Here is a 60,948-nt window from a genome sequence, read left to right as displayed (position 1 = left end):
TCTCCAGATGGGCTGTTCCACTAGAGTGACAATTCCCTTGTCTCATTACGAAATTCTCCTCTCTGGATGCCTTTAGAACCGTACGCTCAGATTTATGGAAACATCCCAGAGATAATGTGACTGAAACATCCTGGAATGCGAGTCCTGCCGCAGGCAACAGTCTACGCTGAGGGATGAGTGCAGTTTGGTTTGTCGCTCCTGTCACCCCCCCCACCCCCCACCCCCCACCCCCACCCCCACACACACTTATTCATCTATTTGTTTCCTATGCACAGTGGGCAAGAGGATCGGGAGAAGTGGAGGCGGATGCATGGAACTTCACAAACGCGATAGCAGCAAGCTCTTTGCAAAATTCCTCCAGAACAATGACCCCTTCGAGCAACGTCACATGATCAACACTGGAAGACAAAACATGAACCTCTATATCACAGAAAAACAGATACTAGATGTATATCATATTTCAAATTTACACTGAATCTAAATATATTCACACTGATTTAATATTAAGAAACATTAATACATGTTCGAAAACGGCATCGTTGCTCTCAATTTTTGTGCAAATACAGCTACATACATCCAAGCCTTACCTCATCCCCTCTGGCTCTAGTCCCAGAAGTCTTTTCCTCACCAGCAGGAGTTTAGGGGTGAATTCAGGGATGCGGTGAATCCTCAACATCAAGTCACCAACCACCTGAGCAAAACATCCATATACACAAAGGGTTAAACAGTCCATGAGGTGTCTAAAATAAAAACTCAAAATTAATCCTGTCAGAGCTACATTTAAATCATCCAAAAATAAGTTAATATGGTCACCATCAAAGGACAGTCAGCAATTATATAATGCTGTATGATTAACATGTATGAATGAACCTTGAATACTGCTAGGATCATTTTGATTTGCACAAGCTGTGTTTACAGTAGTGATTCAGTGTGGAGGACAGTAGATGTACCCTGACGATGACTGAGAAGAGAGACCTGCAGCCTGGTGCCAGGTTAATGTACGGATCCAGCAAGTACTCGTGAAGATGAGCATGAGGCAGCAGAGACAGCTTAGACAACACAGACGTCACCTGCAGGTTAACATCATATGGCTGGATGGAGATAAAGAAACCAAGAGAGACATCAGCAGGGCTTCCAACACTGACTTAAAGGTTGCCTAAACAAAAATAAAATGCATGATCTATGTAAAGAAAGAAAACAAGCATTCTAAAATGACAAAAACACCATACAAGTATAGAAATAGTAAATGCAACTTGTACACTATATTGCACATCTTCTGAAGCAATCGTTTTAGGAGTCATTTTAGCTGTCACATATATCAGTAAACATCTTAGGTTAACACACCTGATCGAGGATTCGTCCCATTCTGTCAAACAACACTTTGAGGAAGTGTCCCTCGAAAAAAGGACTGTCCAGATTACACTTCTCAAAGGATTTTGGACTGCTACGCCAGTTCCACCTCTGACAAACTCCACAATAGTCTTGAAACTGTCACATGCAACCAAATTTGAATGATAATCACATTTAAACAGGACAATATCAAAAAACACTCACAGTGCATTATTAGCAACACCAGTGTCACTTTAAGTGTATTTGAAATTAAGAATTTATATATATATATATATATATATATATATATTCAGTGCATTCAGTGCAAGTATGTTGCACTGCATGCTCAAATAAACAGAAATTATAATAGCATCACAAAAACTCTTTATTCTTTCATTTATTAATAAATATAACTATTGTGACACACTTTTTTGCCAATAATTTTATGTAGGTCTGTAAACCCTTAAATTAAACCAATGAATGAATAAAACAAAATATATTAAAAAATATAATAACTATTATTATATAAAATACTGTACTGGCAACACCAGAGACCCACTTCAAGAGAATTTAAATATCCATAAATATAAAGGAGATGAGGTTATGAATTTAAATGATTTTATATTTACTTAATCTTATCTTTATCTTATATAATTATCATGATTTAAGAGAGTAACATTCTTAAAGCTTTGGTTAATTAAAGCTATGGAATCTATTGAATAATCACCAAATTTTGTTCTTGTTATGTTATTTATATCTTACCTGTCTGTGTGCATCTCTCAAGTAGGTGTCATAGCCTGTGCCCTCAACCTGATAGGATGACTTTGCCTCATCAGGAACCAAACACAGGAAACTACAGGAAAAACACACTGAATTATTATCTGGGGAACTATTATCTTGTAACAAAATGATAAATCTGGCACATAGAGCTGGTCAGATGTGACACGAAAAGGTGTCCGGTGGTACCTGTTAACTATTTTGTGAACCTCCGTCTTCCCATCTGGCTTGGCGTGTTCTGTGCTTGGTGATGGAGAGCAGCTTAACCAATCGGGGCTGGAGATTCTGTTATCAGGGGAAAGATCGGAGAACAACGGGTCTTCTTCCAGATCTCTGGAGGAGCAATATAAAAATAAGTAGATGATTACATCCTAACGATACAGCTGCTATGATCTCTGAAGATACACAAGAGATGACATAAGAACAAAAATCAACTAAATGATAGTATAAAGCATAACTACAGCAAAATTATTAAATGAATAAAGTGTATTGCAATAACACCATAATACAGTTTTCATAATATAGTCCCATTTATGGAGTAATATAGTCATGTCACTTTCACTTATTGAAGGGCTATGGATTAATGTCGAGCACATTTTTGATAAATCAAACCCATTTTGGGATTGTGAACCATTAAATGCAACAACTTCTTGAACCTTGTCTTTTAAATGCTGTCACCAGTGTTTTATAATCAGCTCTAGACCATGCAATCCTCTCCAGTTTGTGATTCAGCACAACAGCTGAATGAGTATGAAAGTAATATTTTCTCGTTCATTTCTCAAAGGCATGGGATGTTGTTTTAGGCATTCATTTAAAGGTGAAGTGTGTAATTTGATTGTTGTCAAACATGTTTTCCCAAATACTCTCCCCCTTTGCCATTGATCGCCAAACAGATAATTCCATCTTAAATTAAGTTCATTGGTCGTGATAATGTTGGCATGTTACAATGCATGTTCAAACAGAGCATTGTTTAGTAACACAGAGACTCAGTGTTAAACTTTTAGGGGAAGTCAAATGGCTTAAATTATAACTTACATTAAGATAAAAATTCTTTACACATGAAAAAAATTAATAAATACACACTTCACCTTTAATTACTCAATAACTCTAAATCCCATCACAAACAGTATCATTATACAAAATCCAACCAAAACACATTTAAAAAAGTATCACTTTGGTTGACTTGCAATTAAGTTTTATTCATTTAGAAATTGCAGTGCATTATGATCTTGCATGTTCTAGAACCATGCAGGCACACTGAACAGAATTATCTGGAAGGTTAGCAGCAGTGGAGACAGCAGCTCTTACACGGCATCATGTGGCTGGCCATTCTCCATGTTTTCACGCTCCTCTGGCTGTTTGTTCTCCATGTAGTTCCGTTCTTCCAAGCAGCGCAGCACTAGGTTCTGCAGAATGTGCTGACATGGTTTCTGCAGCAGATGCTCAAAGAGCCGTAGAGTCATGATGCTTATCTAGAACAGACCAGAAATTCATGAACTTAAAGACATTAAAAATTGCTGCAGAAGATCTATAATGAGTTAATCATCCGTTTTATCTATAAATTTACACTGACAAATATTTATATTCACTTTATAATTTAGTACTTCCAACTACTTTCCATGACTGCAGGTCTAGAAATCACTGTTTTAAAACACAGTCTAAGGAGGATGAAATTCATCGATTAATGCAGTCATGGCAGCCAGGGTTACCTCATCTGATAAGTGGTCACAATGTTCTATGAGTCTGTGTCTCAGGGGATGCTGAGTAATGCCGGGAAGCGTCTCTGGCCCTGTTTCCTCTCCCAACAGGAAGTAAACGGTCTCCTGAAGCAGGGCCTCTGATGTCACCTGTCTGATGATCCTGTTTAACAGGGCTGTTGAAGTCAGAATGCCAACCTCTGACCTTAAATGAGACAAAATTGAGAAAGAATGTGAATATGGGTGAGAAAGAAAAGCTTTTTTACTGTTCACTTCAAAGCATTGGGGTTCCAGTGCAATTGCAAAGTATGTGAGACTGGCTAACAAACTGAGATAGCTTACATAACTCACGTTTGCATTAGCTGAGGCTCCATTATGGCAAAAAAGAACCGTTCTCTCATAGCCCGGGCCAGAACTGCAGCAGCCGTCTAACACACCAGAAGAGCAAAACACAAACACGTTAAAAAAAGCAAACACTTCTATATGTGAATGTTCATCCTCCTTTTATGAAACCCATCTGATTTAGAAATATGACTATTTTTAAATGTTCCTGCCATTTGTAGACAGATGGAGAATTTATATTGTATTGTATAGTATGACACAATTTTTTACCTTCTGTGCCTCTTTGATGAGCTGATCACAATAGTCCAGCCACGATAGGAAAGAAATAAGTGCACGTTTGCCAGCAAAAGCAGCAGCATCTTCCTTTAGATTATACACATCCAACCTACAAATACACAGACTTATTCAAAACAGACCCATGTATCTCTTGGTTATACAGGGAAAAATCATTATGTATTTGTTATAAGTTTGCTGACAATAAAAATTAATCATCATCATAAATATTGCAATGATCTAAATGCATTAAGCAATAGGATAGCTTGGCCAAATATTGTCCTATCAAAACAAAACATCCATTATTGGAAAGCTTATTTATTCAGCTTTCAGGTGATGTATAAATCTCAATTTAAAATATTGACCCTATTTCGTGGTCCAGAGTCACATATAATATAGGTACTAAATTAGATGTCATGTACCCCCAGTTTACGGATTCCACAGTTTCGATGTCAAGAGGGTCCATGGACTGAGGAAGGGCCCGGTAGAACTGTGCCAGCCGTTCTGTGAGAAGTTGACTGAGTTTGGTGTTCTCTGTGAGGCTTTTGGCTGCAGCTGGCTCAGGCAAACTGACTATCAGCATCAGACCCTCACATGCCTTCACCACGATACGGCCATCCTGAGAAAGAGACCAGATCAGTTAACACACATAGAATCAAAATCAAAGGATGGCTAGTCTTGTGTCAGACGGAGAGCTGCACTTACTGGACTCTTAGTGAGGTTAAGAAGGGAGCTGACTAGGTTGTAGTTATCGTTGTTTGGCAGTGTACTGTGGACGGAGGATGGGCTAGCTTCCCCTGGGCTGGTGGCTTGACAGGATGCTGCTTCTAGTGTAGAAGTGACCAGACTGGGATTTTGGTTTTGGTTCTGTCCTGTATCTGGAGAACATGGATCCTCCTTCACCAAACCAGCTCCACCGTCTTTAGCAGCCTCCAACTTTTTAGTCTTGTTCTGCAGAAACACATGGAGACATGAAAATGGAAGATACAGCCACTGTGCCAAAATAGATCCTGCCTACACAAGCAGATCCCATATATCTCCATCACTCACTTCCAGGAAGAAGTTGATGAGGTAAGGGTCCTGCTTAAGTTTGGCACAGACAGTACACAGAAACTGGATCTCTTCATTCTCTGTAGGAGCAGCCAGAACCTCGCCACACAGGCGGATCAGTTTCTGAAGAAACACCATCAGATACATCATGCATGGTTGCTTAAGCATTTGAGACATTTTTTTAACCTTTAAAGTGCGAAGAGAGTTTAAAACTGTAATTCTGATCACCTGTACAGGTCTGTGCACGTTGATGTGAGGCAGGAGCGGTTGGCGAATTCGACCTAACAGCTTGGTGTAGAAACTCAGAACCTGCTGTTTCATTCCAGGAGGGCACTAAGGAGGAGCACACAGGAAAAAAAAAAAAAAAAAGTTTAATTCTCGGTTTACTGGTACTTTCAACTGTAGCTATTAAGCTTTAGGTATTAAGACAGTTGGCAAGATTTTTATGTTCTTGAAATAAGTCTCTTTTGATCACCAAAGCTGCATTTATTCAATCAAAATACAATAAAAGCAGTAATATTGTGTGAAATATTATTACAATTGCATTCTATTCAAATTTATTTAAAATTGAATTTTCATCATCATTACTCCAGTCTTCAGTGTCACATGATCCTTCAGAAATCATTCTAATAGGTTAATATTGGTTTAAGAAGCATTTCTGATTATTATCAATGATGAAAGCAGTTGTGCAGCTTTATATTTTGTGTGTAAACCATGGTTTCACTTTATTTTGATGAATATAAAGTTAAAAAGAACAGCATTAAAGGCAGGGTAGGTAAAAATGTATAAACAACTTTCTTCCAAATTTGTTTAAACTTTCTATATATATCATTGCATAATTTAAATGTAAGTACTCTGATAAAAAGAGTATAAAAATCGAGTGACTCTAGACCGTTTAATCTGTATTAAACACAGCTCATTATTTCCATCCGGGACGAAACATAGGATTGGCTTAGGCGACTGTCACTCTCGCAACCATGGCAACCACCCTTTTGCCACACATGACCTGCCCACTTGCGCGCATGTTTGATTTGAGGAATTCAACAGGCACGGATCCTAGGAATACCAAAACAATGGCAGGGAAACAGCAAGCAAAATTCACAGTACCGGCCTATGCAGTTAGTGAAGGCAAACCAGGCAAAAAAAGGAAGACAGTAACAGTACAAGAAAAGGCAATGAACAAAAAGTCTTTGGATAAACAAAGAAATAAAACGCGAGTTAATATCGGCGTGGCTTTCCAGCGATGGCGAGAACTGAGGGAACTCAAGGGGCTGAAAAGTGACTCCTTGATGGCTTTATTTCTGCTGGACAGGTAAATCTTTCTTTTTGTATTTTGATCATACATATTTTTTTTTTTTTTTTTTTTTTTCATGAAGCATGTGTCTTTAGCACACGTAGCTGCGTAATATAGCTAACATAACATTACTTAGCGGGCCATAGTAGAGACGAAAAATAATCTATAGGAGCCCAGAAGGGAGGGGGTGGAGTGAATGGAAATAATGAGCTGTCTTTAAAACAGTCGTGAGAGGTCTACAGACACTCGATTTTTATACTTAAAAAACGTTAATGACCCGACACTACCCCTTTGAAAGGTAGATGTTTCAAAGCATGAGATAAATTAATGTATTGCACATTAATAAATCAATATATTGCACATTAATACTGCCATTAGGTGGCATTTGCAGATTTTGCAAAAGGTAGAAATTAAAATGATCTCTCATGCAAATTGATTAAAAGTTTCATATAATTTTTATTGCAAATGTGAGAAAAACTTTATACTGCTATAATACAAATGAAAATAATAAATAATAAATAATAAAGTATCTATACTGGGGCTGCACGATTATGAAAAATCGTAATTGTCGATTATTCCCTTGAAATTGTAATTGCGATTATTAATTACAAATATCACAATTTACATTGAATGATGTTTATAACATTGTTTGTATTTTTATATGAATATAAACAATCTGAAAAAAAAAACTTTTAAAAACCTTTAATGCTTTTCTATAGTATCAATCCCCTCAAATGTCAACTATACATCAGATTGGTTTCTTCATTAAATTATATATGAATGGTATTATAATGTTATACTAAAACTAAAATTAAAATAATGGGGAAAACCCCTTAGCCTAACATCTAGAGATTCTCTCTGCTCTCTTCCAAAGCCTTGTGAGCTGCTTGCATATAGGCAGCAATTTTAAGTATAACAGCAATGTATTTGACAAAAAGGATGTTCCAAAATTTAGGCATGATTATGCTACTGGAAAACTCTACTGAAACAAACTGTTGAGTGTGCGAGAGCTCCAGATTTATTATTTATGAGGTTTGGTTTCAGTTAAGATGCTGCATAAGGTGGTTTTGGATCAGAGCCTACTAAACTAAAAAACAATCAGATGACATTCCTCATATTTACACGTCAACAACTGATAAAAAACCAGCACTGATTCTAAGTAAAGCACTCACATCTGCTTTGCCCAGGGTGTAGAGTGTCTCCAGGATCTTGTGATGGAGAAGATACTCCATACAGGGTCCCGTCTCTCCTGACTCCCTCTCCCTCTCCTCCTGGATCAGAATATCCAGCATCTGCTCCAGGTGGGAGGGAATGTTGGTGTCGGTCACTGGGGCTTTGTCGTCTACAAAAACGTAAACAGATGATTACATATGGTTCTTTGGTAAAAAAAAAAAAAAAAAGCACAATAAGCAAGACTTTCACTGCATCTCTTACCTGAGGTTTCTATGTAATAATGTGTAATGGCCTTCCAATGATAGACAAAGTCCTCTTGCAATGGCAGTGACGGAGCAAGCTGAATAACAAAATCATAAAAAACAAAATGTCTACTATATGATATGTATTTTACAGCAACAATGCATGTATGTGTGTAACACTACCACTCCATTACAGTATACTACAATGACTCCTAAAAATCTCTAATAAATGGCTCCTTAGAAAAGTCTGAAAGGCATTGCATATATATATTTGCAAACAAATGCTGCTTTTCTCGGAATACGTTTAAAAGAACTTTCTGTCAGTTAATTTGAACTGTTTTGGTGATTTAAGCATAAGTATTTGGTCATATTTCACACAGGTGTCCTATGAACATATTTTGAACTGCATATCATTTGTTTAGAAATTAACAAACTTATTTTTGAGTAACATTTTGCTCAAAAATAGTACTCTGGAAATCTATCTTTAACATAAATTACAACTGCGTAGATGATTTATCCTCTAATGTAATGACATTTATACAACTAAGTGTCAAAACGCTGTATGGTTACACTTATGTTCATAAAATAATACAGTATTTGTACTTTGCAAAGGAATATGAATATAAACATACACGAATGTGCATTTAGATGTTACCGTGTAAAGATAGTCAAACATTTGTTCGCGAGTAATAGTAACAGCCGTTGTGTTTACATCCTGCAAATGAGCTGCTAGTATGCTAACTGGCTAACGCCGATTAATGTAATGTACATTTCACATTTAATAGTCGATGTATTTTATAAAATGTTAGAAATATCACTTTAAATTGATTAGAACTCCAAAAGGTTTGTGTACATGAAGACCTTTAGTTCAAACCAGCCGAAATTGCGGAAGATTTAGTAACGTTAAAGCCAACAAAGGCTTACTTTGCCCCGACGAATCATAAAAACACAATAAACGAAGATCGAGCCGGACACACACCCTTGAGGACATGTGAGGAGACAGTTAAAATAGTTTCAGAGGTTTTGTCTGTCATCTGTTATTTATTACATAAGCTGTTAGCTCATGTGTTTGGCTAACAGGCCTTCAACACATCAACACTAATCGACTCTCACTTCATCATTTTCCTAGTCAAACAGTCATTTAAATATGGACAGATTAAGTTTTGAAAGCTCTCACCGCCTCGACGGCGTGCTGCAGGATGGAGGTGAATTTGGAGAACATGTTGTTTTTGGACAGGAGGAGTTTTGCTCTGGAGATCTCCTCTCTCTTCCCTCTGCTCCTTCTGTGGTGATCCAGATTGAACGTTTACACTAAAACACACTTGAATACGTTACATGTGTACCGATAGCGTGCTAGTGTGTATTTACATTTGAACACACTGTAATGCCGGTTAAAAAAAACACGTACTGCTACACAAGAATAATAATGCGGGTTTGTTTTTAAGGCCACGGTGGCACTTTCATTGCGCTCGCCCAAACACTGAGATCACTGAGTGATCACTTCTGCCGAACTGAAATATGGCAAACAAAAAAAGTACATGTTGTACTAATATAGTTTTTTTTGGACGTTATAAAAACTTTAAAAATTGAAGGAAAAAAAAGGAAAAAAAAAAGATTAGTATTATTATTATATATTTTACAGGACCTATAATGAAAGACGGGACATTGCACAATTCTCTTAAAACATGTCACACCTCTTTTAAAACTGTGTGCATTATTGTTGTCCTTATTATTATTATTATTATTATTATTATTATTATTATTATTATTATTATTATTATTATTTATACTACTACTACAATAATAACAATAAATCCAAGAGGACTTTTATTGTAAAATCAGGGACTAGTATTGTTTTATTATAGTGTTTCACACTTGGCTTGAAACTAATGTATTTTGCCATTTAAATAGGTCTGCGTTTCGGGCCATTGTAGTTGGACAATACAAAACTCTATTCGGGTTAAGAATAAAAATAAGTGTATAGTTGTTTAGATGCTAAAATTTAAGATATTATTATTATTATTATAGTGAGGTGAAGGACTCTTATGCTGAAGGTGTGTCTGTTTGACTTGTAGTGCTGCTGATGTCTGTCCTGTTCTTCTCTGTTGCAGCAGCTGCGCACTCATAAACACAAACATGTCCGCTGTGCCTGACGGCAAAAAGCTGGTCCGGAGCCCAAGCGGACTCCGCATGGTACCGGAGAACGGTGCTTTCACCAGTCCGTTTTCCCTGGATGAGCCGCAGTGGGTTCCGGACAAAGAGGTAATGAATGTCGATCAGATTATGGTTATGATTAAGATGATGCTCTCTGGTTGGTTTGTCTCTATCTTTGGGCGTTGTTTGTTCAAGGCAACAAGAGCCAGTGGGAAATATTTTGTAAGTTTCTCAGATGGTGTGACAAATTAAAAAAAAGATAACAAGACTTGGGGCTTTTGAACAGATTTGATCTCAGATTAATGTACGTTAAATTAATGTTTTTTAGAGTGTGTATATGAGCGACTTTGGGTAACTGTGAATTCTTCATATTGGAACGTTAACGTTAAAAGATTGATATTGGGGGCATTCGTCATAAAAATAAATGTTTATCCAATGCTTCTGCATGGCGGAAAAGCGACTGTCAAATATAAGGTCACGCCTACGTATTAATAATATTCGGAGAATGCATGAATCTTACATAGTTCATCGAAAAATGAATATTTTGTCATTTACTAGCCCTCATGTCGTTCCAAACATGTATGAGTTTCTTTCTCCTGTTGAACACAAAAGAAGAGGTTTTGAAGAATGTTGGTAACCTGACAGTTGTTGATAGCCATGGATTCTATGGAAGTCAGTGGATACCAGACACGGTACAATTAATTCAAATCAAAGTTTGTAGTGGTGTGATTAAACAAAGGTTAAGTAACGATTTTTTTTTTAATCCCTATGGGAAAATAATTGCACAACCAGCCGCTTAAAATTTGCACGTGCACTGTTGCACTCATTTATGTGAAAGAAACATACCAAGTTTTACCATGCTTTTGGTTTTGATTGAAGTTGAATGGGTTAAGTAAGCAATTTACCACACAAGTGTCATTTAATGTTTAAGTCTTGTTGCATTGCATTGTGTATTATAATGTTTAATCTGGTGCGGTATCTTGCCTCATAGATTTCTATTGTAAGTGCACTACTGTAAACTATAAAATGAGTAAAAACGATTTGATTTTGTTCTTTGTTGGAGGAGAAAAAAGCTGTACTAAGTTATGTAAGCATGTTAATCAGTTATAAAGCTCATGATATGTTAGCAAGAATATGTATTACATGCGTAGACATTAAAATGCGGTCAGACCTGAAGCGTTTTATTCTTCTGCTTGTACTGCTGTTAAGCCCAGATATGTGGCTTAAATTCAGTTAAAGTCTCTGGGAGGTTTTGCCACAACTTCTTATGAAATGTAATTGACTTGTGCAACATACAGAGTTCTTAATGTGTTTATTTCATCTATTTGTGTTCTAAAGAGCATTTAAAGAATTTAGGTTATTTTTCACTGTATAATCTTTCTTTAGTGCCCCAGATGCATGCAGTGTGACACTAAGTTTGACTTCATCACCAGGAAGGTAAGCACATGGACCCGTCATGTGTCAGGAGTAATTTCAAGTGACAAGTCGCAAGTGGCTATTGTTGCTCATAAGAGGCCTTTCCTACATCTGGATGTCCTAGCTTTATTGATGGTTTTTGTCTGTATCTTTTGAAAATCTGATTACAAATGGAATATAGTGATTGAAAAATAGCATTTGACAATTTGAACTGAAAAAAAATCTATCTACTATCCATCTGGATAGATAGATAATATATACTTATATGTATGTGGGTGTACCTCATTTTTGGTAATTGCCACATTTCATCAATCTTCATTCAGATTTGTCACATACCTACAATAACTGCTAAAAAATGAATTCAGTTGACTACCTGCTTTTTTGCTTTAATCTGTGTGTATGTATGAATGACCCTTTATGATTGTCTTCCTTAAACTTGAGCAGTTTCATTTCTTTCTTTTTAAGTGTTTATGTTTTTAGTTTTGCAATAATATGCTGTTGCAAGTTTTTCTTCCTGTTTCCTTTTTTTCCTCCTTTTTTGCTTCCTCCTTCTTCCTGCCTTTGTTGTATGTCTGAATCTTTGAATCTTTTTGGTTACATGAAAGTGTTCTGTGTTAGGGCTTAAAATTCTATACAATTCTGTCTAAATAAATAAATAAATAATAATAATAAGAAGAATAATGATAATAATAGTAATATATTCACATCCATCAAATTGTAAACTCATCTTTCCTCAAAGATAACACTTTAGACATATTACAGGTGCATCTAAAAAAAATGGAATATCATCATGGCAAAGGTATTTTTTTTTGTAATTTAATAATAATAATAATAATAAAGCAAACTTCCTTATATTCTAGATTCATTGCACACAAACTGAAATATTGTACTGGGTACCCCTTGGACTAGTTTAGAACATGCAACCATAATTATGGGAAAGACTACTGACTTGACAGTTGTTTAGAAGACAATCATCAACTCCCACAAGGAGGGTAAGCTTCAAAAGGTAATTGCTGAAAGGGCTGGCTGTTCACAGAGTGCTGTATCAAAATATATTCATAGAAAGTTGACTGGAAGGAAAAAGTGTGATAGGAAAAGTTGCACAAGCAACAGGGATGACCACAGCCTTGGGAAGATTGTCAGGAAAAGACAAAACAAGAACTTGGGAGAGCTTCACAAGGAGTGAACTGAAGCCGGAGTCAGCGCATCAAGAGTTACCAGACACAGACATCTTCAGGTAAAGGGCTACAGCGGTCACATTCCTACCAAGCCACTCCTGAACCAGAAAAAACATCAGAAGCATTTCACCTTGGGTAAAGAGTGAAATAACTGGACTGTTGCTCAGTGGTCCAAAGTCCTCATTTCAGATGAAAGTAAATTTAGCATTTCATTTGGAAATCAAGGTCTGAAGTCTGGAGGAAGACTGGAGAGGCACAGAATCCAAGCTGCCCCAACCAAGAATTGAGTGCATAATTAGACCTGCTTTGGAGATCTTGAACATTTATGTTTTGTAAATCTTTTTTTTTTTTTTTTTAATTGATCTTTGAGAAAATATTCTAATTTTTTGATGTACTGAATTTTAAATTTTCCTAAGCTGTAAGTCATAATCATCAGAATAAAAAAAAAAATACTGAAATATTTAAGTTTGTGTGCAGTGAATCTAGAATATGAGTTAAATTACTGAATTATTGAATTAAATTACAAAAAATAAAAAACTTTTCCATTATATTCTATTTTTTAGAGTAACTTTACAACTACATGTCAGTTATTACAGTATTAGTAAACTGTCTGCTTAATATCTGCTAACACTTTATTTTGACGGTTCCCCAACAGACATTATACTGACTATAAATAACTTTGCAAGTATGTGTCAACTTATTCTACCAGCCCTGAGCTCTACAAATACTCTAAAGAGAGCTAGTTGACATGTAGCTGCAAAGTTACTTGTAGTTAGTGGAAGGTCTAGAGTGGATTATTGAAATGAAGTGTGACTTCCTCAAAAATGAAAACTAATAACTATATTGTAATATACAGTACTGTTACCATAATATAAAATTGTGAATTTTGATTCTGGTTTTACCACTTATTTATAACTGGTAAAGGGGTAGTTCACCCAAAAATTCTGTCATCATTTACTCACCCTCATGTTTTTCCAATCGTTTATGAGTTTCTTTCTTCTGTTAAGTGAAAAAAAAGGAAAAAAAAGAAGATATTTTGAAAAATGTTGGTAACCAAACAGTTGACGGTAGCCATTGACTTCCAAAAGTATTTTTATTTTTTTTCCATACTATATATGTCAATGGATACTAGCAGCTGTTAGGTTGCCACTATTCTTCAAAATATCTTCTTTTGTGCTCAACAGGAGAAAGCAACTCAAACATATTTGGAACAACATGAGGGAGAATAAATGATGACAGAATTTCCATTTTTGGAAGGACTATCCCTTTAATTTGGCCATGCTATGTTTTATTCTTTTGTTGCTGTTTGATGGAATTCTGATGGATTTAATGCTTTGTGTTTCTTCTGTGTACGGCAGCATCACTGTCGGCGCTGCGGTCGCTGTTTCTGTGATAAATGCTGCAGTCAGAAGGTGGCTCTTCCCAGGATGTGTTTTGTGGATCCGGTGAGGCAGTGTTCAGAGTGCAGCCTCATCTCACAGAAAGAGATGGAGTTTTATGACAAACAGCTTAAAGTGCTCACTGCCGGTGGGTTGAACGAATGCAAACTGGGATGCTTTTAACTTGAAGCCACTGACACACTTATACCCGCTTTTCTTTTGCAGGCTCACTGAAGTTTATGATGTCACTAAGTACAGGCCAGGGAAAGCATATGAATGTTATGTAACTCATCCAGTAGCTTAATTCAGTGTACACTGATTTAATAAGTAATCCTTTACCTGAGACTCATCTTAACTGCTGCTGGAAACAGAATCTAGTCACTGTGTTTGCTTGAGTGTGTATGGAAAATGTTGTTCTGATGGAATCTGATAAAATACAAAGACTGATCTATGATCACAACTAGGAATGCACAATATTCCAAATACAATGTATAATCACTTTTTTTTTTTTAAGATTTAAGAGGCTCAGCTCATAAGGAATGTTTCACTTTTCATGCTCATTTGCCCTATTTTTATATTTAAATCACATTTGCTGTCATTCAACTCTCTAAAAGTTAATGTTTAAAAACACTAATAATTCAGCAACACCGTTAAACGGATTCTTTAGCAAATCTCAAAACGAATATGCAGTTTTATACTGTACATTATGTTGTCATAACCAATTCACTTGTAGCATTCATTATTTAAATTATATATTTAAATGAATGAAAAACGTACTTTCCTTTATTGAGGTTTTATTTACCATGAAGATAGTTAAGTTTGAAGTCGTTAATAACTTATTTATTTATTTCAAGGAATTCTTACCTTTTTCAGCAGATGCACAATATATTCATCAAAACACTGAAGACTGCAGTAATTGCTGCTGAAAACCCAGCTTTTCAATCATAGGAATAATATTTTTTAAATATATTCTAATATAAGACTGCTATTTTAAATTGTATTAACATTTCACTGTATTTCTGTTTTTACTGTATTTTTGTTAAAAATAATTGCAGCCTTGGTGAGCAGAAGACACTTCTTTCAAAAACTTTCATATTCTTATTGACCACAAGCCTTTGAATAGTAGTATATATCATCCAGATGTGTGCGTCTTCATCTGGATGTAATAGATTTTTGAGAATGGATTCTTCTGCTTCATAATGGAAGTCTGAACAGTCTTTTGTGACTCTGAAAACATGGATGTTTGAAGATGTGTATTAATGCAGTGTGTCCAAATTGATTGACTACTTGGAATTTGGTGCTGTAAACATTCATGAGCTCTTTTATTTAAGTGGAAAACGTTGTCAAATACATTAATAAGTGTTTCCACTCACAAACTTTATAGCCTTTTACAACCTTGCATTGCAGGAGGAACTTTCCTGGTCAAAGTGGATTCCTCAGAGAAATCAGAGACCATGGTCTGCCGTTTGTCCAATAATCAAAGGTAGAACTCACAAATTCACTTCTTTAAATGTGATCTATTCTGTCTTGAATCTCTCTCTCTCTCTCTCTCTCTCTCTCTCTCTCTTTTTTTTTTTTGCTCTCAGATATCTCTTTCTTGATGGCGAGAGTCATTTTGAGGTGGAGCTGTCTCGCATTTCCAGTATGCAGGTGTTGACTGAGAGCTCAACCCCTGGAGGTGAGGCTTTATGTGGACAAACGTTTAACAGCAATACACACATTGATTTTTAAGACTATTCTCTGGACACTAGACAAATATAATAGAAAACAGGACCAAAAACTTGTTAGTGATTTTAGCACATTTGCTAGCATTGCATACACTCTGATTGACGCCTTTATCCTAAGTGACTTGAAATACTGTTCAAAAGTTTGAGGTCGGTACATTTGTTAGAATATTTTGAACGAATCACCATTCTCACCAAGGCAACATTTGTGTAATTAAAATGCATGCGAAACAGTAATATTGTGTTATATTATTACAGTCTAAAATAACTCTTTTCTATTCGAATGTGTTTTAAAATGTTAAATTCTAATATGCTGATTTGATGCATTAAAAATAACAACATTTGTGATTATTAGAAATGTTGAAAACAGTCGTGCTGCTTAATATTTTTGTGGAAACCATTAAATTTGGTTTAAAATTAATAAATTTTAAAGCACTGCTGCTAAACAATAAGTTCAGGTAGACTTACTAGTTGTCCTCAATAATCTAGTTAGTTGTTATTGGACCGCTAGTTGACCGTCAGGACCAAACTTGAATTAGTGAGTGCTATGTTTGTCTGGTAATCACATGCCCCACTTCTATAGAGTATCAACAGTCTTCTTATCAGATTGTGATAAATTACTTACAATGGGCATCCATAATGATGGATCCCAGAAGCTCATAACTTCCTGTAATACTAATCAATAAAGACTTTTACTGCCACTTCTCTTATTTCAGAGAGGGTTCAGCATGAATCCTACATGGGGTTTGTTTTTAAATATGAATTCACGCAAGTATGATTATGAACTGAGAATAATTCTGTTAATAAATGAGTTAGATGGACAATATGGCCTGATCTGATACTGATGATAGGATATAGAGAGATTTCTTGGAAAGCTTCACAATGTATCTTCAAATAATCACATGACTATACGAATGCTTTGTCAGTTTCTGCGTTAACTGAACGCTGATGTCTATTAACATTGAGTGAACGTAACTCTATACATCTGAAACATACACACTATGAAGTGTCCCCAGTAGGTTTTTGGACACGTAAAATGTCTGAATGTCACTGCATTAGATATATCAGATATATCATTTTTTTGCAATGACTTTAAAACTCACTGGTGATTTTTAATGTGTTTATGAAGTCAGTTCATCTTAAGTTCACACATAAATGCCACTTATTTTGATATTCATGCAAAAGCATTAAGTGTGACTTGACTGACTTCAAAAACGTTTTGAGGCCAATTTATATACATCTTATGATGCATACATACACTTGAACATACTTTTTCTGTTTGGTTATATTTCTTTCCTTTTAACGTTCTCTTCTTTTCTTTAATTTCCTTGTTCTCTTCTGCATGAAGAGAAAGATATATGCTCGTACATGAGCTTGCTGGACAGTCAAATATCTGAAGGTCAGCGTCCCTCTATCTCTCTCTCTTATTTCTTCTTCTTCCTCGTGTAAAATATATGCCATTTACTTTGTTTTCCTTGTTGTTCCCTTCAATTTATGTACATCTTCTTATGATGCATACATACACTTGAACAGACTTTTTCTGTTTATGTCTCTTTCCTTTTTAATGTTATTTTCTTCAATTTCCTTGTTCTCTTCTGCATTAAGAGAAAGATGTATGCTCGTACACGAGCTTGCTGGACAGTCAAATATCTGAAGGTCAGCGTCCCTCTATCTCTCTTTTATATCTTCTCCTACTTCATCTAAAATATGTGCCATTTAGTTTGTTTTCCTTGTTGTTCCCTTCACATGATGAGAGTAACCTCGCATGCACTCATTTCCTGTGACATGGCTGGAAGTAATAGTGTCAAAGCAAGGCAGTCTAATGAACGGCTGCTTGTGCATGTTTATTGTAATGATCCCTCAGATTTCTGGTGTTCAAGACATCAAACTATTCATGGTTTACCCATCATTTATGTTTGCTGGAGTTATTACAGTTGCACTTCAGCACCATGTTACTGTCGTATTATGTGAATGACATCTGATAAACCCAAATCTTTGTGTGCAAACCCACCACTGATCTTTGACCTGTTTTCAGGAGGATCTCTTCGAGCCAGTGGCATGGTGCTTCAGTACAAGCCACCAGAATCTCTGAACCTTCAGCAGCTCCACATGGAAACTGCTGATGACAAGCGCGTCGCGTCTGCCTGGCTCACAGCCATGCACAAAGTAGGTGTGCCTGAAAGAGTGCACTGTAAAAATGAGGTATAAAAGAGGTCTAAAAATGTATTAATGTACCAATTCTGAAATGAGTGATGGGTTTTTTCACTGAGAAATTATCATTTCAAACTTACCCATTCTCAGTTTTTAACTGAAATTTAAATCAGAGATGCTTTTGATATAATTGCAGTAATCACATTTATTATATAATCAAGTTTAATTTTACATTTCTAGCAAAATCAGTGTGAATATATTCTAAATGTTACCTGTAATTACATAAATAGGTCTCTAATTAAATAAATTGCCTTAAATAAGTCCCTTTAAGGCAAGTCAGCCTCAAGTATATTCTATTTAAATAGGAAGAAATCTCCAAAACTGTTTGTCAAATGCATTTTTAATATATATTTTAAATGAGCATTGTGAAACCTGATAATAATGGTATTGTAAGAAGTTGTAATGTTAATCTGCACTTTTTTTTTTTTACTGTTTTATATAATATTATGTTTTCCATGCCCTTTGTCTCTAGGCTGCCAAACTGTTGTATGAGTCAAGGGACCAGTGAAATGACAAAGTTATGGAGACAGAACAAAACGGAGGGGAGAGAGAGATTAAAACCAAGTATTATGTGTTATTCAGTCTTACATGTACTCTAAGATGCTTGTATGATTTCTATTCAATCTTTTGCTTCTACTCTTTGTTGAGACAGATTAATTTACAATCTCTCTGTCTGTGCTAAGAGGGAGGACCAAGTTTTCCGACGATTCTCGTGCAATATGGACATGTATGATAATATATAAACACCATTTAACAGATGCTTTAAGTGTAGTCTCACGTATCAAAGTTTTGTAAACTAAATATATTTTGTCAGATATTCTTATTTTAACACAAAAGCCTGAGTATGTACTTTTTACTGCCCGAGTATTTACAATGTGTAGTTGGTTTTCTTTCTAAACATATTTGAAACACTTTTGCGATTGTTTTTCCTACACTACAGAAGGATGTTTCAGGTCTTCATTTGTTAGTAACGTGTTTGCGTCTGCAGAGCAAGATTCCCCTGTTTTAGAAAACTGAAATTAGCGCGGCCAGATTGCCTGGAGTCATATTAAACTTTGTTCTAGGTCATCAGGTTTTGTTTGTTAATTTTCAGATTTTAATGTACACCAAATAAACATCTTCAGTCCACGACTGACCAATTTCTATCTGTATTAATTTACTTGAGAACATTTTTCAGGTCGTGACTTTTTTTTTTTTAATTTAAGTAATGGGCTAAGAGTTCATAGAATACATTAGAAAATGATCTTGTATATTACAGTATTCATGCATTCTTGAAATAAATATGCATCTTTTGCATGCATACATACATTTATTTCAATTATGTTAAAATAGAAACATTTTCACTTGATCTCAGACCTTTGGAATTTCATATGTATGGAAATTTAAATTAAATAAAAATATCAGGCTTTTTGGTATACATTGATGACATGATGGCCACCCTGATGTAAAAAAACAACAACTTTTTCTAAGACACTAATACAACTTAAGTATTTTTAAACACACATACATATACTGTATATATAATTCCTTTTATTAAGAGTGAAAAATGACTCGTGGTCCCTTTAACTTTTGTTTGTGATGCAGAAACACCTTTTTTTTTTTTTTTTTTTTGAAAGGTTCATTCATCATCCTAAGAGGGCTGCAGAGGAATTATCTCCACGCTCTCATGAAGGACTGCTGCTGCCTTCTTGTGTCCTGTACACAACAGACCAGAAACGGAAGCTTTATGAAAACAAGAACACTCTACATACAACCAAACCAACTCCTTCAATGTTCATGCATTATCATGTTCATATATTAGGTGAAGAGTATATATTTTTTTAGCCACCTATCAAAAACTTAAATATATTTTAAACCTAACAAACACATATCATAACCTTGTCTGTGAAACTTTTTTTTTTTTTTTTTATAAACAAAAATTAATCTGCAAATCAGCATATATACAATGATTTCTGAAGGAACATGTAACTGAAGACTGAAGTAATAATGCTAAAAATGCAGCTTTAATCACAGGAATAAATTACATTAGAAAATGTATTTGCATAGAAAACAGTTGTTCCTCAAAAATAATTTCTTTACGACTGAAGAAAGAAAGACATGAACATCTTGGATGACAAGGGGGTGAGTACTGTAAATTTGAGTTCTGACAGTGCATGAGCTGAGCTCATTTGTTACTGAATGAATCTGTCTTTGTGAACAAGTCATTTGAGTCAATGATTCAGTGGCCCAAATCACTAGCTTCATTTCTAAACGAATCAGCCGAGTCAATGGATCCCAATCAATAGCTTTAGTATCATATTTATCCATGACAGGCTTAAACCAAGGTGCTATCTCAAAAAAACACTCTGCATAAATGGTAATTATTGCTTCCAAAAAAATTAATAAATAAAAATCCAGCCCTCAACCTTAAATAAGTTTGACACCCCTGCATTACACTATTACAGCACTTCTAACACTAATGCAGATATTGGAAATGTGGAAGAGGACTTGCTAAATAAATTAATTTGGTTGTCATAAAATAACAAATGGTACACCATATTATGGACAGTTATGTGCTGTGGAACTCTCAACCTTTTTAACCAAATTAAATCCATCCTAAATACAAACCAATGGTAAACTAATTGTCCTATCAAACTAAACTAAACCCAGTGTTTGTGAGAAACGTTTTGTTCGCTTGTTATTGCACCACAGCGAGGCTGAAGTTTTAATGTTTGAGATTTGTGTTGATGCTGGTTTGTTAATCACTATCTCATCATCCCTCACGTCTGATCTTATTGAGTTTGTCTACATGCTCACAGCAGTAAATAACGGATTGTGGGTCAGCCGTCAGCAGGTTATCACAGCAAGGGTATGATGTTGGAGGTGTATAATAGCATGTTTAGTAAAGCTGTAGGTGTGGAAAACATTCAGAATAAGGACGAGAGGTTTCTCTCTACAGTATAAGGGGACTTGAGCAAAATCCATTCATTTTTCACTAACTTGTTATTGAGAGAAAGCTGTAAGCTGTGAGAGAGGAGGAGTGCAGATAAGATTTCAGTATATGTGGAATGGACTTAAGGGGCAACGATGGTGTTAACTTTATTAGCAATGTTGCAGCAGGATTTGAAAAAACATGAGGCTAACTCTATTGTGCAGCATTCTTTTTTTAATTAAAGTTTTCCTCTCCATCAATCAGTATAATAAATTATGCAATGAAACTGAAATTTGAATTTGTGCAAAGCCTGATTAACATGGTCTCTCCAGATTTGAAAAATATTTTTCAAAGAGCATCTCTTAGTTCAGTGGAAGAAAATCTTTACTGTTTTTTTTCTCCCACTACAAATGATAGTCAGCATAACAATATTTCTGTTTTGCTCAAACAATTTTTGTTTTAAATATTTAAATATTCATATTTAATTAAATAATTATTTTATACTTTTTTTCTAAAAAATCATTTCAAAGAAATGATTTTTCTTTTTAAAATTGTTTTTTTAATTTATTTATTATTTATTTTCAAACCTGTTCTATCTTGACAAAAATATAATTTTGTATGTAAAATTTAGCAAATATTTAAATATGTATATAACTGTATTCAGTATACAAAAAAAGCACACTCAGTGGAATACTGTATTTCACAATGCCATGCACTTAATTTGACCTAGGTACCATTTCCAATATAATACATTTTTTTTATTATACTTTTTTTAACATCTCTGTTGGACTTATGGTATCAAACTGTTCATATATATATATATATATATATATATTTTTTTTTTTTTTTTTTTTTTTTTTTTTTTAACCCCAAAACATTTATTTAAATGGTAACTGATAAATGATTACATTCACATAACATTATAAGGTCACGTGTCACTGAATTACTGCAGAAAACTGTGTAGTGAGCTAGTATTCTTTTTGCAAACAATATTAGCACTGGCATCTGTGTTCAGTGAAATAGGAATTTTTATTTGGTTTTGCTGTATTCATCACACAATTTAATGCACAGACCTGCCGCTTATCTCTGGATCATATTGAAATTACATTCGTTTTATTTAAAAAAAATCCAGCTGTAATGGAAAATAGTTTTTTGAATGAACAGTAGAGGAGAGTCAGGTTCCATGAAATCCAGCATTGTGCAGCGTGCACGCTGTCTCTCTGCTGCCCTCTTGAGGAACATAGCTTCATATAAAATCACAAACACAGTTTGTATGATCGTAAATCTTTAAAGCTGCATTTTGAAGATGCAATTAAGTATCGTCACTGCATTTTTCTTGTATCTCTCTCTTTCTGTACATCCCCCCACTATCCTATCCTACAAAGACACACACTCACCATTTAATAATAGGCAAATATTTATTTGTTTATTTATTTATTAACATATTCTGGTCATTCATATGTATCACTTCATTTCTGTAGTTCATTTCTGCAGTTCATACAGAGACAACTTAATTTAAAAAGACGTTTGCAAATATATTTTGTTGAAAATGATATCAAAGTTTTAAAAGATAAAACCAACATGAATGCAATGATTTATTTCGTGGATTTTAAACAAAACTGATTATAATATTCATATTTTTCATCTGGCACCTTGACCAGATTATTTATTGTTTTCTTCATATCAAAAGCAGACCTGTCTTTTGCAGAACTTCTACTTGTCATTTTTGTCCTTCTCCTACTCATTACCCTTTACCTCTCTCTATCACTCTCTGGCCTAGGTGCCTGGATTCTTCCTCTCTCTATGGCTGTTTGTTCCTCAAGGGATCTTATCAGAAAACACTTTGTTATAGGTAGTGCCTGTGCCTGTGATCTCTCATATCCTTGGCACTGCTGTGGAAACGGCCTCTACTTTCATCAGCTTCAAGTCAACCAGTAGGGCAAGGAGTAAAACACACACACACACACACACACACACACACACACACACACACACACACACACACACACACACACACACACACACAATCTAGTTTAAACTAGCACTCTATTAATATAATCACAATACAGCTTTCCATTACAGCAAGGACAAAAAGTTCACCGACTTTTTTATCTACCTAGAAGCAAAGTCCTTTTTACAAAGTAACACGTTGATAAAATAAGTTAAATTCAGAAGAGCAGAACTATAATTTCCCCATTGTTTCTGAGTTTAGAAAAACAATGTGTATATATTACACCATACCATCTCAAAGATCACATAGTTTCTGTAATGTTTTCTGTATTGCTGATTTTTTATTGTATGTATTTATCATGATTGCTTGAAATGTAATTGTGCTGCTTTACTTGATATTGTGTTATCTAATTAAAGTTTTGCACATTTTAAAATGTGAATCCAAATATTTTTGGGCTTGGCTGTGTACTCAATCTATCCACTAAACAGCCTTCACCCTTATTACTTTAAACACAACCAGTCCACTTTTCATCTCTAATCTGGCCTTGTGCAGCTACTGCAGCATTGTTTATAGATATAATTCCTTGAGAGAAATAAATGAAATTGATGGTGAAAGGCCGCTCAGTGAGGGGGATGGCTGTTCCACACCTCTCATTTTGATGTATATTGCCCCAGCTTCAAATAAGCGCCTGGGCGATGTTTTATCTCCTGGAAATGTTCCATAATTTATCATTATCAGATCCAATTATGGGCAGCAAAGCACAATGCAATATCTCTCTTCCTAAGCTAGAACAAATAAACACCCCCATCAACCCATATTCTCTTCCCGGCTCTATATTTTCTTCTTCACCTCTCTCTCTGTGCAGCTCTTTTGCTCTCTAGCCCTGATTAATAAATGTAATTAAATTAAGGCATGATACACATTCATAATAGGAGGCTAGTTGTAATTACCACAAGCAGTATTCAATCTGTGTGCAATAAAGTAGAACCCATGAAGACTTAATTAGACACCAGTGTTTACAAGCAAAGGCCCACCCACTCAGTCACACGAGAATCTCTTGATTTTTGGTAATAATAGAAACAAAATGAGATGCAAGTAATTATTCATTAGAGATTAATGTTAGTGACTGTTTACTGTGAACTAAATGACAAGGTATTTCTCAGTCAGAGATGGTCTTATTATGAGATACCAGCACTACCATTGGAGAAAGTTTAAAGTTTAATTTGTGTGCCTTGATTACAGCACTGACGTCATTAAATTTCTGTCGGAGTTGTGTGACAGTCAGTCACTGTTTGCTGATATCATAGAAATGAATGAGAAGTATCCAAATAGTCAAAAAATTGCCAGTGGCTTCTCTTCTCTTTTGCTAACCTTGGAAGTTTGCCTTAGAGCGGTTTGGCTGCATCCTACACTCTAAAAAACGCTGGGTTGTTTTTCCAACCCAAATGCTGGGTTGAGGCCGCTGGATAGGATTTTGGGATGTTTTAACCCAAGTTTCGGTTGAAAATTGTTCTCCGTTTCAACCCAGCGGGACTGGGTTGAGAACGCGGACGTGAAGGAGAGCACGCACGTCACGTCAAGATCGTACGTCTTCAGTGCGAGCAGCCGCCATTTTCTCAGCGTGAATGAAGCGAGAAGCGAGTGAAAGACTATGGTAAGTAAATATTCAAAATGTAATGTTATCGTTTATTGTTTACCCGGTTGTATGAAAGGCGGAAGGTTTTATGAAAGGCGAAAACAAAGAAGCTTAACGTTATATTACAAAAAAAAAAAAAACGGACGCGGTTTTCGCCTCAGACACGGAGGTCTTAACGGCATCATTTAACGTTACTGAACGGAAGAGGTAATTTTAATATAACGTCAGTGAATGTATTTTGTCATATTTTCATAAGATTTTACATTATCTGTACTTTTTGAGGCGTCAATAGATGGTTATGGTCACGGTTACACTCATGTTAATTTGTCTTTTTTTTTCGCGGTTAAACTGAATGCATGTTTGTCTCCTAAAGGAAACGGCATTGTGTAGTAAAGACTAGCATAATTATTTTGAGGCTGTTGAAGTGGTAACTGTTAACCCTCTATGGTACGCAATATGATATCAGTGAGGAAAAAAATATTTATGTTTTTCCTGCTTAAAATTGGACACTATAACAGTATCAATAAACATGATAATTATTTTTAAATTTATTTATTAATTAAAAGTTTGTTGCCTCAAGGCAACATTGTACCACAATGGACAAATTGAAACATTTGACATTTTCATGAAGAAAAAATTTATATATTTACTGAAATCATCAATTTCTTTAACTAAACACCTGAACAAACATATTTATCAAGTTTTTAATGAATTACAAATTTCATATTTAATAAAAAGTAACATTTATAATCCAGCTGTTGCCCTCAGGCAACATTGTACCATCGTGGAACGCAAGCCATCATACCATCAAATTATGATATCAAAACATTACAATCGGTGTTGTTTCAAGTTAAAACATTAACAATCACCATAACCTTATCCTAATATGAACCTTATCCTAACAAGCATGCACATACTGTGCACACACACAAGGACCTGCATGTACACAAGCACTTACACACAAAATCTCCTTTCTCACTAATGGCACCTCACTGCTTGTGCAGCTGAGGAAGCAATTCCTCTCAACACATTTTGAGCACTGCACTTTTACAATGCCTGAACAACCTGGGTATTTGCATCGCCCTTTCCAAAGAGACCAATGACCGGTATGAACAATGCAAACCAGCATTGATGGTCGTGGTTCTACAGGGGTTTTTGGACTCTTCTAATGCTGTTCTTCCTCAGTGTGCGGTGATGGTCTCCCTCTTCTCTTCAAGGTCTTCTTCTTCATACAGAGACATCCTGCAACTTCAGCTTTGAATTTTGCATCAACAACAGCAAAATCAAACATGCGGAAGACCACTCGGTGATACCACTTTTTGGATCGAATCTTTGTTCTGTAGAGGGCAATGAGGGAGTCTAGTAGATCAACCCCTCCCATACTTTTGTTGTACTTGGTGACAATGCTTGGGCATTTCACCTGGACTGTTGTCTTCTTTTTTTGTCCCATTTCATCACAGTGGTTGCTGGATTCGCTGACGCAAAGGTGGAGAGGAGAGTGACTGCTCGATTATCATGCCACTTCACAGCCCTAAGAGCAACCCCATTGTAAATGGTCTCCTTTTCCTCAAAAGCCCCCTTCCTTTCCTTTTCATTTCTTATGTTACCACTAGCGCCTATGTCAGGCTGCCCATTGCAAGGAGAGATACACCCAGTGTACACCTACACGGTTGTAGACCATGCCACTGCTATCAGCAAGAACAAAGACTTTATATCCCCAGCGTTTTGGCTTCTTGGGATTGTACTGTTTCATGGGGTGTTTCCCCTTGAATGGCACAATTTGTTCGACCACACAAAGATTTTCATCAGTTGGGATTGCTTGGAACTGCTCCAAGAGGGATGTCAGCAGTGGGCGCACCTTATATAGCTTGTCATAAGCTGGTTCTCCAATATACTTGTATTCAAACCTAGTATGCCTGGTATGGCCTTATGTGATTCCATTATTGTACAATGTTGCCTCGAGGCAACATGCAGTTTTATGTAATTTCCTATGATATATTTGATGATATATTATGTAAAGTTTTTGAAAATACTTCTTTACTTACCAATGAAGGTGATTCAGATTTTTTGTAGCTGATTATCTGGACAGAAATGAGTGAAAAATGCCTTTTTCAGTGGAGAAAATATGGAGCCATGTGACATGTGCACGTGTGCTGAAAGAGGGAACAAAATGGACCCATGTGGGTCATGTGACCACTCTTTTGCATTTTCATTGGTTAAATACGAGTTCCCCTCACCTTAGAGAGCATTGACCAATTACATTTTATTAAGTTTTTATATGAAAAAAGCTAAAATAGACTATGTTGCCTGGAGGCAACACCGTACCATAGAGGGTTAAAAGTATGTTTTACATGTAATATTTCAGACTGGTCCAGCTCGTGTCTTCATTGTGTCAGCGCTGTGCGCCGAGAGTTAAAGACCCAGAAGCTGTTTGTGTGAGGAGTCTCAGACTGTGAGGAGGAGGATGTTCTTCTGAAGAGAGGGACAGACTGGTTTAAGGAGAGTAAACTTCAGAATAACAACGTTATATTTATTTTTACTAAGAAAATTTATGTTTCTGTTGTGTCCTCCCTGTTTAATTCACATTTTGATGCAACAACAGTGTGATCACATGTTCATATTTTATTGAAACCATTGATATCCCTCTTTGCAGAACTCAAACTAACTAGAGTTAAGGACACAGAAGTCTGCTTGTGTGAAGAGGTGGTTTTCTCAGCTTCTTCAGAAGACAGGGAAAGATAGTTTAAGGCAAGTAAACTTCATAATTTCATGTTATCAGTTGTTGATGTTTTTTACTAAGAGTAAAATAATGTTTGTTTTTTGTTTTTGTAGATGCTAAAAGCCGGAGACATGGGAGAGCACAAAACCGGGCGCGTCGTCGCTTCCATTATGAGCGCGCATACGGCGCGCCTACAGTGGAAATAACGAACTTGAGCGCGCAAAAGACGTGATAAGTGAACGGCCCCTAAGAACTGCGGTATTCTACAGTACTTCAAATATGCCGTGGAGAATCATAGAAAATGACCGAATTCAATTCGGTCATTTTCAAAACATTGTTGCGGCATCTCTCAAGCAACGAATAAACACCGCTAACTTGGAGAATGCAGTGAAAACTCCTCTTCTCGCGTCTGCCCTAGACCCTCGGCACAAACATCTCAGGTTTCTCGATGAAAACATGAGAGAAGTAAGAAAAAAAACTTTTTTGAACATTATCAGAACATTTTCCTTGATGCAAGTGGTGCGGATGCAGTCGCCGTCACCAACGATGAAGAGGATGCAATGCCCACTCATCGGAAAAGGCTGAGCCAGTTCTTCAGCGATGATTACAGAGAGTCCAGCCGAGACGAGTGGGAACAGTTCTTGCTGGAGCCATGTATTCCACCAGATGAGGATCCCATTCAGTGGTGAAACGAAAACACGAAGCGCTTCACAAAACTTATTCGCTTAGCACACCGTTATTTGTGAGTCCCGCCAACGTCTGTGCCGTCAGAGCGCATTTTCTCCACGGCCGGCCTTATTGTTAACAGACTAAGGAGCCGACTTTCCCCGATCATGTTTACATGCCCGTATTTCTTAACAAGAACATGTAAAACAATAGAAAAAAAAGCAACAAACATTTGCTGACAGTTTAAAAGTTTCAAAGTTAAGTGTAGGCTACGTTCTACAATAGCCTAATTGCTGCAGGCTGCTTTCCATTTTTTCTTTGTTCACTTTTTTTTTTTTTTGTTGCTTTTAATCTACTTTTGTTTGTTTGCACGCATTGTTAAAGGTTTTCAGCTACAAAACACGATGTGTGATGTTAAAGCTTATTGTGTGTAAGCTTGTTCAAAATGACGGAAACAATGAATGTTGCTGAAAAATAACGTCTGTCTCATTAAACTTAATTTAAATAAACAAATATTCGAATATTCATTTTTTTGTGAGCTCAAATATTCGAATGTGATATTTGCGGAAAACGCCCATCCCTAATGTGAATGTCATGTCTGTTTTAATGTTTCAGTAAAGAAGCTTTCTGAAAGCAGTATATTTATTCAAACAATATTATGTGCCCTCACACTAGTGCTGCCATTATAGCATTCTGGAGCGCTGTGGTGGACCGAGACATTAAACCACACAAAGTGTTGAAACTTTAACACTGATTATTTACATATCCTTACGGATGTGAATACACCTCCACCTGAAAATGGATAGTTTAATTAAATGTTTTATTTTTTCAAATGTGTTTCTCTTTCTAGGCCACTGATGAAGAACAGGCGGTGACTGGGATGAATGCTGGTCAAAGAAGAGAACGTCCTTTCCCCTAAACTGATGCAGCAGTGGTTTTAAAGGAGGACACTGCCCTGGTTGATGTAGAAGATGTCACATGTGCTGATGGGGCTTCTTCATGACTACATCAATTATGCTAAAGAGATCACGAAAATTGACTGTGATGCTTGATCTGTATTCATGGACTATGAAACAAACCTTAAGTGTATAAATGTATAATGTTAAATGCTTTTTCTGTGTTTAGTAGAAGAGTTTACACTCTGTCATTCATACACATGCTCACATTCTTACACACACACACGTCTGTTAAATGTTATAATATCAGAGTTAATGTTGTGATTTATTTGTCTACTGTCATGCCAGAATAGTTGGTAAAGAAACTAACTAATTTTAAATTTATTGTATAATGTTTTCGTATATTTTTATACAATTGAACAAAGTCCAATTTGATCTTAAGTTATATTCAACGAATGTTCAATGCTTTATTTATGAACTCTGTAGCTGTTAATGCCATCCTTTCCTGCATTTCTTCTTACATGTTACGTTTTGACTTTACTCTTGTTTTTAATAAATATTTTCCTTTTGATAATTATTATTTGTGTGTAAAATTGATATTTAAAATGAACATTATTTGTAGGTTTAATGCCTAGCTCAATTTGGGTTCATTTTAACGTAGCATGCATTGTTTCCCACATCCTTACACTCACTTGGTGGCGGCACTCTGAGAGTTAATTTTCTGCCAGCAGGAGGCGCTAAGCGGGAGAGGTAGGTTTTGACGGTAACGGCTGCTGAGCTCACAAACGCTGCCTCATCAAGCATTACATGCGAAATGAATTTGAACATTTTCTAAATATAGTAGTTTTCCTTCTGAAATACAGTGATAAAAAACACCCGCTCTGGTTTTTGAAACCCTGCAATGTAGTCATTTTAAACCATAAAAAAAGCCACCCAGCAGGTTGGGTTAAACATGATAACCCAACTGGTTGGGTTAAAATAACCAAGCGTTGGGTTCGTCCCTTTTTGAGCCAGCGCTAGGTTGCCAGAATAACCCAAATTGGGTTGTTTTCAACCCAGCAGTTTTTAGAGTGTAACAGGTGTAGTCTTTGTATTCTCGAAACACCAACAAACATTTGCACACATTCCAATTTACTAAAAATAATTAGTAGAAAATGTGTCGACTCTGAGCTTGAGTAATTATTGAAAACAAAAAAAATAAATGGAGATGAATGGATGAATGAATGTTTTGTATTTGGTGCTTATGTAAATAAATGTAAAATTTGGAGAGTTGCAGCTGCCACTGATGTTTTTTCTCTCCCATTCAATGGACCCCAATGGCTAGCAGCAACTGTTGGTTACCAACATTCTACAAAATATCATCATTGGTGTTCAACAGAAGAAAGAGACTTGGGTGAACAATCCCTTTAAAGTTTGTTTGATTTTGCTCTTCCAGTGAAAATACTTGTTGCCACCTATTAGTTTAACCATGTAACTTGCAGAAAGAGTTAATGAAAATCCACCATCACTAATGCAGATATGAATTGGACAAGCATAGTTTTCTAGCAGTTGACTTAATTATAATTAATAAATGAATAATCATCAAACTTTACTTGCAACTGATTACTTGGCAGTAACTTTGTAAATTTGGACAAACCAGTGACAAGATCTTATTACAGTTTGTTGCAGCTTTCAAAATACCAGTCATTAAAACACCAGAGGGTTGTAACGCTGTGGAATAAATTGGAGCTGGAGGAGGGTTAGGGGATTGCTCTGAAAGGAACTTAATTGCATCACATTGGCATGTGGTTCACCAATGATGAAAACAGAATGATCACAGGATGCAGCCTTTTCTGCTAACACAACCTTCCCCTGTCTCAGATAAGGACTGTGATTTGTGTTTTAGTGGTTCACATCAGCCTGCTGTAGTAAAAATGTGATCTTAAATCAGTGGAAAACTGTAAATTTAAATGCACAATCAGCCGTGCTTCGTGCTTCGTAACTGGAGGACTCACTCAATCATGATCATGATGCAGAGAAGTTCCAGGCTTTGAGAGTGTTCATGGCAAATCAAGGTCAGACACTGTCTCTAGTATTGCACAGATACTTTTTTAAACTAAACTGAGATAATGACATCACTGAATTCAATGATGAACTGCCTTTAACTGTCATTTTGCATTATTGACACACTGTTTTCCTTATTAATGTTGTTCAGTTGCTTTGACGCAATCTTTTTTGTTTAAAGCACTATATAAATACAGGTGACTTGACTTGACTAGTATCTGAAGAATAAAGTTCAACCAAATCATGAAACTTCAGTCAATATTCTTTGATCCTCATTTTGTTCCAAACATTTTTTAAATCATGCAATAAGAAATCATAACAACTTTAAAACAATATATAAAAGAGGCATTATACGTATATATGACCTGTGTTTTTTACTTTACCCAACCCTAACCCAAAATCACTGTAAATCTTCAGTTTTCTTCTTTTATATTAAAATCTTTCTAATCTCATTCTCCATTCTGCATATTTGAATGGCTGCAATGTAGTGTGCTAGATGTTATGGAAAAAAAGGTACAAAAGCTGTCACTGGAGCGGTACCTTTTAAAAAGGTACACATTTGTACCTTTTAGCCAAGATGTACACTTTAGGTACTAATATGAACCTTTAAGGAACCAACATCGACTCTAGGTACAAAGAGTGACAGCTTTTATACCTTTTTTTCTGAGTGTATAATCATATGGACTGCCTTTATGGCCTTTTTTTTCATGGTGGTTTTTTTTTTTTGGTCCTTTATGCAGCTTTCCACCTTTGATTTGTACACACAAATCCCATGTTTCTTGTCTTAATAGTTTTATTGAGGTTTATTTTCATCCTGATTTAGCAGAATAGTACAATGCTGGAGATAAATGCATGGCTTGAGATGCAGGAGCGAGTGGTTTAATTTTTTGCAAGGCTTTCCGGTATGACTCCATTTGTTTTGGTTGTTCAATAAGTCTGCTAGAACTGAAAAGTATCGGGTTAGACAATCTGCGGAATTACTTTTGTAAAGTTTTCTGAGTGCGGGACAGGACTAAGAGATTGTGTCACCATAGGTGCTGCTAGCCTCTGAATTCAGGGGTTTTGGAGGTTGGACTGATATGTTGGAGATATTTTAAAAGTTAAAGACCTCTGCTACTTTTCCCAAAATCTCTCTAAATTTGTTCTTTCTCCTTTACTTTCTCTCTCTCTCCCCTTACATATATATTTCACGTTCAGGTATTCTGAAAGAAGTTTACAGAAGATAGAGTACACCAGCATAGATACAGCGAAATAAAGGTGAAGTGTGAGTTCTGCCCAAAGTTAAATAAATACATAAATAATAAACTTTATACTACCTGTCTTTTGCAGTATACCTTCCCAAGTGTTTAACTTTAAATACAGAGTCCTGTGATTTCATTATCTTCTGGATGTGGTGTCCAACACCTGTCTTTTTAACAAACAAACATTATCTCTGTGGTGAAGATGCTTTTCAAAGATGTTTATCATTTATTACATGCGCTAGCTGATTATAATGATCCTGATAGCAGTGATTGTTCCCTCTCTTAATGGGTCTCCCCTGTTGTTTTTCATCTTCTCCTGACTATTCGTTCAATATGAATTTACTGCAGCTTCATCAAATCACAAATCACCTCTTCTTTATGCCTTGATCTGCATTTACACATGTTGCAGGACTGATTCATACAGTGGTAAAGTGATATGGTTCTACAGCGTTTATCCTCCCTTAGAGTAATGCTAAATCAGAGCGATTATTTTCTGCTGTTGGCAGTTGTGAAATATACATTCATAACTTCTTGTAAATAGGGTTTATGTATGAATCTCATGTAAATATGTAACAGTTCAACCCAAAATAAAAGGAAATGTATATATTGTTTCACGTTAAAGTAATGAACTACAAAATTAAATGTAATTAGAATTAAATATATATACTTTTGACTTGTACAGTATTTAGGAGATATTCCAGTTTTCCAGTTTTGTCATAATATTGTTTATATATATATATATATACGCGAGTTAGCATTCTTTTGGAACAACTTAGTTACCACCAATGCCAGAACAACCATTTAGAACACCTTAGCAACAGGCTAGCAACCAGAAGACATTAACAACTGCCTAGCAACTACTCAGTATCTTTATTTAAAATGTTCAAAGGATGATAAATGTTCTTTTTCTGTTTTTCTTTTTCGAGATGTTCAGTTAGCATATTTTGCAAGATGTCTGCACAGTAGGGCCAACCTAATTGCCATATTTTAATAACAAAGCCTTACAAGGTGACAAAATATAAAATAAAAAATAAAAATCTTTGTTATTATTTTATCTTTGTTCTTATAAAATAAGAGCAAAGATACACATTACAAATACACATACTATACAAATAGAACAAACAGTGCTGTATTTTCCAGGTACTCTACAGTAGATGTATTTAGCAGTAACATTCAAGAAACTGATTGAACAGACATAAAAACAAAACATTATAAACACTTCACTGTATAAATTGTGTACTGATTCTTATTAAAGTGACTGTGTTAAAGTTCTTCAGTCAAGAGCAGTGAGTGGTTTTTCTCTGTTTTGTCATTTTATTAACATTAAAGAGATATTTCACACAAAAATTTAAATTCTGTTATCATTTACTATTATTTTTAACCTGACTTAGTTTCTTTCTTCTGTTGATAATAAAAGTTATTTTGTAACTAAACAGTTTCTGGTCCCCAGTGTCATCCACAGTGTTTCCCCCCCTTTACTATCAAAGTCAATGGGACAAGAAACTGTTTGGTTGCCCATATTCTTCAAAATATCTTATTTTGTATACAACACAAGAAAGAATTTAATACAGGTTTGGGACAACAGGAGAATGACTAAATAATGATAACTATGTGAACTATGTGCACTATCCCTTTAATGACAAGCGGCAACATGTTTTGTAATATTAGTCTGCTATCGTGATATCACACAACCTTACTGCTTTTCTCCCATCAATTACCGGGGAGTGGCTGATGGAGAAAAGAGGAGGTTAGCCTGTGATGTCACCAGATCCAGTGAGGCGATTCTTATTTATTTATTTATTACAGAATTAACCAATCATATTCACTATCAAGGCAAATTATTTGCAATTATTAATATATTTTATACACATGCAACAAGGTGGTTTTCTTTTGATCATAGATAACACAAAATCTAATCTCAGCACTTTTGATAAATGTCTACACTATTTATTTATTTTTATCATTTCATCTTAATATCAACATTTCAAAACAATCTTGAGGTCAATTGATCAAAAAAAAAATTATCTGGAAAATAGTGATCTATGGCACTGCATTATGTTGAATATGATTTTGTGTGTGCGTATGTCAATGAGAGATCTGCAGACACATTTATGTTTTTAGATTTGTGGAGTAAATTGTTTTTTACATAATGTAATTAATGGGATTATTATTTAATATTTCCATGAAGATGTACATTTCCCAAAACCTAAAGGTTAACTGAGTGAAATCACTGAACTTGCATTTAGGGTGTTGCTATTATGAAATATTTTTATTAAAATATAGGCATTTAAATGTGTAAATATTTATATTTAGAAGTCGTATAATAGCTTAACTTTTCAGATGAATCTCTTTTCCTGAGATGTCTGTCATCTGTTATTTAATTACACAACTAAACTTTCAAAATTAAATTTTACATAGTTGAGTATTTTACATCACTGATGCTTTAAATAATATCTTAATCATAGCATAATTTGATTATGAAATTATTAATGTGCATAATATTTTATGTGCATAATATTTTATGTTTTGTGCTGTAACAACTAAATTAACAAATGTTACTATTCATTTTCTAATAAGACATTGGCAGATGCATCATTGTCCTAAAAAAAATAAATAAAAAAAAATAAATAAACGTATTATTATTATGAGATTCACCCTTTAACAAAAAGTATGATGCTGTTTGTAAATATTTAGTCTCTTAAATGTTCAGAGGGAATGATGATCAATACTGGATTATAAACGGTAAAGTTCTTTGCAGCTCTCTTCCATATCACTTACTTTATTCTATGTCAGAACAATAGTGTGAAGAAATGCAGCTTTCGTTCAGTTTTCCACCCTCCTGTCCTCAAATCTATTTCACAGCTTTATCTCAGAGTGACAGCAGAATGCTGAAATGAAGGCATCTAATCGATTGCCTAGAACAGACGCTCTTAAAACTCCCCTGACAGGAACCTGTTTAAAAAGCTATTAGACTTGTTTCCAACTCTTTCTGAAATAATACAATAAAGAAGAGAATGTGTAATGAAATAAGAGCTCTGTAATCCAATTGCGCTGTAGATCCAATCACATTTATAAAGTCAAAGGAGGTTCAGTAGATTCACAAAGCCTCTCTCTCTCTCCTTTCCCTCTTCGAACTCTCCTTTTAATCTCCCTGAGTGATTCCAGAACCTTCTATAGCACACAATCCTCTGTGAGGAGGAACATGGTACTTTCTGACCCCTCCATCCCTTGCTATTTCTGTATCCCGAGGGCTCAATATATCCTAATAGATGTTGTGCTTGCACTGAATTACAGGCAATATCACTGCAACTTTTCTTCATTTTGACCCCCAATTACATCAGTTCTAACCAGTGTTGGGCAGTAACGGGTTATTAGTAACGCGTTACTGTAACGCATACTTTTGACAGTAACTAATACTGTAACGCATTACTTTTTAAATAAATTTACTCCGTTACCATTACCATATGGTGCATTGTCCGTTACTTTAAAAAAAATTAATTAATTTTGACTGAAGTGCAGCCTAACCTGTTTGCAGCAGCGACGCATTGTAAACAACCACTGTAAACACGAAGACGCACTGTGGGCGTGTTTCCGTTTATTCAAGTATGTGCGGCAGTCATGGCGAGTCAAGGTGAGAGCAACACGAGTTTCTCAAAGTGGAGATATGCTCATTATTTCACTTTAGTTGAGCATAAAGACAAAAACCTTTTAGTCAAATGTAAGCTGTGTCTTTCTGGTTCGAATGTCCTATCCTAGCCCATGAATTTCCAATCCGTGTGCTCAGATTTTGTAAACCGTACCCTCGGTTTTTTAATCTCTGTACCCACAAATTCATAATCTGCGCGCACACTTTAGCAATCCGTTCCCATGGATTTGTAAACTGTAGCCTACTCACAGATTCATGCAGCAAGCTCCTACGTGTTAACTTACAGTTTTAATGAATATTATTACGTGGAATGGGTCTACAGCAAAGTGTCTTAAGTGATTCTCTGTATGTTTTTCTCATACAGGTGAAACATTGTTGAAAACATACAGCCTGTCTCTACTGTGGAGTCGCCGGCTTTCAGTCAGCTCCTTAGCATGATAACATTTCATTTTTAAACAACATTTCAGGTGTTTTGTTATTTATTTCAGAAATCCTTGTGATAGCCTATACAAAATTCAGTTTGTGCTGGTCTGACTTAATCAAAATAGTGTTTAAATAGAATAGTTTGTTTGTATAGACCATAACGCATAAAAGCTCATTAATGGGAACAAAACTAAAAAGTTACTTTTAACAGTAATGCATTACTTTTTGGTGTAAGTAATCAACAAAGTAATTGAGTTACTTTTTGAATTAAGTAACTAGTAACTGTAACTAGTTACTATTTCTTAGTAACTAGCACAACACTGGAGTTGTCATAAAGTTCACCTTGGAGATTGAAAATGTTTCTTTTTTGAGACCCCAGGAGCCCAAATTCAGACCCAGAACAATAAAACCCACAGAAGAGGTGGGATTCAAAGGAGGAATCTTTATATTACCAAACTGCAGGGAGAGGAAGATCGCAAATCATTTGAGTCAGTTCGGGAACTCGGAGCGGGATCGCGAGTCATTTGAGTCAGTTCGGGAGTTTGGCTCGGGTTCGCGAATCATTTGAGTCAGTTTGGGGATCGCGAATCATTTAAATCAGTTCAGGAGTTCGGAGCGGGTTCGCGAATCATTTGAGTCAGTTCGGGAGTTCAAAGCGGTTTCGCGAATCATTTGAGTCAGATTGGGAGTTCGGAGCGTGAATCATTTGAGTCAGTTCGGGAGTTCGGAGCTGGTTCGCGAATCATTTGAGTCATTTTGGAAGTTTGGAGCAGGTTGGCGAATCATTTGAGTTAGTGGGGTTCGCGAATCATTTGAGTCAGTTCGGGAGTTCGGAGCGGGTTCGCGAATCATTTGAGTCAGTTTGGGGTTCGCGAAACATTTGAGTCAGTTTGAGGATCGCGAATCATTTGTGTCAGTTTGGAAGTTCGGAGCGGCTTTGCGGATCATTTGAATCAGTTCGAGAGTTCGGAGCGGGTTCGCGAATCATTTGAGTCAGTTTGGGAGGTCGGAGCGGGATCGCGAATCATTTGAGTCAGTTTGGGAGTTCGGAGCGCGAATCATTTGAGTCAGCTTGGAGATCGCGAATCATTTGTGTCAGTTTGGGAGTTCGGAGCGGCTTTGCGGATCATTTGAATCAGTTCGAGAGTTCGGAGCGGGTTCGCGAATAATTTGAGTCAGTTTGGGAGGTCGGAGCGGGATCGCGAATCATTTGAGTCAGTTTGGGAGTTCGGAGCGGGTTCGCGAATCATTTGAGTCAGTTTGGGAGTTCGGAGCGGGATCGCGAATCATTTGAATCAGTTCGGGAGTTCGTAGCGGGTTCGCGAATCATTTGAGTCGGTTCGGGAGTTCAGAGCGCGTTCGCGAATCATTTGAGTCAGTTTGGGGTCTTTGGTTTTCCCTGATCGAATCAGATGCCTCGTCGGCCCCTGTCCGGAGAGAACTCTGACATAGGCTACTTCAAGCACGTTGTCAAAACATCTAATATCCGTGTTCTTTAACTCCTTAAAAATCAGCGCTGTGGGTGCAAACATTCGAATGAAAAGGTGTTTTAACATAAATGAAAACATATTCAGCTGGTTAACAGTTGAGAGAGAAATCTCAGACTGTGGTGACACTTTGAAATGCTCATTATTGTTTGCTCATTACAGACGAGGTGTCTGTTTCTGCACTGATGTACATTTTAAAATAGTTGTGCATTCTGAAGAAATAAATTTTGCAAGCAACATATTAATTGTCAAAGGAGAAAGATGGATTTTTCCCACAAAGTGTAGTTATGGCATTTACCAGTAGGGGCTGACTGGACCATGCCAACCATGACATCTGAAATACTTTCAAAATAGTTCAATCAAATAGTTCAAATTAGTTCACACACACACACACACACACACACACACACACACACACACACATATATATATATATATATATATATATATATATATATATATATTCAATTCAAATAGTTCAATCAATCACTGTATTCATCATATCACACACACTTCATTTTTTTCTCTCTCTGAAAATGATTTGATGCTGAATGCAGAGTTGACGTCTGAGGTCACTTGTGGCAACGTACGTTTATTGAGAAGAATGCTTGATTGACTTGTTTTATAAAGATAAAACCAAGCTTACACAGATTTCACCTTCTTGATGATCATTCCATCAGACACATTAGCATGTAGGCTTCCAATATTGTTCAATTATATAAACATTGAATCAAAAAGGTCTAATTAAATTGATAAAACATAGTGTAGAAATGGATTACAGGTAACAAAAAGTGTCAGGTCTATTAATCTACAAGACTCAATGCACAGATCTAATTTGACACATTAAGTTTTTTTTTTTTTTTTTTTATTATCACTGTGTCAAACATCATAATTTTAGATTCAGGCCAACATTTAAATACAGTTGTTATGCTCAAAACTTTCCAGTGTATATTTTGCCGCATGAAAATTAAAGCTTTTATTCAAATTAGGGGCAGTTGTGGCCTAATGGTTAGAGAGTTTGCCTTGTAACTTAAAGTTAGGGGGTTTGAGTCTCAGTATCGGCAGGAGTTGTAGGTGGGGGGGAGTGAATGTACAGCGCTTTTGTTCTGCTTTCAATACCTTGAGGAGCCTTTGAGCAAGTCCCCAAACCCCCAACTGCTCCCTGGCCGCCAAAGCAAGGGCTGCCTGTGTGTTCATGCTGTGTGTGTGTTCACTACTCAATGTGCGCTTGGATGGGTTAGATGTAGAGCACAACTTCTGAGTATGGGTTACCCACACTTGGCCAAATGTCATATCACTTCACTTCAAATAACAGTTGGGTTATATACAAATAACTGAGCAAAGAGTTTTCGCTTTATAATCAATAAAGCTGATATCACTTAAATTCAGCTGCAGCACAAGCCTGTTATATTCAGAAAAATCTGTCTACACTGCACAATGATTCTCTTATTTATATATTCTCTATAGTTTGTTGGTTATAGCAAAAATAGAAACCTTTTGTAAATTGAAACCTTTATTTATTAGCAGCTACTAAATCGACCCAGTACTCGCTACTGTTGAAAGGCTGGTATCATTACATTTTTTTAATTAAATATTGATTTGTACCAAAGCATCTGTGTTTTTTAACAACACTATTGTTACGTACAACACAATTTCACAGCAACTCATAATTTGTGAGATGGTGAAATTGTTTGATTTATGTGGACTGTAAAAATGTATGACATTTAATACTTTTGGGATTGAGCTTAATGGTTAAGTTTATGTTTGGGTCATAATTTTGTTGTCTCATAAATACTGATGGCTTCTAATGAGACCAGAGTGAACAGGCGTCATTGATGTGTAAATGTAAGCAGTCATATATTCAAAATTCCCCCCCAAAATTTTGAAAGAACAATCAAACGAATCTTACTGTATATTTTCATAGTGCAGTGAACTCAGTTAATTCCTCATGATGTGGCCCAGAATTTCAACAGGAGTCACTTTCTCAAATAATACGATGTATGCTGGCATTCCTAAGCAGATTGTCTCGGATTTAAAGTGTTACTGTAATGACTGTAATCTGCCATTGATTTGAAATATAAAATGGTCATAGTGATACCCAATCTTCACCTCTTGCTTTGTCTCCATGCCGACTGAGAGCCCTCCAGACGTAATCTGCCAGTGCCTGCTTCTGAAAAATGTCCCAGTAGGGTCTCTATAGGCCTCGCATCGCACAGAGCATTGGAAATTGGTTTCTGTCCATTGGAAACAGAGCAATTTACGCTGCTTGGTCCTTTGCCCCTCTGAGAAATTGTACTAATTTCACGCCTTTCCTGAGTGAGTCAGTGTCTTTCCTCAACATGCATCAGCATAACTGTTCTCCATTACACAAGCACTTAAAGAGACAAGATTCTAAATGCACGGGAGTAAATTAGAGGTGAGAAAGAAATAATAAGGCTCTTTGCCGCTCGGTCCCATAGCATTTCTCAACACTGTCTGATCTTGATCCAATCTGCAGTTACTTTCACCCGGAGAGACTCTTACTGCTCTCAGGGAGAACACAGAGATCCTTTTAAAGACATCTCCACTAGTTGTCTGATGTTTTTAATGAAAGAAGGTTGTGTTTGAAATGGCGCTATGTGCTGCTGGGTTATTTGCAGTGGTAAACTGGAAACATTTTAAGTCACATTTGATGAAATCAGAACATTGAAGAATCAACTAGTCACCACCAAACTAGAACCCTGGAAATGTTTTTAGCATTTAACAAATTGATGTTTGATCATTTGAGTACAAGTCTACAATTCAAGACATAGTTCACTCATTTTTATCAGGCTCCACATTTATGTTCAATTATTTCACTTTAATTGCATTACTGAACCTAAACACAGAAGATTAATAAAAAAGAGAATATTAGATGGCACTTAGAGGCTTTTGCATCTGAACTCTCTTTTTGCATCTGAACTCTCTCTCTCTCTCTCTCTCTCTCTCTCTCTCTCTCTCTCTCTCTCTCTCTCTCTCTCTCTCTCTCTCTCTCTCTCTCTCTCTATCTCTCACTCACTCTCTCTCTCTCTTTATATATATATATATATATATATATATATATATATATATATATATATATAATTTGATAAATTAAATTCTATGGAAGTATATGGAATATAATATATTAGAAATGAATACTTTCATTCAGCAAGATGCATTAATTTGATCAAAAGTTACACTAAAGTCATTATTTATATATATATATATACATATATATATATATGTATATATATATATATATATATATATACACACACACACAATTATATTTAAATAAATGTTGTTTGTGAACTTTCTATTTCAGTCCTCAAAAAACGGATAACAGTTTCCACAAAACATTAAGCAGCAACTGTTAATAACATTGATAATAATAATAAATGTTTATTGAGCAGCAAATCAGCATATACAAATAATTTCTGAAAGACCATGTGACACTGAAGACTGGAGTAATGATGCAGAAAATTCAGCTTGTATATTAAAATAGAAAATAGTTATTTTAAATTGTAATAATATTTCACAATATTCACAAACTGTTTATTTAATCAAATAAACGCAGTCTTGGTGAGACTAAGAGACTTCTTTCAGAAACAGCTAATTTTTTTACAGACCCCAAATCGATAGGAATATTATATTATTTTATGCAGTTATTTCTACTTATGCTCTTGGCTCTTAGTTGACCTACAATTTAAGGTATCTTAGGTTATCTCTTCTGCAAGTTTTTCAAAGCCCTGAGAGAATGAGTGTATCTCAGAGGGATATGATGATGGATAACCATCCATCAAAATGTAAATATTCATTACTTACCTGGCACTGAAGACTGTTACCATGACAGCACAGGGATGTGGGCTTTCCAAAAGCTAGTCTTGACAGCCTTGAAAGCCCACAAGTACTAATGCCAAACGAGAGATGTCAAGTGGGTACAGACTATTACACAAAGCCATCAGGTTGGCAGGGTAGATCAAGTGAACGTTTGTATAAAGTGAACTCACCAAACCTGTTCAAACGCAGTGGGTTGCCTTAAACTCTACATTTTTGCACACTAAAGCTCAAAGAAAGAGGCTTTTAATCACACAAAATGTACTGCTAAACGCTCAAAACCTATGAACCTGAAGGCTTTTATGCAAACCAGTTACTGTACATACCAAAAGGCATGTTTCAAGGGCTCTTCAACTATTGTAGGTGGTTTTGCTGTGCAGCCCAGCATGCTTTCAGCTAGCATAGGAAAATGTTTTTAATGATTACTCCTGACATTATCAACAAAGGTTATTCTCATTCAGTTTTTTAAGGGTTGATTTAAAAAAGAAACTTGTTTAATTTTTTACATTTTTAGTTTATTTGAATTATAATCAGTTAGGGATTAGATTCTTAAACTCATAAGCCATAGCAATAAACATTGCACTGGAAAACAAGCAAATTCATGGCCAATTCGTATGTATTTTATGAGGTGGCTAATTTTTACCTTTTTATATGATTTCTCTGATGGGTAAGTTTAAGGGCAGGGTTAGGTGTCATTCTTTGTATGAATTCATACAAATTTGGCAACTCTTAAAATGCATTAAATTTTTTAAAAAATCATATGAATTCATATGAGTGAGATCATACAAATGCGTACAAATTAGCCATCTTCTCAAATATGTATGAATTGCCGTGAGATCGGGCTGAAAACAAGACATAATTTTATTTTTTGGGCAGTGTAGGTACAGGTTATTTCCATATTCTAGTGGTTGGGAGTACAACTATTCAAGCCTTAAACCATGATATACTCTTCAGTTTATTCTTTAAATATACTTGGTCTTACAGTCTGAATAGTTACTACATTTGTTTTGAAACTTTTGTGACCAATTAAAAAGTATTTTCGTTAGAGTGCACAAACTAAATTGAAACAAACAAACAAACTAACTAACTAACTAATTTACTGAACACACACTTAAGAATTTCGCCAGAGGTAGTACTGAAGGTTATCAGTGTACTTTTTGGCTACTGTTCTACAAATGCTATGAATTACTAGTATTAAATTTTTTTTTGCAAGTATATGTTGGGCCAGTAGGCATATTTGGATGCAGGGAAAGTAATTTCTATTTGTATTATTGTATGACCATTTGTGGAAGTCAAATGGTATTTTATAATGACTGTTTTCTCATTACCTCATTGTGTGTGAGGTTTTGACATCAAACGAGTGCTTAACTTTGATCTGATCCCACACAATACACACAGACTCCTCCCCCTCCTCATCACTACATCTGACTGATTTATTTATTTTCAACAACCAAAAAACTGTAAACTTGTTATTACTTGCTCTACTGTCTGTTTATCCAGAAACACTGAGTAATCCATTTGCATACTGTAATATTTTCATTGGCCATTACTGTTCATTGCACTAGTGTAAATGATGTTCATATGTTCATAGTTCTGCCTATAGTGTGCATACACTTTAATCCATCTGTATAGTATGTTCATAGTACACCTATCTGTATATCATGGTGATAGTATTTATAATCTGTAAATTATGTCCATAATACTTATCTGTATAGTTATTGTACATATTGTAGACCTTGTATATTCTGTACTTACTGCTTATTGCACTTCTGTTTAGATGCTAACTGCATTTCATAGCCTTGTACCTTACATGTGCAGTGATAATAAAGTTTAATCTAATATAATCTAATATAATCTAATATAATATAATATAATATAATCTAATATAATATAATATAATATAATATAATATAATATAATATAATATAATATAATATAATATAATATAATACAATACAATACAATACAATACAATACAATACAATATAATATAATATAATATAATATAATAAATGTGTGATTTCCTATGAAGAGTTCGACCAGCTGTGGGTCTCTGTTCAGCATCTTGTCTACCTCAAACCTCAGCCAGGTATACCTCACAAGGTTACATTTTCTACATGTATTTACACTAGGATTTGAATGAAAACAACGCATTCCGTGCATCGCAGCTGACACAGAAGAGAGTAAACTGCTTGCATTCAGCAGATATTCTCCAAAATGGCTCTACGGTGATGCAGAGAGATACATAGTTGAATAAAGTCATTATTAATTTATTTTTTCTAGTTCAGAAAGTATTCTCGTCGCTTCATAATGTTAAAGTTGACCTGATGGCAGATGGACTATTCTGACGATATCTTTCATACTTTTCTGGACGTTGACAGTGTAATTTACTCGGGAGTTAATGGGACAGTCACAAGCCTCCCAGTTTTCATCCAAAATGTCTTAAATTGTGTTCTGAAGATGAACAAAGCTTTTACGGGTTTGGAACGACATTAAGGTAAGTAAATAAAAAACAAAATTTTCATTTTGGGGTGGAGTATAAGTGAATAATGACAATGCAGAGGACAACAATTAGTGAATCCGGACAAAACATTTTTTTTTTATAAAAGTTATAAAAATTATATATTGTTTTATTCCCCACATAGAACCATCTGTGGCACACAAAATGTTTATGACTTTCTTTTACTTATACTTTTTGCCACTTTTTAAATTTCTATTGTTGCTGCCAACCGGAAAACTGTTAGAGCTTGAATGGATATGTAGTGCCAGGACCCTGCCCTTATAACCCTGCCCTTTAGCAAATTCTGGAATTACTTTAGTATATTGCAGGACATTTTCTACATGAAAATGATTTCTAAAGAATGATTAAAGGTAATTAGGTAGCCTTCAGTAAAAAGCTTTAATGACTGAGGTGCCTCTAAAAGCAGGATCAATTGTGGAAATCACTTTCGGAAATAATAACAAATGAGCAATTAGCAGCTTTTCTACAATGTCTGAATAAAAATGGAATATTAGCTTCCAAGAGGAGCTTTTAAAAGACAGATAATGAGGTAGAATAAAAATAAAAAATGAGATAATTCAGGACTGCTAATGAACTGCTGTTTTTTCTTTCTTTCTTTCTTTCTTTCTTTCTTTCTTTCTTTCTTTCTTTCTTTCTTTCTTTCTTTCTTTTTACATTTTTAACATTAAAACTACCTAAATAAATAAATAAATTTACTACGATTTATAAGCTGTTCTCCTCATGGAGACCAACATTTTTTACTATCCTTGAGGCTACATTTAGTCCACTCAACATAAGGGTGTACCTGGTAAAAGCTACTTATGTTTTTAGATAATATATCAATTTTGCAGTTGCACAAAACTGTCAAAATGGCCACCTTTACCCTCAGCTTATACACCTTGGTAAAATGAATACTTTTAATGAATATAATGACTGTATGAATATATCCACACAATGTACAATAAACATTTCTGCCATGATTATTCTAAAGTGCCATTTTACAGAAATAGTGTTTACAGAATAAAGTTAAAGTGTAAAAATATTGGTAATTGCAACCTTGCACTCGTAGTTTTGATCAGACTACATCTCATCTGGTCGTACAGTTCAAATATTTCTATGCATCCGAAGCTAAAAAGATTAGATTAGATTAGATTCAACTTTATTGTCACTGCACATGTAAGGTACAAGGCAACGAAATGCAGTTAGCATCTAAACAGAAGTGCAATAAGCAGTAAGTACAGAATATACAAGGTCTACAATATGTACAATAACTATACAGATAAGTATTATGGTCATCATTTACAACATAAATACTATCAGCATGATATACAGATAGGTGTACTATGAACATACAGTACTAAACAGATGGATTATGTAAAAGTGTATGTACACTATAGGCAGAACTATGAACATATGAACAATTTACACTATTGCAATGGACAGTAAAGTGCATAGAAAATATTTCAGTGTGCAAATGGATTACTCAGTGTTCCGGATGAACAGAAAAAAGATCTGAATTTTATGCGTATGATCGGAACTCCACACAGCTCACGCACTTCTCTCCATTGGAAGAGAAGCTTGTCCATTCTGTTGCTTGTCATTTGTCAGAGATAGTGGAAAGGTGGCTTAAGTGCTCAACAGCTCCATCACTCAACAGCGCTCCAACAATTTTACAATGTAAATCTGTGGTGAAAAGTGGAACTGCAGCACGCTCCAATTGAGAGCCATTTGGACAGCTTATTTTCACATTACCTTATTTCACTCCAGACCTAGACGATATCAGTCAGCTTTATCTATATGTGTCTTCATCAGGTCAGTAAGTAGCTGGCATGTCTGTTTTTCCTATGTGGAATCGTGTTTTCAATTAATTAAAAAGTGTTAATGTGCTCACATAAAAAGCTTTAATGTAGTTCTCTTGTGTTTGTTTTATGTTACATGATATTCGTTTCCTCACATAAATTCCACTACAACTTGAAACATTCTAAATCAACATTCAGAGGCAATATTAAGGCAATAATTCTGTAGTAGGATTCTGTGTGAGTGTACTTCGAGCCTGTCAATCAACATCAGCGTGTCGTCCACTGGCTGAATAAATAACACAAGGACATTAGATCTCTGCCAAAAGTGTGTGTGCATGTGTTCAGCTTTTTTGAGTTTATTATGAAATAGGGCTACAATTAATCACATAAGGAGCCGCTACTGAACAATTGTCTCAGTGATTGATTCAGTGGTTCAATAAAAAAACAAAAAACAAAAAAAAAAACGGTCACTTGTTTTGTTCCTGAATGAATCAGTGTTTTTGAACCAAATGACTGAGTGATTCATAAATTTAGTAGTGATTCATAAGCATAAAGTCTCACTCATAAACACAGTCACTTGTTGCCAAATACTGGTGTAAAGGATGGCACTCTGAGTACAAGAATGATTATCATTATTTGTTGTCTGTATATGGTAAAATAAATATAGCAATAACTCATGTAGCTTCAGTTTTCCTGTTCACATAGTTCAGATCATTGCAGACTGACTCTCCCAACAGGGAAGAAGCCTGCTGTGATCTCTCAATGCTTTCCAATATTACAACAACCATTAAATGTTTTTTTTTAAAGTACCGCACTCCTAATGACATATTTTTAAAGAGAGGAGGCATATTTTGAAATGTGTTCATACAGATGCGGAGGATAATTAATCCCGACAAAGTTTGCGCAGGGCACCTTTTCATCCTGGATCATTAGCATCTAATTGCATTGTAAAAAATTACAACATGTTATAATCTTTAACAAAGAAATGCAAAGACGGCCTGGCCATCTGTCGCTGTGACAGTAGGGACTATGCTAATGCATTAAAGCTCTGATTCGTATTGCTGTCAGTCGGGATTAAAGCGCTTCCTTAACTATTGCCTTCTGAACCGGGATGAAAGCAGCACGTGACAGGCCGAGGCTGATTGATATTCTGTCTTCTCGGAGACTGCGAGAAACACAATCCCTCTTCTGTAATTAATTAAATTGTGGGAAAAAATGTGGGCCTAGCTAAACCAATCTTGTTGTTGAGTCTTGATCAGGCTGTTTAATTCAGTGGAATTGAACAGTAAATACTAATATGCTCAGCAAATTGGCCTGGAAGAGAGGAGATGAGGTCTAGGGTTGATTTAAAGTGATTGTGTCTGAGAAAGAGACCGTGTGTGCTCAGGGCTCGCTGTTCATTAGTACGTTTTCAAAGGGAAAGAGCTAATTGTCGCCTGCCCTGAAACTAAAGCCACCTTGTCCCCCACACCCTTAATGAGTTTCTGTTTGTAATGAGACACTTACTGTATTTGGAAACAGATTTTCCAGTCCATGGATCAATAATGCACCCAACAAAAACTTTATCTCTCATAGAGAGATATTATCGCTCATAGAAACATTTTGAACTCCAAACCTTGTGGAGAAATTTAACTGAACTAATAAGATGAAGAAAAGATTTTGTAGTTAATGATTGTAGCTGTTAATAAGAAGACTATTTAGAGGTGTAAAAAAAAACTTTTTGTTAAATGTACACACACAGACACACACACAATAAATTAAAAACGAAAAACTAATACCGTATTTTTCGGACTATAAGTCGCACCTGAGTATAAGTCGCATCAGTCCAAAAAATATGTCATGAAGAGGAAAAAAACATATAAGTCGCACTGGACTATAAGTCGCATATATTTAGAACCAAGAAAAAACATTACCGTCTACAGCCGAGAGAGGGCGCTCTATGCTGCTCAGTGGTAGACTACAGGAGCAATGAGCAGCATAGAGCGCCCTCTCGCGGCTGTAGACGGTAATGTTTTCTCTTGGTTCATTTCTCTCAGTTCATGTCAAATTAATTTTGATAAATAAGTCGCACCTGACTATAAGTCGCAGGACCAGCCAAACTATGAAAAAAAGTGAGACTTATAGTCCGGAAATTACGGTAGCTACTTTAAACACATCTCAGCAGAAAAAAGCTTTTTTACAGTTTACACCATCCAACAAGAAATATCTAATATTTAGGTTTACATTCATGTTCCTTTTTAATAATATTTTATCCGGATACATCAATAAATAAACTCACATACTGTACACTACCTTTTCTAAATTTAAGGTCCGTAAGATTTTCTTTTATAACACTTTACAGTAATGTTACATTTGTTCACATTATCTCCATTAGTAACAATGAACTAACAATATACTTTTTCACAAATACTTGTGAAACATTTATTATCTCAGTTCTTATTAATTTCAACATTCACTATTACATTATTAAAATCCAAAGTTTTTCTGCTAATATTAATTAAGGGACCTGGGCTAACATGAACTTTTATTAATTAAAGTTAATTAGTTATTATTAGTTTATGCATTAGGTAACAATAACTAATGTACCTTTGTAAAGTGTTACCAGATTTCATTTTATGTACTTTTTTAAAAGAAATTAATATAATTTAATTCAGCAATAATGCAATACATTGATTAAAAATAGACATATAGATTTATACAAGTAATAATATATCAAATAAAACTTTCTATTCATCAAAGAATCCTGAAAAAAGTATATATATATATATATATATATATATATATATATATATATATATATATATATATATATATATATATATATATATATATATATATATATATATATATATATATATATATATGTGTGTGTGTGTGTGTGTGTGTGTGTGTGTGTGTGAACATTCAGCATTGCCATCACAGGAATAAATTGCATTTTGAAATATATTAAAATAGGGAACAGTTCTTTTAAATTGTATTTTACAGTGTTACTCTTTTTTTTACAGTTTTTTGATCAAATAAATGCAGTCTTGGTGAGAATAAAAGGTTTCAAGTTTGTAGTTGACAAACATGTACATTAGTACATAACAGATGTCTTTAAGAGCAATAAATAAATAAATAAATCTATTTCATTATATAATTTTTTTGCTGTGTGTAACAATAATTGGGCTATAAATCCCCTCTATGTTGGGGAAAAATTCAGGAGAAACATGCAGAAATTGTGAATAACGTCTCGGATACTAACGTAACCTCGGTTCTCTCTAGAAGAGGGAACGAGTACTGCGTCTTAGCTAAGACGCTACGGGAAAAGTCTCTTTTCACGAAATACTGAAGCAAAAAATTATCCTTAATTTTGAATTTTTGTAAAGCGCATTTGCAGCAGCACACAGCCATAGGCGAGACGGCTCGTTCGCTCATTGGCTGCTCTGCGGCAACTGCACAGCCTATCGAGCGCAGGCTGATGCAACATCAGACCAATAAGGGCGCTTCGCGCCCTTCATGCCACTTCCCGCCGAAACGGGTGTGGCCCAACCCTATAAAAGGAGCTTGAAAGGGCTGACTCACCTGATTTATTTCATCGCTGAAGCGAACCAGAGTGAATCGTACGCACGGCAGAGAACGCAGTACTCGTTCCCTCTTCTAGAGAGAACCGAGGTTACGTTAGTAACCGAGTACGTTCTCTTACGAGAGCTCTCTCGTACTGCGTCTTAGCTAAGACGCTACGGGAACCCCATGTAAAACGCCGTGCACGCAGAGATCACACACCAATAAACCTGAAGCAATGCCCAGGATTTACAGTGCACAGTCACCCGAGGGACTCACAGAGAGTCCAGGACAGGAGGGGGGGAAGCCCTCCGTCCCATATCTAGCAGCACCCGTAGATGCGGCAATATGACATCACGCAGCCGAGGCAAGGCCTGACCAATGTGGCAATGCGGGTCTTACGCAATACTGCCCATATAACAGTCGGCAGCGCATAACGCTCACAAACTCAGAATTCCCATCAGGGCCCTGATTCGACTATACCGACAGCAGCCTTGCTTGCAAGACGGGAACCTCCAGGTTATAGAACCTGATAAATGTAGACGTCGAGGCCCAACCTGCCGCCATACATATATCCTGCAAGGAGATCCCAGTAGACCACACCCACGACGAGGCGACGCCCCTTGTGGAGTGTGCTCTGACGCCCAGTGGGCACTGAAGGCCCCTGGAAGCATAAGCTAACGCTATGGCGTCAACTATCCATCTGGATAGAGTCTGTCTCGAAACACCCATTCCCTTGGAACGTCCACTGAACGAGACAAACAGCTGCTCAGTCTGTCGAAAGACAGTGGAGCGAGACACATAAGCTCTTAAAACCCTAACAGGGCTAAGAAGACTCGAGTCTCCATCCTCTCCTGATACCGACAGGGCAGACAGGGCAATAACCTGAGCCCGAAACGGCGTGTTGAGGGACTTCGGCACATAACCGTGCCTAGGCTTGAGTATGACCCTTGAGTCATTAGGCCCAAACTCCAAGCACGACTGGCTCACAGAGAGCGCGTGCAGGTCACCCACACGCTTCACTGAAGCGAGAGCCAACAAGAATACTGTCTTGAACGACAGATGCTGGAGGCTAATCGATTGGATAGGCTCAAAAGGGGGACCCTTCATGGCCTCCAAAACCGCCGCGAGGTCCCATATAGGGACTGACGGAGGTCTGGGAGGATTCAGCCTCCTAGCTCCTCTAAGGAAGCGGATGACCAAATCGTTCCTTCCTATTGACTGACCGAGCGCTGTTTCAGACAACGCAGCGATGGCCGCCACATAAACTTTGAGCGTGGATGGGGCTCTGCCCTTATCCAACAGCTCCTGTAGGAAGGAGAGAACCTCCGTCACCTCACAACTAAGGGGTGAACATCCCCGAGCTGTGCACCAGCTGGAGAACACCGACCACTTCGAGGCATACAGCCGCCGTGTCGACGGAGCTCTAGCCTGAGTGATGGTATTTAGCACTCCCACTGAGAGATCAGCGGGTAACCACTGATTCGGCATTTCCAGGCAGTTGATATGATGGAGCTTTTCCCGTTCTGACCACAGGCCAAAGGACAGTCTGCCCTCGAGCAGCGCTCCCCATCCCGAAGTGGAGGCGTCCGTCGACACCATCTTCAATTTCGAGGAAGTCCCCAGGCTTACACCTGATTGGTACCAATCATTCGCCGTCCAGGGTTTCAGGGCTGTAACGCAGCTCTGATTGACCCTGAGACGCAGCCGACCAGATACCCGCACTCTCAGCCAGAACTGCAGGGGGCACATGCGGAGCAGGCCCAACCAAAGAACTGGAGATGCTGAGGCCATGAGACCTAGCATCTTCTGAAATTCTCTGAGTGAAACGGTCGCGCTGCAGCAGAGAGAATTCGCTGTGCGCTGAATGCCCAACGCGCGCTGTGGTGACAGCCTCGCCGTCATGGAACGTGATTTCAGAGCTATACCCAAAAACAGTCTCGTCTGACTGGGGTTCAGGGAACTCTTCATCCAGTTAACACTGAGACCGAGTTTCTCGAGGTGATCGAGTAAAATGTCCCGTGTTCCACGAGCTCCGCTCGTGATTAAGCCAGAATCAGCCAGTCGTCCAAATAGTTCAGCACTCGCATGCCTCTGAGTCTGAGAGGAGCGAGTGCTGCGTCCACGCACCTCGTAAACGTAAGAGGAGCACGGACCAGCCGAACGGCAGGACTGTAAACTGGTATGCCTGGCCCTCGAAGGCGAATCTCAAGTATCGCCTGTGACGTGACGCTATCTGTATTTGAAAATACGCGTCCTTCAGATCTATTGACATGAACCAGTCTCTTCCGCGAATATGCGCGAGGAGTTTTCTGGTTGTAAGCATTTTGACACTGCGTTTCGCCAATGCTTTGCTCAGCTGTCTTAGATCCAGTATGGGTCTGAGACCCCCGTCTTTCTTGGTCACTAGAAAGTATCTGCTGTACAGCCCCCCCCTCACTTTGAGCTTGAGATACAGGCTCCACAGCCCCTCTGCTCAACAGTTTTAATATTTCGGCTCGAAGTAGGTGTGCTACTTCTGTTTTGATCGTAGTTTCAACGCGTGCTAAAAAGCGCGGAGGGCGTCGAACAAACTGTAGCGAGTAGCCTCCCTTTATAATGTCTAGCACCCAATCCGAAACCTCTGGAAGCGCTGACCATGCGTCTGCATGAATGGCTAGGGGTTGGATGCGAAGCGCGCTCTGTTGGCTGGGCAACGGCAGCGCTTCGATGTGCTCTAACATGGGCGTTAAGCCTGTGACATTTGAGGCGGGGAGCGCGCTGATCACAGCGGGCATAACGCTCGTCCTCGACCCCCCCACGGTGCTTAACCGAGTGAGGGAGGGCTGAGCGGGTCCCGTGGGACTCGTGGTGTCCGTGAGTAATTGTGGGCTGTAAGCGTAAACTGAGGAGTGGGCACGTTTACTATGCAGTGCGCTGCGATCGACTTGAGTCGCTTTTATGGGCGCGAGCCCTGTGTGAAGGGCTGTGCTTATATGTGGAGATGGGCACTGAGCAGTGGGCATCGTCACTACATTTATAGCACCATCGGCCGTGGCCGGGACACCAGAAATTACACCTTTTTCGGGAAATATCTGTTTTTTTTTTTTTTTTGTGCAGGCAAGCGGGCAACCGTACAGGCTTGCGCATTGCAAAAGACGCTGAAACAGTCACAATCCCTGGAACTGAAACAGCGGCGCGCTTAGGTGAGAGTTCGGCCGCGGCGACTCGTACACCGGCGCTTCGATGAAGCAGCAGGAGGCGTGCAGAACCGGAGCACTCCTAAAACCCGCGAGACAGATAGCCTCAGGTCCCATCTCGTCCAGTTTACAGAGGAGTACCCCCTGGAATATCTGCAGCCATCGTGTGTAGTGCAGACGCAGCCTGCTCAGCAGCAGAAAAGATTCGCGCGAGCAGAGGTGACGTCATGCGGCAGGCTTTAGATGGCAACACCGCTTTTGTCCGCCGTCCAGCAGAGGGCGGACAAAGGTGCGTCGCTATCGCCTGTTCCACCGGCGGAAGTGACTGGTAGTTCCTGTTTTTAGCATCATCCAGTGCGGAGAATGCTAGTGAGACAGACGAACGAGTTCGCACTGAATATGGAGCGTTCCAAGCCTTTGCCACCTCTTCGTGAAGCTCAGGAAGAAATGAGGCGGGCTTTGAGAAGTACGCTCATCCGAAAGGAAACTATCATCCAGCCGGGAACGAGAGGGGGGGCGCTGGTGCAGACCACTCGAGGCCGAGACTCGTCGCGGCCAGCGTGAGCACTCGCCCCGGCTCCTTCTCGATGTCAGCTCGTTTGCTGGGCTTCTGAGCGGAAGGCGCGAGATCCTGGGAGCTCGCCCAGCCCTCACTGCCCGAAGCTAGCAGAGAGCACTTGTCCTCTTCCCCCGACGCGGCCCTGAGATCGACTTCCTCGGACGACGTGGCGGCAAACAGCGGGCGCTGCCCCTCGGGAAGCGATGCAGGGGAGTTTGGTTGAGCTGAAGACGGTTCCGGAATCCGCTGGAAGCGGCACTTTTACGGCGCCTCAGCACAGCGGAGAATGCAGGCTTAGAGAAAAAGGCCAAGCGAGTACTCAGAGTCACCATGGCAACAGCTCGCAGTGAGGGCATCCGCCGTCAGCGAGCGTGGGCGCTGCAGATCTTCACCCAGGCAGGAGACACAGATGACGTACCAGTCTCCCTCGCTGAGTGGGGCTCTGACAAGCCGCAGGAAGGCAACTTAAAAAAGACGCAAGCTCTTTTACGAGTGTGTGTCGCAGGGCGAACACACACACACACGCATAAAGAACAGTTAGATATAACAGAATTGAAAGGATATGTGCGCCGGAACGCGCAGCAGGAACGGCAGTGGAAGGCGGCGAAGGCCAGCAGCTTCAGAAGTGGCTCGTCCCGCTGAGATGCCTATCAGACGGCGCTTGCTTCCTTCGTGATCCAGCGATGCGTGAGCTTCGCTGAAGAGATGAAAAATCAGGTGAGTCAGCCTTTTCCAGCTCCTTTTATAGGATTGGGCCACACCCGTTTCGGCGGGAAGTGGCATGAAGGGCGCGAAGCGGAATTAAGGATAATTTTTTGCTTCAGTATTTCGTGAAAAGAGACTTTTCCCGTAGCGTCTAAGCTAAGACGCAGTACGAGAGAGCTCTCGTAAGAGAACCATTGCATTACATACAGAGCAGAAAAATAGCTTCCACAGATATTTTAAAAACTTTTTTGATGTACCATTAATGTGATTTAAAAGTACTCATTTTGTGATCTTGTTCTTGCAAAATAGCAAATGTAAAAATAATCAATTTATAAGATACATAAAGGGGAGTTCTGATATGACAATGATCTGAGCAAAAGGCATAAAATACAAGCAGTGAGATTTATTTGAGAAGAGCTGATAAGTACCTAAACTCTGTGAATTAAGCTAAAGTGCGTGTGCAGACATGATACGTCCACCTTTCACCAACATAAATGTCATGCTTTCTTTGTTACTAACAGACAGTGATGCAGCTGTTCAGACGTTTTGCTCTGAAGGGACGGCAGAATTCAAACCCTCTCTATGGTGGCGAGAGATGAGAGAGATTTCTAGGAAATGCTGTGTCTGTGCGGTTGGTCTCTTTTTGTGCAGTCTCTCTGATATTATCTCAACAGTGCTGTCAATAAGACTAGCTGTCTGGTTCTTTTATTCAGCAGCTGCCTTGAAGAGCTATTGCTTAACAGTAGGGGAATTCACAAGATGCATTTTAATACATGCTGAGAGCTTACCTACACACACACACACACACACACACACACACAAACACACACACACACACACACACACACAAATCAAATCAAATCATCAGGATAACATTATTGTCTATAATGAGTGCTGTTGCACAGGTGTTAGTATGTCATCTCTACAGCCAAAAGGGCAAGAGAAAATGCCACTGTGGATGGGGCACACACTCTGCAGGTCCTTTATAATTTTCATGATTAAAAACTAAAATAAAAACTTTAATTTCATAAGGATGCATTACATTGATCAAACGTGATAGTAAAGAGATTTATAATGTTACAAAAGATTTACATTTTAAGTAAATTATATTCATCAAAGAATAATAACAATAATAAAAAAACATTGATAAGAATAATAATAATAATAATAATACAATTATTGAGCAGCAAATCAGCACCTTAGAATGATTTCTGAAGGAACACTGAAGACTGGAGTAATGATGCTGAAAATTCAGCTTTACATCACAGGGAAAAATTATGTTCTAAAATATATTCAAAAAGAAAACACTAATAATATTTCATAATATTACTTTTTTTTTTTCTTCAGTATTTGTAATCAAATAAATGCATCCTTGGTGAACCTGAGAAAGTTATTTTAAAACCATTTAAAAAATCTAACCCGAACTTTTAAATGGTATATTTGAACTTTTCCAAAGATTTTTTTATAGAAAAAGTGTTGTCAAAGTTTTAATGACCTTATTGAGTCAGATATTCCAGTTCTTTCGTTACAATTATTTGCAAGTGGCAGAAAATTTCATTTAAAATGATTGCACTTGTTAGTACCTATGATGCAATACTGAATATCTCCTGCAGTTTTGCTGCGTTCTCCTCTCCAAGACTTCTCTTTCGAAGTGCAGCGGGCCTACGGATGCATGCTGGGATCAGATGGAGTTGTTGGTTCTGTGTCGACTGGTGTGCGTGCTGTAAGCCAGACTTAGCATTTGCAGATAGTTGCTCTGTTCTTTCTGGTGCTCATGCTGAGGAAAATTTGGAGGGATAAAAAAGGACAGGCAGAGCAGACAGATATGACTAATGCAGTGTGTTGATGCTGGAATGAAAGGTTTCGGAAAAAAATGCTCCATCTTTCTTTTCTTATTCATCTCTGTGTTTTTGCATTTTTCTTATTCTTTGCTTTAATAATGGCTTCTGAAAAGGCAGATGCTGTTTTTCTCCTTGTGTTAGCTTTAATGAGGTTTGATATTGCATTTCTCTCTTACTGTGGTTTTGCGTGTGATATGTAGATGTACAGGTCGAAGGATATCCTATCTAATGACAGACTGGACAGGTTTTTAAAGTGAACATTTCATGGGGAATAGATTTTTTCCTGATCCTTTGAGACTTTGGATTTTGAAAGTTACATCATTAAAATGAAAGTAAAATTAGTACAGTATACATTCTTAAAAATCAAGGGGTTTCACAGTGATGCAATAGAAAACCCTTTTTGGGTTCCCCAAATAACATTTTAGAGCAATTACTTTCACACTAAGAAAAATAAGTGTTCTATTAAGAATATTTGAATAATAATGATGATGATGATAATAATAACAATAATGATAATCTACACTCTTAAACTTAAAGGCTCTTTAGTAGCATCTGTGCTTTCAGTGAAGAACATTTAACATCCATGGAATCTTTCCATTTCCACAAAATATTCTTTATACCAGAAAAAAAAAAAATGTTCAATGCAAGGTTCTTTGGTTCCATGAAGAATCTTAAATCTCCATTGAATTTTTCTATTCCACAAAATTTTCTTTATCGTGGAAAAAGGTTCATTCCACTGTCTAAAATAAAGAACCTTTTGTGAAATGCAAAGGTTTCATGCATCTTCTTCTTGGAATTGCACGTGCCAGTAAGGAACTTTTAATCACTCCTTTAAATGAGCTGTGTGCACAACCATCCAGTCAAGATATTGTAGTGTACTGTACATGCTGATGAATTTAACGTAATCAGATGCATATGTTAACTTCTGTCTTTTGTAGGTGGCTGGAGGGCCAGAGCAGACAATAGACTAGTAACAGAGACAAATGTTTTTCTTATCAGATCCCCTGAGCACTGATCCGTCTGGCATCTCCTGCTGTTCTCATTATACAGGGTCGCTGGTTTCAACCTCTCTCCATGATTTTGACCTTCAGAGCTCTAACCCAACAGCTAACCACCCACCCAATTACATCGACCCCGGCTGCTGCCAACTGCGCAGTCATACACAAACACACATTTCAATTAGCAGCCTTATCCACCGCTAACCACGCCATACTCTCAGTTCACTCCAGATACAGACACTAATAACAAAACATCTTCAAAACAACTGAGAAATATTGAGGAGATATTCAGAATTCCTAAGAAGAAATAAAACAGTCAAAAATGAGACAGTTGTTAGCAAAAGTAGAGTTAATGCATTCAGAAGTTTAGAAAAAATGTATACTTCTATTCAACAAGAATGCAATAAATTGATCAAAAGTAACAGTAAAGACATCTATAATGTTGCAAGACTCTTTGCAAGACTCAAATTAGCACCAAATCACCATATCAGAATGATTTCTGAAGGATCATGTGACACTGAAGACTGGAGTAATGATGCTGCCATCTTTGCATCACAGGAATAAATTAAATTTTAAAATACATTTAAAATTGTAATAATATTCCACAGTATTACTGTTTTTATTGATCAAATAATTGCAGCCCTGGTGAGCAGAAGAGACTTTTTTCAAAAATATTAAGAGTCCTACCAACTCCAAGCTGTCTAAGAGATAAAATTGCAACTCATTTGTTATTTTTTTCGCTCTGTTCTCTCATAGTATACCAAGTACTGAACTATTAGTCAAAAAAGTCTCATGATGCCACACTGTGCAGATAAATTATTTAAAACTGTCAAGAAAGTCATTAAAAGGTTATTAACAAAACTGACCTGTGAAAACCTTTGGGAAAATGCAGAAATCTCATTGGTTACATAAATTATTATTGCAATACTGGCTCAACAGCAGTCAACTAATGCTTAAATTTAATCGTATTGCTGTCTAGGACAAACATGTAGAATTAAATATCCAATATCAGCCAATATCAACTGACAAATGAATAGCCAAAAAATGAAGATGTAATATATACACATTAAATCACTACACGTGTATTTAGACGTCATGATATTACAATGTACAATAATATATATTTGCAAGTAAGGTTTAACTGTTTAAAAAAAAAAGTTTACATTGTTTTAAAAATCTTTACAATTTATTTGATGGCAAAGCTGCAGTCTAAAGATAAAAAATAGTGGACATTATCATGCACAATTAAATATGCAATATCAGCCAATATTTATACTATATTGATCAATACAGACTATTAAAAATACATAATACATAATTTTAAGTGAATTTAGGTATCACAAGATTCCAATATACACTTAACAGTGTTACTAAATTGTTGTTAAATGTTAAATGTTTTACCTACCTGGAAAAAGGCTTGGTTGAAAAGTCTGTAAATAACTTTTGCCTTAGGTTTATCTAATCCTTCTTATTAATTTGGTAAGCAAATGAAATTCATATTTATTCAGTTTGTCATATCTTTTGCACTTTTTGTTTGACTTCAATTTAATACATGTTTATTTTATTTATTATCTCTACCTTTGATCATTCTTATTTGTCATGCGGCTCACATGAGGCACTTTGTATGACGTTGTTTGCTGGAAAGGTGCTGAATAAATAAAGTGTGAGTTAAATTAGATTTCAGAGGTGTGTAGGTGTTGAGGACGAACAGACTGTTGGAAGAGAAAACTCAATCAGTTCTTCACTAGATCTCTCTCTCTCACACACACACACACACACACACACACACACACACACACACACACACACAGCTTCTTTTGTTGCTTACACATCCACAAAGCCAGTGAAGCAGGTAAAATGAGATAGAAAGTCTCGCTTCATCTCAATCTCTCTCTCTGTCTCGGTTTCCATCAGCCGTGTGTTTTAAAGTTTACTATATTTGGAGCATCAGAAGAATATACAGTCCTCAGTGGACTGAAGTGTAATAATACGAAACCTGCCAATAACATCACATGGATTTTAGAAGATAAGACCATCATCCGCTCAGCCAAAACAACCAATAGCAGCTCACACAGCGCATTTTATAAGATTAGACATGTGAAATCTACAACTGAACCAAACAGAATGGCTCAGTTGGCTTTAAATGCAAAAAGTGCCCAATATAAGCGATCAGAATAACCAACATAATTTGCAGGTATTTCACACATGTGTCATTTATTGCAACATATTGTATGATAATACGAACATAAAATTTAACAACAAGAATAATGCACTTTCCTTCGTGTTGTTTGGTGGATGTTTGAAAACAACCAAACTGAGCCCAAACCAGCCCAAATTTAGTCCACCCGGCCAATCTGGCAACCCTGATACGCAAGCTCACGCAAAGAAGTTTGGGATTTCACTGTGCTTCAAAGTTCAAGTTCAGTGAACACCAATTCATATCACATCTGACGAATAGAAGGTCAATATACTACATCTTGACTCTGTAGCAGAATTAAAGGAACATAAATGGAAAACTGCAGTGTTGCAGGAAAGTGTAGTAGATTTTACATTTTTATTTTTTGGATTGGTATTTTTTGTTTAAAAAAGTGCTTAATGCTTGCAGTATCTGAAGAAATTCTGCATGCTTACAGTCTAGTGTGACCACGGCTTGTGTCTGCATCTGGTGCGGTGTGAATTGGCCTTTATACCTCTATAATCTTATTATATGTCCACAGATGACTCATTTATGTCAATTTTTTCCCCTAAACAATGGTTTGAAGTTCATTCTAACAACCTTTTCTGCTCTGTTCAACATGCTACGTGTGGTAAAAATAAGCTCAGAGTAGAATTTCTTCTTGCACCTGTACTTCTGCTACACAAAGCCGATCTCTTAAATATAAAGCGTGTCTATTGTAACCTGTTAATGTTCAAGCCGAAATAAATACACACAGCTTACATATGCAGTGGGTAACCTGCTCAGTTGTCATTAAAAAACAGACTAACATTGTTTAAAACAGACTTAAGGAACTTTTTATAGCAAATTCTAATTTTGGGTTAAATATGACCTGGACTTTTATGATTCCATCATATAGAAATTGTAGACACACATCTCTTCCCAGTCCTTTAGAATCTGATATGAACACAAACTTACCATATGAATCCACACAGACATACAGAGATCAAATGTCACCAATGCAGACGGGTTTCTGAAAAGAGAGACGGAGGGACAGAATCGTCCCATGTGAGATGGTGTGTGGTGCGGCTGTCTGTGAAAAAGAGGAACAAAACATGAAAGAGAGAAAAGAAAGGTTAAAGATATAGAGAGCACCGGGGGAAAGGATGATAAGAATAATGGACAGACAACGCCACGTTCTGTTTATCCTTAAAAGAGACCCAACACAGATATAAATCTTTCACACCTGTCAGTAAAATTAATTTTACATTGAAAAAACTAACAAAAAGATGTCTCACATTGACAGATGTATTTGAAATGAAAGCTTAATGGTTTTCGCACAATACATATCAAATTGTTACTGCAATGGGTGCTTAAAAAATGACAATTCTGTTTACTCACCATCATGTTTTCTTTTTTTCTTTTTTTTAACCTGTATGACTGACTTTCTCCTATGGAATACAAATGTGATGTGTGTAATTTCCTTGATGTTAAAATAGAGTTTAATAATGAGTGAGTGAGGTGAGACTGTATGTTTTTTTTTTTTTTTTTTTTTGTCAGTGGCAGACCAGGGGAATTGATTAAAAACACTAATTATCTTCCGTTCCTTTTAGTGACACTAATGGTGTGGAAATTAGACAATTTAAGCTGTTACACATTGAAAATCTTGCGTTCTGCTGCAGCTCTCAGATGTCATATGTGCTTTGACATATCCAAATGTGACATGTCATTATTGATGTCAAATCTGGCCTGCCATCTTGACCTGCCATGTTTTAATACACACTAAAAGGCCATTAACAGGTGTTTAAAAACAGCTAGAATGAGTGCATAGGAATTGAAACAAATTTAGTGATCTAGTTTTTTAAAAGTATAAAGAACTTTTTCACTTTTTTTTTTTTTTTTATTTCTCCATGCAATGGCTACAATGTCCATGCGTTGCAAAACAATAAATCTCTAAATTTTATTTTTGTTATC

At 36.8% G+C, this 60,948-nt stretch overlaps 2 protein-coding genes across 4 annotated transcripts; one reads left to right on the top strand and one right to left on the bottom strand.

Moving 5' to 3' along the window:
- Positions 1-235: 235 nt before the first annotated feature.
- LOC132110437 (FHF complex subunit HOOK interacting protein 2A-like) lies at positions 236-9,682 on the bottom strand. 2 transcript variants are annotated; one of them, XM_059517033.1, is made up of 17 exons: positions 9,355-9,682; positions 8,197-8,275; positions 7,935-8,104; positions 5,655-5,801; positions 5,469-5,591; positions 5,124-5,369; positions 4,841-5,037; positions 4,416-4,530; positions 4,155-4,231; positions 3,816-4,008; positions 3,415-3,578; positions 2,296-2,439; positions 2,092-2,182; positions 1,345-1,488; positions 951-1,091; positions 588-691; positions 236-398 (listed from the first exon to the last, which is right to left on the bottom strand). In XM_059517033.1, exons 1-17 carry the CDS (start codon positions 9,397-9,399, stop codon positions 266-268), a joined length of 2,313 nt encoding a protein of 770 aa, XP_059373016.1. In that variant the 5' UTR covers positions 9,400-9,682; the 3' UTR covers positions 236-265. The 2 variants fall into 2 exon arrangements, with proteins under 2 accessions (XP_059373016.1, XP_059373017.1); XM_059517034.1 differs by having other exon boundaries at positions 5,697-5,801; positions 9,355-9,681.
- A 588-nt stretch (positions 9,683-10,270) lies between these two features.
- On the top strand, positions 10,271-19,382 carry LOC132110436 (zinc finger FYVE domain-containing protein 21-like). 2 transcript variants are annotated; one of them, XM_059517031.1, is made up of 9 exons: positions 10,271-10,439; positions 11,718-11,768; positions 14,284-14,452; positions 15,712-15,787; positions 15,891-15,982; positions 17,377-17,427; positions 17,634-17,684; positions 18,064-18,194; positions 18,712-19,382. In XM_059517031.1, exons 1-9 carry the CDS (start codon positions 10,314-10,316, stop codon positions 18,745-18,747), a joined length of 783 nt encoding a protein of 260 aa, XP_059373014.1. In that variant the 5' UTR covers positions 10,271-10,313; the 3' UTR covers positions 18,748-19,382. The 2 variants fall into 2 exon arrangements, with proteins under 2 accessions (XP_059373014.1, XP_059373015.1); XM_059517032.1 differs by lacking the exons at positions 17,377-17,427; positions 17,634-17,684 and having other exon boundaries at positions 10,273-10,439.
- Positions 19,383-60,948: the final 41,566 nt, after the last annotated feature.

This window comes from Carassius carassius, chromosome 30 (genome assembly GCF_963082965.1).
Source record: "Carassius carassius chromosome 30, fCarCar2.1, whole genome shotgun sequence".
Classification (NCBI taxonomy): domain Eukaryota; kingdom Metazoa; phylum Chordata; class Actinopteri; order Cypriniformes; family Cyprinidae; genus Carassius; species Carassius carassius.
The sequence above is the reverse complement of the archived record's forward strand: the minus strand, read 5'-3'. Positions and strand labels throughout refer to the sequence as shown.

Excerpts from the sequence above, each read along its gene's own strand:
- LOC132110436 (XM_059517031.1), top strand. The coding sequence starts at position 10,314 with ATGTCCGCTGTGCCTGACGGCAAAAAGCTGGTCCGGAGCCCAAGCGGA. Across the intron at positions 15,983-17,376 it reads TGAGAGCTCAACCCCTGGAG|AGAAAGATATATGCTCGTAC; the intron begins GTGAGGCTTTAT and ends TTCTGCATGAAG. Across the intron at positions 17,685-18,063 it reads GGACAGTCAAATATCTGAAG|GAGGATCTCTTCGAGCCAGT; the intron begins GTCAGCGTCCCT and ends ACCTGTTTTCAG.
- LOC132110437 (XM_059517033.1), bottom strand. The coding sequence starts at position 9,399 with ATGTTCTCCAAATTCACCTCCATCCTGCAGCACGCCGTCGAGGCG. Across the intron at positions 2,183-2,295 it reads GTTCACAAAATAGTTAACAG|TTTCCTGTGTTTGGTTCCTG; the intron begins GTACCACCGGAC and ends TTTTTCCTGTAG. Across the intron at positions 1,092-1,344 it reads TGGGACGAATCCTCGATCAG|CCATATGATGTTAACCTGCA; the intron begins GTGTGTTAACCT and ends ATCTCCATCCAG.